The following is a 66,534-nucleotide window of genomic DNA, read 5'->3' as shown; positions in this document are numbered from 1 at the left end:
CTAAGCTAAAGGAAGTAGAATAGTCCTTATGGAAATAACCATCCCATTTAAAACATTATTAAAACGAGTACCTTTCAGTGCACCTGGAAAGGAGCTGTCGATGGCAAAGCACCAGTGGAGCACAAAGGCAGAGGGAGGTGCCTCTTGGAGCCACCTTCCTGTGCTGTCTCAAGGTCTTGGGAGCACTGGAGAGACACCAGCAGGGCCATCACCTGCCCTGAGCTGGCAGAGGAGATGGGAGCACCACAGGTGAGGGGATCCATCCCAGCTGGCACAGCTCTCTCAGAGGTAAAAGCCAATCCTGCTGGAACTGCTTCATCCCTCCCTGAGCGCCGGGGCTGCTGCTGGATGTGGCAGAGGCACCCAAACAGGGAAGTCTCGGAAAGAAAAGAGTCTGTACTGTCCCCTGCCATCCAAGCTGTGCCAGAAAACTGCATTTGTGTGTGTGTTTTCCTAAAGATACAAACCCCCTACATGCTGATCCTATTTTACAGTCCAGCCAACGAAATCACTTTTGGTTCAATTTATTCCTGGAAGCAGGTGGGGCACTGACCCCAATGTCTCAAAGCAAAGTCACAGCTCTTCTACAAAATCTGTGATCATTTTTTCCAACCAGTGTCCCATTTCAGCAACGGAAAATCGCTGTCTAAAGGTGCAAACATCATTTTTCATCAGTGTAACAACAGACATGATTGTAGCTCATTTAATTAAGGAGCCTAATTTCCCTCAATTGTCTGTTAAGGCATCACACAGGTGTTTCATTTCAGAGTGCATTAGTACATGAGGCTCTAAGCCTAAAAGCTAATTTTTAACTTAACCTAATAATGTCAGTAATAACGACCTGTGATTACTGTCTTGTGAATCAGAACCTATGATACTTAAAATAATTAGCATCAACGCCTAACTAGTACCTTGCTAAATTCATTAATAGCCCTAAACCCTCAGCATGGAATTGAACTTTAAAATTAATGTTGGTATGGGCTTTCCCCCAAACACACTCTGGAGGCAGCATTTTAACAAATTTAATTTGAAAATGTAGTTAGTTTTCACCAATCTTTTATTGGAGGAAGAAAATGTGGTATTAGCACAAAGTACAATCTGATTAAACAATGATCTATTTTATGTGGTCCCTGCTGTGTTTGGAACACACATTTTCCCCCAGCTGAGGAATTGCTCCAGGAATTACTACACTGACCCAAACCTGTGACCCATTAAGCTCTCAGGGGACATCTCTGGGGGCTTCTGAGGGTGACAGAAACCAGCTGGCTTTGGGAAAGGAAACTTGGGTAAACCTTGGCACAGGAGATTCCTCAGTGCCTTTCCACCCCAAGAGAAAATCAAATCCTCACACTTTTTGCTTCTCTTTTTACTGGTCAGCCTTTCCTCCAAGGTCAGACGGAGACTCAGCTGTCCTCTGCCTCTGGAAAGGAGACGTTCCACAGGAGGTGGCTGTCACTCCTGCTAAGTGAAGGAGGAAGAAGAGAGGCTCAGAGCCCAGGGACTGGCTCCCCTCTAACAGCCACAGGAGAAACAAAAACCTTTTCCAGAACACAGCAAAGGAGACAGAAGGGCTTTGCAGTGTAGCTCTCCCTCTTGGATCGAGTGGGAAGAGGTGGGATCACAGCAAGTGCCTGTGAGCAGCCAGTTATGATGGCCAGGACAGTGGGATGACTTGGAGGAGGTCAGGAGCCTTCAGCAGAGTGTGGCTTCCCCCAGGACCCTGCAGCTTGCCCATGACCATCTCATTTTGTGCCTCACGCGCCTGTTGCTGGCAGGAGCAGCTCCCAGCTGATGTCCCACCACAAGGGAGGGGTTTGGAGGCCACACCTGACAGACAGCCAGACCCCACCCAGGCTGGTGGCTGCAGCACCCAGGGCACCAACCCCGGCCAGGAACCAGAGACAAACCAGAGGTGAAAGCTGCTGAAAGGGCAGGAATCGCTTATCCTGTGTGTGTGCCACAGAGAAGAGCAGCCAGAGCACCAGACCCTGAGCCATAAACAATATTTCAGGCATTACGAACACACAGGAGAGCTCTGCTGATGAAAGATTTGTAGTTGTTGTTAATATCTGTCGAGTCCATGCTGAGACCTGAAGCTCAGTCTGCACTTGAACCTTCTCCAGGTGCTCAGGTTTCCTGATGTAGATCAGCCTGACAAAACAACAACAACAACAACAAAGGCCTGAAAACATGCTGTTGATTTGGAGAAGAATTTCCTCCACGCATCCAGGAAAGTTCAGAGAAGAAATCTCTCACCTGGGATGCAGAGCTGTTAATACCTTCTCACAAGCTTTCCCACCCACAGAACGAAAAGCAAAAACCAGTTGGCTTTGGGGTATAAACCAAATTAGAAACAGGGAAGGGAAACCTACCAAGTACCCACAAGGAGTTTGGCTAAAGAACTGTGATGCTTCTGAACATTTGACTTAACATTCTCCCACAGAAAATGAGAGGGAAGCCAAAGCCTAAACATTCAATTGCTTTTAAAAATGCTACTTTAAGCCTTTAAGCCAATTTGGGAGATTTTGCAAATTTTGTCCTGCTGCAGTAAAAACAAATAAAAATTCCCGGTACTAATCACGTTGGAAGTCAGATATCCTAAATGTCCTTTATTTACCCAGCTGCCACATTATCACAGCCCAACATGTGCAGATCTAAGATCAGTAGTGGTCAGTATCTATGAAAAGGATCCTTAAGAAAACAAAATCTTGATGTAAAAAGCTAAAGGTCCTGCAGATTGTTCCCACTTTGTGAGGACACAGCATTGCTAAGGGAGATTCTGGCTGTAAAAAGCTCTCTGAGCTCACTTGTGTTCACAGAAGATCCTAGTGGAGGTTTTACATGATTATGAGCATCTTAGCCAATATTCACCCTGGACAATTAGAATTTTATTTTGTTTCTATTATTAATTACATTAATTACTGGCAGGGTCCAGGGCTCCCATCCCAAGCCTCCTGCACAGCCCTGACTGCTCCGAGGTTTCCTTCCCTCCAGAACTATTTTCCACAAAGCCTCTTGGTCAAGCAGATCCTGCACCTTCCTCAGTACCAGGTGGAGTTTGTAGCAGTTCTCCTGCCCTTCCAAGTCAGGCAGCAGGGAGTCTGCAGCTCCCTGCAGGGCTCCAAAACCGCCTGGGTGGAGGGTGGAGCAGGAAGAGGCTCCCGGAGTTGCCAGCTGTCAGGAGGGATGTGCAGCACCAGGAACGGCAGGGTCGGACAGCCATGAACCGATAGGGAGAATGGATGCTCCAAGGTGAAAGGGAAGGGAAGGGAGGGGAGGGAGAGGGTGGAATAGAAAGAGATGCAGGAAAACTGAGCTAAAAAAAATTAGGTGTTATTTAACTACTGGAATGTGCTTCTGCCCAGTTTCCTAGGGATGGTACATGTAGAACAGGAGTGAAAATGCTGTGAAAATAACAGCAGCAAAAGAGCAGGTCTCTGGTTCACCTGGAAGGAGGGAGGTGCACAGGCATTGACATTGCCTGTGTGAAAGAAAAAATTTGTCTCTGAAGCATTTGCCATCAGCTGCTCTCTACGTCCACAAGTGGATTTCCAGTCTCCATGCAGAAATTTTTGCATCCTTCCCCAGAGAAAGCCACACCTGAGTTACATGCAGGAATCCTTGACAGTCACATTTCATAACCCTGTTCCTTTTCCTGCCAACAAACAAAATGTCATTCATTGCAGCTTCACGGGACTTGTGAGTTCCATTCAGAATGGAATCAAAATAATTCAATGTAAATATAATTTTCACCGCTTAGAGAAACTGCCCATGGGGACCACTTTACTTCAGGGTTTTGCATTCTGAGCTCCATGAGAAATGGGCTGGGGGCTGGGCACAAGTCCCTTTCCACAGGAGTTTGTGTGATGGTGCTAATCTTCATCTTCCAACTCATCTTTGGACAGCAGTGTGGGAGGAACTGAAACGTGGGGCAAAGACTCACATCTGAGTAAACAACATCAACAGCTGAGGCTTTTACACCCTGTCTGGCATTGGCCAGCGATGAAGGATTTCACTGCAGCCACAAACCTGTTGTTCCACCTCTCTCCATACCCAGACCTGTGCACAAATGCACACACAGATTTTGGGGGCTCATTCTTACAGCTCAGCCCTTGCTTTCCCCCATCACCCGAGTCCTGTGGCATTCCTGCACTGACCCCAGTGCTTGCTGACCCTCAGCTGCTGCTGCAAGGAGGAAGAGGATGAGGCTGCAGCTCCCTGGGCTCTTCCTCCCTCCCAAGCTCACCTTGGAGCATTTAGGCATCCCTGTTCTTTTAACCTGCGGGCACTGGGTCGACCTTAGCCCTGCCCGGGGCCCAGACCCTCGGGGAGTGTGAGTTGTTGCCACCTCGCTGCAGAACTGCTGTGGCGGCTCCGTGCCATCCCGCCGGTGCGAACAATCCTTCGAGAATCCTTTCAGGTGTGTTATTAATTCACAGGGAAAACTGTTGGTAGATTTTCATTGCATAACAGGGCCAACCTCAGGACCAAAACAGAATGGAGGTGTTTAATCAGAGCAGTCCCCTCCAGTTCCCACGCCGGGGAGCTGAGCCAGATCTACATCTGAGCTCTGCTGCTCGCGAGCCGAAGGGACCTGGGGGTTCTCCATGCTGCTTTAAGCATCCATCAAAACAACTGTAAATGACTTATGTTTCAAGAATGCAAGAACTTGCTTCTCCATGCCAAAAAACGATTAGTGTTCTCAGGCTTCCAGCAATGCAAAGCAGAGTCTGCAATGTCCTGATGAGAGATAGATGCATTTCCTCTTAGACAATTAATATTAGGGGTGGGTTTTATTGCCATTCTTTTTTATGTTGTTAACATCCTGCCCTCTTTCCTGGTTCCTCCCAAAGAGCTACAATGCAATTTGCAAAATTCCCCTTTGTAAGATGTAAACATTTACTAAACATTGTCTTTCCACTTTGTATTATGACAAAAGAATAGAAGTCAAGATGTTAAATATGTTTCTGTATTTGCATCTGAAAGCCCCAGGCCTTCCTGAACATGCTTGCAGATAACTTCTATTGTTTCCAGCACGTTGTTACCTTTTTCTGTGGATCATGAGCTCCATGAAAATCCAAGGGCGAGGTCTTTGCTGGAACCCTGTCTGGGACCCACCTACCACAGTGCCTTACCAAGGTATCCCTGCCATATGATCATCATCCATGTCACTCCACCTGATTGTTTCATCCTGGGACAAACCCAGCCTGGCCTCCAAACACATTGCTGGGATTTGAGATCCAGACCTTTTCTGCAGTGCAATCCAGCTAAACCAGAGGCTGAAGCAGTGACTTAGGAGGGCGTTCCTAGAGCCACCAGGCACTTTGGCAGCAAAGCCTCGTGTGATGGGAGTGATGCTGCTGTCCCTGTGGGGTGGCCAGGCTGTCCCAGAGTGTGGTGCTGCAGGACAGACCCCGAGTGCAGAGCACAAACCACCGGCACACCAAAACCCCTTCTGAGCATTCTCTGGGGCCAGCAACACCTGGAAACACTTCAATCACCTCGCTCACGTCTCCACTAGATAGAAGAAATCCAGGGGCTTCATCAACAGTGCCTTTGCCAGAAGCAATGAAAACCCTTGAGCCCACTTTGGGTGGAGCCTGGAGTGCCCAAAGCCCCTCCCCAGCCCCTGCAGCAGCGCTCCTGTGCTCTTGTGCTCTCTCCTTTCGTGTTTGCCTCTCTCTGCTTGCTAGAAACACCACCCCCTATTTCACAGACGGTAAGAGAGGCACCACGTCCATTGTAATGTCCTCCAAGGGCGTAAAATAAAACCAGTTTTGTGTTCCATATCCCTAAGCAAATGCTTTTCCTTTCCCTTTCTTCCTTGTTATTTTGTGCATGTGTGTGCACATGTCTTTTTTCAGGAGTAAAGAGCATCGTTTACCCCATTACACATACACACACACATTCCTTAAGCACAATTATTTGGAAATTTTCCTGTTGAAATTCCCACTTCATAATTAGTAAACATCATTTTGCTTAGCATCACCTGGTATTTTTTAAAAAAATAAAAAGAAATCCAAGATGTAAGGGTGCAAGAAGAGATGCCCAGAGTGATTCCATAATACAGATGTGACTTCAGGATATGAATTTACAGAACCATTTGAGGCAAAGGAGAAAAGACTGATTTTTATTTTTTTTTCTAGAGCTATAGGAACAGTTTCAGAACTTAAATATTTTTTAAAATCACACCACAACCACAGGGACCATCTTCCTGAAATTTTTGGAGGGAGGTGGGGCTGTTTGTTTGTTTTAAATAGCCTGTTAACCTCATCTGCTACTGCAGACAAAGCCTTAGGCCAATCCTGCAAACACCTCTGGTATTGTTCAGAGCAGTCGCTTTTGCACCTGCCAGGAAATTTGTAAGATCAGAGATGCAGATCCACCTCCTGCAACCTCTTTGCCTTCCTGGAAACTCCCCCAGAATAGCTGACTGGGTAGGATTAGGCTCTTGCTTTGGAGGTTGATTATGTGATCTGTGTTTCTTCCAGCCCTGCCAGCCAGGGCTTACCTCCAGATGAGTATTTCAGCACGTGCTTAACCTTAAGCAACGAGATACTCATGCTTATAGTTAAGTATGGGCTTAAAAATTCTGTTGGAAGCAAATCACAAGCACATTCTTACATACTTCTTTGGGCTGGGCCTAACCAGAGCTCTCCTGTTAAAACAGACTTTTTTTTTTTCTCTCCCAACCCTTATCCCATCACTGTAATTTCCCTCCTCAACTTCCCTCTCCAACTGCTTCATTCCAGTGAAACCAAGGGGAAATGACATTTTCTCCTAGAGCAGTAGATCATATTTGACAAGTGTCAGATTGGCCATGAATTTACAGCAAGAGGTGATATCTTCTATTTAGCACAGCTATCCCTGGCTCTCCCTAAAACATCTCCTCTCACACTTGCTGCACTCCCACAGCTCTGCACCACTCCAGGCACACACCGAGGCTTTATGGGGCTGGGGGGAAGCTGCCTCCTCTGTTAAACCTCCAGGAAAACAGAAGGAATGTTGCTCCTGCCTAGCAGAGAGTTAATATCCTTGCACATGAGCCATTTCACCTACAGCAAGAAGTGAAAGCATGCGACTACACCCAGCAAATGATCACAGAGCACCCTGCAGGGAATCTGCTTCCATTTCAAAGGGAGAGATCAAAACCCACAAAGAAGAGAAGGGGAAAAAAAAAAAAGAAAGAAAGAAAGAAATAAAGATGCTCTCAGCCTGTGCATGAGATCAATGTTGGGCCCAGCCTCAGAAGTTTTCAGAGAGGAAGGGAGAGATATGGACAGAAGAGTCATAGAGCACCTTCAGTGCTGGATTATTTATGTGCTGGGGGTTTGATCCTACACACAAAAATAAATGGGAGGTTTGCCACCAACTTCAATGGAAGCAGAAACAAGTCCTATCACCTTGAGGTTTATTGGCTGTCTGCAGCAAGTTTTAAATTTTATATAGAAATTAAACAGAGGATAATTTGACAGTTTAATGGTGACGTTGTGGTTTTTGCATTAACAGACACAGATTTATCCTTTGGGTTTTGCAATTATTTTGTTCCTGACTGTTGGATTTTTTTTAAAGAAGGATTCTCATGTTTCAAGGGAAGACTGATAAAAATGGGACATTCCTGTGCATAAGAAAAAAACCTTAAAGTTCAGTCAGGCCCTACATGCCTCACTCGAGGCTCAGTAGTTTGAAGCAGTTGGCATTAGTGGTAGCAGCAAATTAGCCATCCTGTAAGTGCTCCACTCCTCTGCCAAAAACAAAGACTGTCCTAATTTGAACTATGCCAAATAGGGAATTTGACCATGAAAAATGACTTTAAAGAGATGAATAAAAAAATTAAATCCTGTATTTGGCACCCATCAACTGGTCCAAAAAGTGAGGAATCTGCTGAGTGACAGACCCAGGCTCAGGACTCCCTGCAGCTCCGGCTCCTCAGGAAGTCCAGACCTAAACTGATGTGGAAAAGCCCAAGTAAATGAGTTCCCTAGCCCTTACTCATTTAATCATTGATTATTAAATTAATCCACTCATTGAAGCCAGCTAGTGCCAGTGCAATGAGCTGGCCCAGTAAGATTGAGTTTGGGCTCAGAAGCCTGATGAGATATTTAAAGTTAGGATATTTAGGCAGATATTTAAAGGCAGATATATAAAGTTAGGACAACAATATGCAGCTTAATAAAACGATCTAGCTCTGTCAGGTTTGGTTCATTTTTTTGGAAATCCAAAGTACTCTGAGTGGCAGCTCCTGATCTCCAAGCAGCCTGGGACAGGAGCCAGAGTCTGTTTGGATCTGACAGTCCAGCAGCTGCACAGGACAGGGAATGCAGGTGGGAAATGACAGAACTGAGGAGAAGCAGGAGAAATGCAAGACCACAGCAGCCACCCAACATCACCTGCCACCTTAGGGAGACCTTTTCCAGCCATCCTGTGGGACCCTTGGAAAAGGAGTCATTCACTGGTCCCCATCCAGCACTAACAGCAAGGTGGCTGTGCCCACAGCTCCCTTCCCCACGTTCCACAGGATCATCTCCCCTTCACACAGGGAACAGCTCAGTCCTGGAGATAAAAATCACCACAAGCTCCAGGAGTGGGGGCAGCCCCTGGAGCAGAGGCAGATGGGAGAGGGGATGCAGGTGGGACTGGAGGAAACATTGGGGTTCACACAGGAATGAAAAATGCTTGTTCTTCCTTCTCCCACTGAAAGATTCCACTACCTAGGACTGTATTATTTCTTCTGAAAATACAGGAGGATCTTCGTTCTGGGAAACAACAACAACAACAACAACAAATCTTTAAAATCAGCCAGGAAAAATACAGCATGACCAAAACTATTTGAATTTGTGCCATGGTCTGTAATGAGGGTTTTTTGTTGTTTTGTTGGGTTTTTTTTTCTTTTTTTTGACTGCTGCTTTGGGGGAGGAGGGAAGAGGAAGAACAGCAAAAAACATTTCCTATCAACCTAAAAGAATTATTTTTTTCCCCTCTCCTGAGATTTTTCCACTTCAGTTAGTGATGACAACATCTCACTCCCAGAGCCCTGCCACCTCCAGCCCCCGGCAGCAGCACTGAGGGATTTCTAACACCAAATGGGTGGAGCAGAAACCTGTCCTGAGGCAGCAGGGCTGGAGCCACCCTCCATGGGCCACAGGGACACGTTTGACCCCCGAATTTCCCTGCCAGAATCCGGGGCAGCCTGGGCAGCGCGCTCCAGCCGGTGTCTGCTCCGAGAGGAGACAAGCCTCTGCTGCTGGATGCATAATCTCCAATTTATACAAAGCTTTGAAAGGCATCCAAAGGTCTAATTGGGAGGCCCTTAAATTAAAGTGGGGATGGGATTTGGAATCCACTTTAGAGCCTGCGGTTTGGAGGGAAGCATGGGGATCCATTTCATCTGTGTTGATATCAAGGGAGCCCAATATAAATGTTTTCTGGCACTTTTATTCCTCCAGCCCTGGGGTTTACACAAGGGTTGGCTTTTTTTTCAGTTTTTTTTTCTTTCTCTGTTGTTTTTTTGCACTCTGAAGCCTCTTTCAAGTGTAATTTTGGAAGAGGGGTGTTACTGCAGTGTCTGGGGCACCACTGTTTCTCTCAGGTCTGCCTGCTGGACCGTGGCACTGCCCCATGCCTGTCCCCTCGCTGGTGGCAGCTGCCCTGCCCAGGGTGGGACATCAGCAAAGTTGGGTTCTGGATGTGCTGCAGGGGAGTGCAGGGCAAGGGGAGCTGTGCCCACCGCAGCAGCCTCGGGGCTGCTCTCACCGATGGCTCTCTCCCCAAGCTCCAGCCCTGCATTTCCACTGCTCCCCTCTAGCCTGGGGCTTGGGACACAGCTCTGGAATGGCTTTATTGCCTGCTCTCAGGAAAGCTCTGCTGCCCAAAGCCACCACCTCAGAGCTGAGGCCGAGGCCAGAGGCTGGGGGCAGGATGAAGAGGTGGGCAGGAGATGATCTTCATTTGCACATCTGCTTTTAACTGGACTCTGGTGGAATACTGACTCATTTTGCATCACTCCAAAGCTGGCCCGGTGACAAGAACCCTGTGACTGAAACGTGTCCCACCATCCCTCACTCCCAGTGCAAAGCAGCATTTTTAATTCAGTAGCCAAAGAAATACATATATTCCTATTTCACAGGATCCCAAAGCCTAAGGAGACGCTTGTTTCCAACTTGTCCCACTGCGGCGAGTGAACCACAGCTGAAGGTGAGACACTGCAAGGTGAAAGCTCCCCCTTCCAATGTGCTTTTTGCTTTTAGGTCTGACAGAAAAGCTACAGTTCATTGGGAAAGGAGGGCTCCACGTGGGCTCTGCACAAGCCCCCTCCCTGCAGCAAAGCCGGGCTGATTTACAGTGCTGGAGAGCCGACCTCGGCATCCTGAGAGTGCTGGAACGAGGCAGCAGCTGCTAAATGCGGCCGCTTCTCCTAATCTTCAAATAAAATATTCATCAAGCAGCCAGAAGGAAAATGATTTGAGGGAGTGGGAGTTTTCCCAACTTTGTGTTTTTGCTGCCAGAACAGAGTATTGTTCCTCATCGCTGCTTGAAGTGGTTTATGCTCACAAAGGCCCTACGACAACAATGCCGTGCATGCGCAGGAAATTCCCTTCACATCTCAGTGACACGAGGAGGAGGAATGGGGATTGTACAATGCATGCAGAAATATAAACATGAGAAATGACCTCATTTGTGCCAGTGCTCCCAATGACTCTATGGGTTCATGGCCAGAATTTCTCGTGTGGCCTTATTTCTGCTCTCCTCTCCCGCGTGCTGTATGCTCTGACCAAAAACCAGGAGAGGATCTCAAATGAGATTTGGCCTCATGTCATGTGCCTTCCCTCCAACTCCTAAACCTCATCCCCAGCCAAGCTCCATAGGCATTCCCATTCTCCCAGAGCTGGGAGGACACGTTGCCTTGGCCCTGTCCCCACGAGGAGCAACTGTGCTGGTTGGATGCTCTGGTAGAAATTCCCTGGTGGGAATTACACACATGTATGAAAATAAGGGATAAGCTTGAGGCTAAAATCCTGGCATGAGATGCAGAAAAACTCGCCCTCGCCTCCCAGCCCTCCCTCGGTGACACCTGGCTCATCCTGGGAGCACACACATTACCTTCATCCCCCAGCTGCAGCAGGACAAAGTGATCCGGGTGTTTCTCACCTCTCCAGAAAAGCCAGCTGGGACACTCCACCCCCCTTTCCTGCCAGTGACCCCAGAGCTGTGCCTCACTCGGGCTGACCCGTGCCTGAACACACCTTAGCCCTGCACCAGCTCCTTCTGGACAGCGAGTCACAAATCCATGGATACCTTAACCAGAGCAGAGGTGGCTGATCTGCCACGCTTCTATTTTGCAAGAAGCTGTGACATTTCGTGTCTGTGTGTGGGATCAGTTTAAGAAGGACAATTTCCCACAGAAAAGAAATTAGTCAGAATGGTTTGTTTCATTTTAAAGGGAAAAAATGTGAAACCCTTCCACAGGATGAGTTCCCTTGCGAAACAAATACCTGGCTTTTTTGACACCTGAGTAGCTGCTATTTTACCCTGCCCTGGGGTCACAAATAAAGCATCAGGGACCCTGAGAGAGACTTGGGAAGTCTCAAGACTCCAGGCCCTGGAGGAGGGCACAGAGCAGGAGCGCAGCCCCCACACAAATGAATTTCTGGGCTCCTGCCCAGGGGCAGCAAAGCGGAAGCTGCCCCTGCAGATACATCCCATCAATCCCGGTGCCTGGGAAAAAGCACCCACAAGGTTACCCCGAAACCATGGCCTTGAGGGGAGCTGCTTGTTCAGCCGAGACTCTTGGCTCTGGGGAGCCCAGCTTGGAGCTCCACATCCTCCCAGCCCCTCGTCCCTGCCTGGGTGTGCTGCAGCCACCTCCCTCCGGCAGCCGGCAAAGCGAAAGGCACAGCTTCCCCCTCCTCCAGGAAAAGGTGGCTGTCCCTCGGAGCTGCCTCCTGCTCCTCTGGCAGTCCCCTCCTTCATTAAATTAACACCTCGTTAGAAAATGCAAGCTGCTTTGTTCCTACAAATGGTGCTGGAGGGTGTTTACTTTCCTAATGAATATCCTGTGTAGAATGGAAATGTGTCCCTGGCAGTCCTTAACAAGTGCTTCATTAAGCTGTTTGAAAAAATGTTCCTTTCTGTTCTCCTTTGAACAGGTTACGCTTTGCTCTTTTAAGCTGGGTTTGGCTGCCTCCCCATACCTGAGAGGATGGGTGGAGAGGTGGCCATCTGCTCCCAGAGCAAGCAGCTTTTCCAATCCCCAGCAGCAGGAAATGTGCTGAGAGACAGCATCTCCCTGCTTCCAGGAACAGTCTGGCACCCCGGCAGAGAGAGAGCAGCACTCACCTGAGCTAAGGGGCTCACACTCCTACAGCCCTGTTACAAAACATGGGCAGCTCCACAGCAAACTAGAAATGTGGAAAAAAAAAAGGGCCCTGGTGGATGTAGAAGCCAGGCAACCAAGGTGATGTTACGTATGGACTCCTTACAAAAGTTTTAAGGGTAAAATTTAATAGCAGACCCTCGGGATTAAATGTGATTTTGTCCATGTTAGTGATGACAATTAAAACTGTTTATAGTTTTGTTTAATAAAGCTCAGGTAGAAAACTGAAGGCTTGGGGATAAAAGTGTGTTTGATGAAGGTTGTTCCCCAACTAGAACTGGAAATAGGTACTACACGGATTGTCTTTCACCCAAACCCTAAGGAAATGTCACAGAAGGACAGAAAACACATGGACCATCCTCACAGGGCAGGTCCCTCTTTTAAGAGACCTGATCCTCCCACAGCAGAGATGCCAATACACTGCAGGTACGACAAAAGCCCAGGAAAACCACATTTCAGTAAAACTGTGAGTTGTTCCTGTCACTGCTGGGATTTTCACCACACAGCCCTGACTGTGGATGGCAGGGCCTGCCCTCTGCCCTTGGGATGTTTGCTTTGCCCAGCACACAGCTTAGAAACTTGAGAGGAAATGGTTTTTCTGCCTTGGACCCTCCACTGGCATTTAACCCAAATGTTCTAATGGAACGTGGGGGGTGTGGAGGGTGTGTTTCAGGGTGTTTTAGTGGGTTAAGGAGGTTTGTTTTTCCCTTTTATTTCTTTTTGTTTTAGTACTGCATGTGAAAAGCTGCCACCCAGGTCACCAGGCAATACCTACAAACCTGAGAGACACACGAGACACGTGAGAATGGCAGTGAAATCAGTGTGCATGTACCAAAATCTGAACCAAAACATGCAGATGACAACATAAATGCAGCATTTGCAGGTTGAGGAAAGCAGCCAGCTTCCTACCAGTCACCCCATTAGGACAAGTCCCCTTGTCACAACTACACTGATAGAGGAGTGGATAATTAACAACCCAATGTCTGTACTGTACCACTGATTGTCCAGTGTTATCTGACAGTGCTTTCAGAGATAACACAGAACAATGGCCTGCTTGGAAAAGTGGGGAAAGTGGAAAGAAGTACTGGAAAGTTACATGAAAAAAATAATGGCACTATTCAGACGCTAAGCCACTAAATTCATCTCTTCCACATAAACACTCGCTGGGCTTGGAAAGCTGTCCTAACAGAGGATGCTTAACTTTGATGGAAACACTGGTATTCCAGTGGCTGCACTTTGCTGCACCTCTTAGTTCATAAGAAAGAAAAAGGAATTCATCTGCCACTGGCCATTGAAAGGAAGAGGAATTTAGAAACCACAATGTTGAAAGCAGAGGGAAAATAGCTGAAGCACCCTGACATAGCAGACATGGAGCAAGGCAGATCATGTCAAGCAGTCCTCTCAGCAAAATCTGAATCCAAGTTCTGGCCACCCAATCTGGGAGACAAATTGTTCCAAACCAAGGAAAAAAAAAAGTTCTTTGCTAATCAAGAGTAAATAATTTAAATAAATATGTGTGTCCAGTCTAACAGCCTGCAATCCTGTCCTAAACCTGAGAATCTCTGCTTTTCCTGTGGCCAGATGATTCCAGCTGGCACATCCATAGGTCACCTGCAGCACTCAGACCAAATTACCATTGCCATTATCTGTTAATACATGAACCAGGATTAAATACTTATAAATCAAGGTGGGCTACATCCTGCTCTTAGTGACCCATTAGGAATAGCTTTCCCAAAACCACTGGAGTCACACTTCTCTTGTAACTGAGATTAGAATTTGGTGTGATATCTCTGAGGATTTTTTTTGTTGCTCTCCAGTTCATGTGAGCTAATGAGCAGCTTTGCTTCTATCAGGAAATTGGACAAATGTGCAACCTAACAAACTGTGTTTGCATCTCTGTATGTTCTACAGGTAAAAAATGCCCTATGGATTCAAAAGGTTGTGTTTCACCCTGCTGGGTAAGGTTACACAGGGAGGAGGACAGGACAGAGGTGGGACTGTCTTTCTTACCACCAGGCCTGAAAAACCATCAACATCAGGATATCTACACTACTTAATATACTAAAAAATATCTTCAAAGGCAGGCAGGAAACAAAACTTATCAGCCCTGTTCCTGGAGGGGAAGGGAAGGTATGACATGGTGAAGGACCTCTCACTGCCTACTCCTGCACACCTCCCTGTTCCTGCAATTCCTCAAGGCTGGGTTAATGAATCCTATCTAATGCTGGAGACACTGGCAGAAAGTTTGTCAACCTGCTCCATTTTTAATGCACTTGCCAAATTTGGGGAAAAAGAAATGGAATAGCACATACAAAGAGAGAGGGAAGAGGAGTTTGTTCTTCAGCCAAGTGAAAAAACTGTACAAGATGGGACAGAAATCAAGCAATAAACTCATCAATAAACAGAATTGATAAAATAAACCCATGAAAGACTGAGCCAGAGTTATCCTCACTGACAGCAGAGGAATCCAGACATCATCCCTGCATGTTTACATCAGCAGAGAAAAAGGGACACAGGAATGGCTCCTTGAGCCACCCGCTCTGAACTGAATTCCTACTGACCTCCTGCACCTGTGGAAAAGGCACAGTGAAAAGTAGCACTTTGTAGCTAAGGGGCAGCCCCAGCATCCCCTACAGAGAATGACAACTTAAGGAAAAGCAGGATACTGTGTGGTAAGGGAGAAAAAGTGAAAACTTGGAGCTATATGATAGCTTTTGGCCCTTCCTACACCATATCTGACCCTATCCCCTTCTTCCAGCTGCTTAAAAACACTGACCAGAAATCCCACCTGTTACAGCCTCCTACACAGCGCTGGAAAACCAGGACAAAACCCAGCAGGTTTTCCTGCACAGCTGCAGGAACAGCCCCACTATTGCAAGACAGCTTTCACACAGCTCATACTGTGGGATGAACTTGTCCCTTGGCTCACACCACTGCAGCTCTTACCCTGCCCAGCACTGCCACCAGCTTTGCAGGATGGCCTTTGGGGGCCTCCCCCAGAGCCCTGGGTTCTACCTGGAGGCAGGAGCAGCACAGGGAAAGGCAGTGAGGAACCCTGTGGGCACCCCCAGGAAAGGAGGGTTGCTGGTAGGGCAAGGACACCTGCCCAGAAATCCCAATCATTTCCCTTTCTCCCCCTTACTGTGGAAATTTTTTCAGTCACATTATTCCAAGGAACTCTTATTTTTGCAGGAACGCTGGTGTCATCCCTATTAGATGATAAACATTTATAAGCCAAAGCATAATTCCAAATACTTAGCCCTTGGTGAAACACTAGAAAGTAAAGGTCAAACTGTAAACATCAGTATTTTTGCAAAGATTACGCGCATTCGTGTTTTGAATTCTTGTTTTCATTAAGTAAACCCCAGGCAAGAGATAACAGATGCCTAATTTCAAAGACCCTGAAACTTCTAATTTGGCACGCAATGGCATGTGCTGTAATGACGTTGACAGAAGAGCTCTCTGAAGAGTTCACACATGAAAAATTAAAGTGGAGAGTGTTTGTTTTATTTAAATCAAACCTATTTTCAGAAACCTTTTATCCAGCCATAAACTGCTGTGCAGCAAAAGATCAACATTTGTGCATCCAAGTTTTCTTCCTAATAACAAGCCAGTAAGGCAGCGCCTTCTGCCTCAAAGGACCATTAGGAAAGTATTTTTTTTTTGCTGGGGGGTGTATGGAGATGTTTGCTACTCAGACAGATAAAGAAGACTTGATGTTCCTGCAAAGCCAAGCACCCAAAAGTGAGAAAAAGGCACAATTACGGTAAATGGAGCCATCTTCTCTGTCCTCATGCATGTGCATGATGGCACAGCACACTCCTGTTTCCCGGCAGGGTGCTTGTCTCAGGCTCGGCTGGGGAGAGAAAGGGGCTGCTCTGACCCCCCAAAGCCATTTGGTCCCGGTGTGATGAGCCCCAGGGTGCTCCCAGACCCGCCAGGGCTCGAGCCTGAGGCAGAGCAGCCCTGCCTTGGTGTGCCATGGCCCTCTGGACACTGCACAGATATCAATTTATCTTTGCTGTTTCCCAGCATAGAGAAAGGATCAGCTTTCCCCGCTTTCACAGGCTGGGAAGCAAAGAAGAAAAAGGGGAGCTGAAGCATCCATGGCTATGGGGACAGTGCAATGCCAAAGTTTTTCCATTTCTCAGAGCTCTACAATGGTATTTTCTACACTGCAGCTCTCCTGAGCTTCTTCTGCAACTGCCCAGGTTTTCAGGCTGATACCCTGGGTCTCAAGTCAGATACCCAGAATATGAGGAACACTTAAATTAGTGACCACCCATGGAGAGTTTGGTTTAAATAACTTGCCTGGAATCATTCTGGCAGAAGCACTGAAAGTGCTAATTCCCTAGTGAACATCTGAACAGCCTGTAATACTTTTTCCCCTTTCCACAAACCCCCAGCTCACTCACCATTCATTTTTCCACTCCTGCCAGAAATGGGGTAGAGATCCTTGGACAATGGTGTCTTTTACCACACAACCCTGATTCATTCCCCAAGCAGGTCTGTAATTGTAGTGGTCTAATTAAAGGCTGTATCACAGCACAGAAAATGGGAGCAGAGTTGGGAAGAGAATTAAAGTTGCAAGATAATTTTGGTATATCCTAAATGTTTTTAAATACAGTTTGCACACATGTGTGATGTCCTTGACTTAAAAAAAAAAAAAATCAAATCAAAATAAAGCTACAAAAAATCCTCTGAACAGCTGGAAGGAAATTCCAGCAGGGCTGGGACCCTTGGAGCTGCTGAAGAGGATTCAGCAGTTGAAGCAAGCACAGGACCTGTGTGAAGGACAGCCAGTGCCTTTTGCTGGGCAGACAAGAGGGAGCTGCAGAGCTTTGTCTGGGGCCTTTGCAGAAGGGAAAAATGCCAGCTCCACGTCAGGATTCTGGAAGGAAACATGCTGAGCACAAACTTTTCTATATCACCTCCCCAAAATACCTAAATCTCGTGCCCTGTTTTCTCCTCTGTTCCGTGCACTCTCCTGGGAGAGCAGAGGGAGATCCTCACCCATGCAGGCCTCACCCATTCCTGAGATTGTTCCTCTGTGGAAATACAATCAGAGCAATTCCCCTCTCACCGTGTCCCTCTCCATCTCCCCAAGGGACAGAGCCATCCTGGGCTGGATGTGGGAGAGCAGCCACCCCCCAGCAGGGAGAAGCCCCAGCTGGCTCTGCAAAGGCCAGGCTTTCCAGGTTTCCCCCTCAAACATCAGCCGAGCACGTGCGAGGGGAGAGGTTTGAGATGTTCATTAAGTGGCCAAGTTTGGCAGCAAAGCAAAGTGAAAGTCACTCTGCTGCCAAATCTCAACAGCACGGTGGTGCTAGAGCTGCTCAAATTGGCTGATATCTCACTGTTTCAAGGCAAGAAAAAGTTCTTTTTCCCTTTTCCCAAAAGGCTGATGTGTCAGTCCCACATCAGCCACATGCCACACACACACACAGAGAAGATCTGCCACAGAAACTCCTACATTGTGAAGGGTTTGTCTCAATTTACAGCAAATGCCAGGGAAATTTTAGATTTCAGATCCACCCATCATAGCAGAAAACCCCACTATAGCTGAAATTACTTCCTATAATATTTACAAAGTGTTTCTACTGTATTTGTTTATATGCCATTAATAAAGGTGACTTTTATACCAGTCTAGCCATGGGCATGGTTGATTTTTTAATATTATGACTTTTGATTAGCTGTCAGGCAAGAAGGTTTTTTATTCTTACTTTTCCCTCACCGAGCCAAGCAGCTCATCATCTGTCTACCTCAAACTGAGAACTTTAATTTTAGACTCACAAAGTTGCCTACATTGTCTTTGCAGACCTATTACACATAACAGGCAAATAACAAACGTGCTAAGAAAAGCTGCAAGTGAATTAATTTGGAATAGATGCAGCAGACAAGAGAACACACCTCTGTGTTTAAGCTGTTAGGAACAAATATCCATCTCGTTACACACGATGTAATTCCAAAAGCAAATTAACTGTCCATATTTGGTTCTTCAAAAGGAAGCCACCACAGAGACTGGGTCTACCAGCAAAATCTGGTTTTTCTGGTCTCATGTTGGACAGTCAAGTTGGCTGCAGCTGCCAAAGCTGGGACATCAAAGAACAGAGGATTTGGTGGAAAAAATTCAACCAAGTCTGTTCCAGAAGCTCTCCCCTGACCCTGCACAGCACCAGCTACATGAGATGGAGGAGAAAAAAAATACTAATCCTCCTGTCTATTATGTACACTTCTTGGGCTTTAAACTGCAATTATTTTTGTGAATAATTATAAAATTAGTGACTATTATACCACTTTTGCTAATTTGGACTAATTGCTTTTCATAGCCATGTTTAAGCTTGGAGCAAAGACTGTCCACAGAAGTCTGTTTTCTCCTTGGGAAACAACTAAAGAACAAAGAAAGAAATTGAACCCAATATGATTAAACACTGGCTAAGGAGTATATTGTTTTACCAGACAGAAGCAATAATAAATCATGGTATTTCTCTCTTTTCTATCAAAGGAATTTTTTTAGGACTAGACAGAAAACAGCTCCTTCTCTGACAGCTTTAAGAGAAAACTTCAGGTCATTTGCACCTCAACTGCTGTTCAACTATTATAGGCATATTCTGAAAGTCACAAAACTTTTGCCTTTGGAGACTGCTTAAACAAATAAAATGGAAATGCTTTTGGGAAATGGACAAGAGCAAAGAAAAAAATAGGGGTTATTGCATAAAATAATCTCTATCAGTATCAGCTGAAATCATTCCAGGGGAAAATTCTCACTCAGCTCTGCATTCAGTTCTCCCAGGACCTTCCTCCTTGCTCAAAACAAGTATTACCACTTCAAGCAAAGGTGAAACAGAAAACAAGAGGCAACAGAAATGAGTCTGATCTTCCAGAAGGTCCAAACCACAGCCAGCCAAAGAAACTACTGTTGGAGCCGTGTCCATCCAGAGACCCATCCACTGAGACACTCAGGGCTGCTGCTCAGATCCCAAGTGCTGGCCAAGGTTTTCATTCTGCTCAGTGATCATTATTCTGAGGCAGCAAAACGTGCTTGTCCAACCATCTGGAATTCCGTGGATCCCTGCTGGCTCCAGACTCCGGCAGGGAGATGGAAGCAACCAAGCTTTGCAATAAACACATTTTTGAGTTTACAAACATTCTGTGAGGGCTCTGAGGGAAATGTTTGGCTGTTTGCTCAAGCACACACTGCTGCAAGGTGGGCTTGCAATACAAGCCATGAACGCTGCCCATCCCAGAGCTCCCACAGGCTGTGCTGTGGCCTGCTGCAGCTCAGTTACACATTAACTACGTGAACAATGCTGAGATGGTTTGGATTTCACCATTTTTGGGTGGAACAAACCAAATCCCAACATCAAACCCGTGCTGGTGCGAGCCCAGTCCCAGGCAGACTGTGCAGCTGATGTTTCCCTTCAGCACCACTGGAGTTTGGGAGGTTTGCTTTGGTGACCTGTGGCCTTTCTTTCTTTCTTCCCACCCGCCTCATTCTTTCTTTCTTTGCTATGTATGTTAATTTGGGGAAAATCATAGCCTAGGGCAACACACCTGACTGCTTCCCACCCCAAAATCATTTACCATTTAATGCACGGTTACATTCATTCTTCTGCCTTTATAGTTCCCTAATGAGCTTGAACTGCAATTAACAAAATGATTGTGTTCGCTTTAGTACAATGCACCTGCAAATACCAGGATGGGAAGTCATATTTAAAACATAAAAATACTCTCAGCACATATTTCAGCAGAAGCCTGATATTCCAGCATGGGCTTGTATTTCAGCAGGTGCCAGTGGCTGCCAAATTCTTTGCTTTCTAAAATATTTTAGCTGGTCAGAGACATCCTTGTATTATGTTCCTGTACATGCTATGATAACTGTGTGAGAAAAGAAATTAAATATTTTATTTTTCTACTAAAATTATTTCCTATCCTGCACTGAATAATTCTTGTTGTGAAAGTTCAGGTCTAATCAAGCTTTAAGGTGTCTTGGGTACATGCAGAGATCCTTTTTAATCCACTGCTATTTATGAGAAAAAACACCTGCCAAAAATAAATGATCAGTTATTACTTACATTATTTCATTGATATCAGACAGTCTCAACAAGTATGTGATACCCAGGTCTGCATACTTTAGCACATCTGCCTATACATTTTTGATTTTTTTGGGGAGAAGAAAAAAAAAAGAAAACAAAACAATGTTTTCTTTTTCTCTGCTCATTAAATAGAGCACGAAGTAGAAATAACACTGTGTACACAGAAACAGTAACTCACCATATTCACATTGCTGCATCTATTGCTCTTGCTCAGTTTTTTTCTCTCTGTCACAAAATCAGAATTACTAATGAGCCTCTGGAGCTCTTCTCTTTCAACCTCCTGCTCACAGAGCCAGTCCAGGTTAGGTCAGGTTGTTCAGGACCTTTACTAGCCAAGTTCAGGAACTCTCCCAAAGTGGAAATTTTACAATTTCTCATGGTTCAAGTGCTAAAACACTGTGCTGTGAAGAATTTTGTCCTTATATTCAGTCAGATTTCTCTTTGCTATAATCCATGGCAGCTGCCTCTCCTTCTTCTGTGCATGGGAAGAGTCTGGCTTCATCTCCTCTACAGCCCTTGGGTCATGGCAGAGCGCTAAATCAATCAGGGTTCCGCCACCTCTCCTCCTGTCACCAGCCCAGCTGCTGGCCCACACAGCTCCCTGAGGTGTCCCCAGCTTGCCTGTACCTCTGCCAGAGTCCCAAACTGGATGCACTGCTCCAGTGGCATCCTCATGGGCAAGAGTCAGGCCAGGCCATCCAGCAAGAACTGCATTTTATTCCTGCAGGAACCAAGGAGCACATTGGATCCATCAGGACTCCCAGCTCCCCAGGTGAAGAAATGTTACCCCCACACCTGCACAGGGAATTTCTGTGCCAGCTGTAGGACCCGGCATTCATTTCCCAACTCACTTCTCTGATGGTTCCTTTGGCCAGCTCACCAACCACTTGTCCTGTACTGGTGACCCCTGCAGACTCCCTAAGGATGCTCTGTGTCTCATCAGGGCCAACCAAAGAAGATGTTAAACATTCTCAGCCCTTCAGCAGCCTCTGATCATCCTGTCTGACCCCATGAACTCGTAGTGCCTCATTTAGCTCATGTAAGAGAGGTATACCACCTCATCCCTCAAAGCTCTGCCACTATGTGTGGCACTTGCTCATGAAAACCCAGACAAAACACTGAACACTTGAGCCTTTTCCCATGTTTTTCATCAGCTGCCTCATTCAGCAGAGGGCCCACATCTTCCTTGGTCTCCCTTGTGTCGCATGTGGAAGTAACCTGTTTACGCTCCAAAAGCCTCATCCAGCTGAGCTTCAGCTTTCCTAACTCTGTTCCTACACGCCCAGGCAATATTTCTGTGTTCCTCTTTGGTTCCTTGTCTCTGCTTTCACCTCCATCCTGCTCCTTTTTGCATTTGAAATCAGTCAGGAGTTCCCCGTTCAGTCACGCCGGCCTCCTGCTATACCTGCTCAGCATCCTGAACATCAGGATGGACTGTTCTGCTGCTTTGTGGAGGCTGTCCTTGAAGATCAAGCAGCTTTCATGGGTCTCTCTGTCCTCCAGGGCAGACTCCCAGGATATTCTGCTTACCAGTTCCTTGAACAAGCCAAAGTCCACATGCTTGAAATTTTGAGTGATTATTATATTACCTGCTTTTCTCACTTTCCTCAGGTGCTTTAACAGCCATCCCATGATACTGCAGCCAAGTATTCCCAAAACAGCTCTTCCTTATTCAGGAGCAGCAGGTCCAGCTTACACCAGTCAACTCTGTCCAGTACCAGCACCAGAATATTGTCCTTCCTGTATTCCATACATCTCCCAAATTGCTTCAATTCAAATCCCTACCACACTGCCCCTTCCAGCAGATGTGGGGAGTTTCAGTTCTCCTGAAAGGGTTTAGCCTATGGGCAGAAAAACAAACCCACTTCTTGCTAACCAGCCTTTTGCATGAGTTCCCACCAGAATATTCCTATTGGGACTTCATAGGCCGAGGTGGCTGCCATCAGAAACACGCTGTAGGATCAGAGCTGGGATCCACACCATGTAAATGCAACCATCACAAGCCCCTTTGAAAAAGGTCCATTTTGACAAGTCCACCTGGAGAGGATCCCTGGAGTACTTTGAACTGGGTAGAAATGCCAGCAATGCAACACAGAAGTGTTCACTGACAGCCAATTCAGGTGAGCAATACTGGCTTATTTCAGCACCTGGTAAGAAGAGGCATAACATGACTTACCTGAGTGATGAAAGCTCCAAAGCCAGAGAGTCCAGAGGGCAAAGCCAGGAAATGAGTAAAGGAAGAAATATCTCTGTACTTTGTGGGCCCAATCCCCAGCATCAGTTCCACTGACTGCAAGGCACTTCAGTTCTTTTAAAAATGAAGGGAACCTGCCCCATTTAAAAATGGGGACCTGCCCAGTTGCACATCAATAACTTTAGGAACCTGATACTATATTTTAATGAACCTGGATACAGGCTGCACCTCTGTGGTTCATAAGTCAGGGGATGAGTAGGTTTTTTGACCTTTAGCTGAATTCCCCCTCATAATCATCCAACCCCAGTGAAAGCAGAGTTAGTATGAAGCAAACCTGGCCTTCAGTATGAGCTGCAGCTTGCACAGGCCCTGAAAAAGGCTGGTGATGTAAAGGAGTGTGTGATTTGACTGTGACTCACTCTCCCTGCCAGACAGCCCTAATGACTGGCCTGCCCTGGCTCCTCAGCAGGAAGGAGCTCAGGATTTATCCTATCCATACATTCCAGACTTTCACATCTGGGTCACTGAGCTCTGCTCTGAGCACTCCTGCTCCACCACCACCACTGTCACCATCCTCATTGGAGCACCTGATAAATGTTCCTGAATTTATCTTCACAACAGCCATGCAGCATGGATTTCCTCCATGTCGATGATAAGGCAATGACAGGACATTAAGGGCTAGATTTTTGTAACATGGAATTTGGTCCAAGTCCAGTGAGGTTCAATAAAGCTTTACTTTGCCTCTTGAGCTGGTTTGAGCTCACTTAGAGCTCCTGGAGCTGTCAGAGTTCAGGCCATGTGAAAGTGCCAAGTTTCACACTGTTTTGCACATGAAACCATAAATCCCTCTCCAGAACCCCAGGGGCATGAGGGGGGTCACAGCTCAAAAGGTTCATGAACTTTGATAAAATCAGGCAGCTATCAGAGTTTGTAACAATGTACTAAATTAAGTTCTGTCCAGAAGTTTTTCATGGGCCAAGAGTACAAAATAGGTAATAAGAATGTGAATGTTCTGCTGAATCAGGCCAGTAATAGAAAAGTCATTGCCATATTTAGTTCTTTACCTTTTTCAGTCAATTCATTGCATTATTTTCCCCTGGAAAATACAAAGGCAGTTTTCTTTATCTAAGGTAATTTTAACTTTTGGTATACATCTAGACCTGATCTTTTCCCATTTTTGTTTACTTTTGTTTCTAAACTTTGCACCTACCAAGCAGAGAAAAATAACCACGTTCTAGGAGGTGAGGCTATCTGAAAATGTTTAGTTGACTAATCCTAAAGCAGCTGTTATTCTGCAAAATATTTAGAGATGATATTTGCTTGCACATATATGAAGTAATAATTTGACAGTATGTCTCACCAGCTCACTTTCAGTAAAAAAAAATTAAATCTAAGTAAAAGGAAAATCTTTGGAAATAGCAGTTACCACCCCAAATCCTTTACAACCCTTGGTTGTCTTGTTTTCAGTGACAATTACAACCAGAATTTTCACTATCTTATTTCAGTGAAGTTTTAGAACAAGATTTGCCATCCAATATCCAGGATGGTCAGAATACAGAATTTAGAATAAAACTGAGAAAGAGTTGCTCACCTACCCCAGAAATACATTAAAGAAAGTCTGGTTCATGGTTGCTTTGAACCCCAAATTTCAAGAGGAAAAACATATCTTGACAGGCAGATTTGAGAGTTTGGTATGATAAATAACAATTTTCTCCCTTGCCAGCCTAGCACAGTTCTAACACAAAGTGGGAGAGTCACATTTTCTTGCCCACAGAGCAATAAGATATAAGAAGCCAATGGACAGAGAAGTGAAAAGGACTCCGATTTCATTCACATCAAATTCACCCATGCAACTGATTCAGGGGAAAATATTTAGAGCACCAGCCATTTCTTTCCTTCATATTTAAATACAAAACCTTATTTCAACATCTATTTATCACTGACATATTGATTAACTTCCTGCAGGATCAGATGTTCTGACAGCACGTAACACTTCAGGGTTTTGCAAGCAGTTTACAAAGCCTTTACTCACTGGGTAAAGTGAGGAACCCAAGATCCAAAGGCTTGGAAATATTTCCCTATCCTGGACCTTGGTAGCCATTCCTCAGGGAACAGCAGTCCCCTATGGACTCCCAGCCATCCAGCCCTGAGCTCTGAGAGCAGCACCAATGGTCACTGAGGACAGATTTTTCACCTCCTGCCTGCCTAGCACACAAAACTGACATGACTAAAGAGTAGTGAAAAAATGCAAAATCTGAAGGAACCTTTAATCTCTTCGGTTAAAAAGAAAAAAATGCAACCACTTACTAATGGAATGTTAAGATTGTGTATTAAACCCACAAAAGTCAGAAAACGAAGGAATTAAAGACTCCCTTGGCTCTTTTAACCCTTCCCTCTGCCTGTGTGCATTGCAGGTTTTTCATTACACAGTCACTTAACAGTGGGCAAAGGGACAGAACCGTAGGTGAGGTTAAAGGGGGAGCACAGCTTGTTATGTTTCCAGAAATGGAAATGTTAATAACTACTCATTTTGTCCTGTAAAAGTTTAATGTTCCCTATTAAAGAATGACAGAATACTAAAGAAACAGCAAGATGTTGTTATGGAGCAAAATGAAATCCTGAAGAAATGAGCTGTTGCTCTCAGTGAATATTTTGGTTGCAGTTTACTTGCAGTGGTATTTATCCCCCATCAACCAAAAGGAAGGTAATATATCACAATGAGGAGCTGTCCCCCAGTTCCTGCCCACATGGAATGGGCTGTTTGTCCTGCACAAAGCATCCATACCTGGATTTAAACCCCTCAAGCTGTTCCCCCCACCACCAGGCTTGCAAGCTGCTGCATTCCGAGCAGCTGCACGCTTCCCAATCCCTAATGCACACATCCTCCTCATGCGCAAGGAAATATTATTATCCTGGCTTTACAAATGAGAATCCTAAGCACAGAGAGATTAAAGCTGAGCATTTCAAAGCATCCCAGTTAATTAAAATGACTGGAAAATGGGTGTCCAAATTGTTTAGATACCTTTAAAGTCTCGGAATAATTATATTGCTCAAGGTCACACAGGGAGTTTATGGCTGACCCACAACTTGAACCCAGATTTCCAGCGTCCCACTCCAGCACCTTAATCACAAAGCCATCTTTGCTTTCCAATTTAATACTGGCCAGACCTGGTCCTCATGCAAACTGGTTACCAAGGGATGAAACCTGTCATTATGCCATATAATGGAGCTATCTATCTCTACCCTACAGGATAAACAGCAGTGCATTTAGGCATCTCCAAATCCTTTAAGGTACATATCATTACAAAACACTTAGGAGGCAGCTAGGGACCACTTAGGAAGAGCTATTTGAGAATTAGCACAGAGGGACAACAAGGGACTTTTCCAACTCCAGCTCCACAGCTGAGTAATTTGCTCTTTCTCCTGTCCTTGGTCTGAAGGCCCCACTGTAACAATCCTCTTTTTCCTGATGCTGTATTTGACCTGCAGCATTTCCTGTTAAGTTTCACCCACAAAAGCCCTTCCCCATTGCTGTCAGCCTGCCTCTAAATTCCACTGCTTCTTGTGACCTGGCCCACTTGATACTACAGCACCAGTGATGCTGTTTCTCACCATCAGGCTTGCTAGACCACAGCACAAAATAAACCCCCAAATTTATTCAGAGCACCACAAAGACTTCAGCAAAACAGGATAATGATGGAGGAGTCTTGTCCCAAAGGAAAAAGTCCTAAAGGACCTGCTGGAGAGAGCTCCACACCATAAAGAAGAGTTTCTGTGCTGGACTGCAAGGCATTGCACTGAATGACACCACATTCTCGCCTCTGGGGTCCTTGGTGAGGGCTGTACTTCACAAACCTGTTTTGACATCCATTAAAAACCTTGATCCCAATTTCTCCAGAGCATACACTCCAATTACATTCAGAGCTGCAAGTCAGAAAGCTACATTTTCCAAATGCTGATTCCTATCGTTGGCACAAAGTCCTCGGGCCTTGGGATGAACAGATGCAGACACGAAGCAAAACTTCCCAGATAGGATTTGGTCTCAGCTTCTCCCCAGACACACCAACACCCTCCAGGATGTGGAATGCAGTGGAAGACAGAGATCAACATAAAACATGTACACACACACACACACAACCCTAACATGCTGACTTTTTATCACAGAGGTTGCTAATTTCCCATGCTAAGAACAACCTTTGGAACTAAAATGAATTATGCGTCTCATTCTGAGTGCATCAAAGAGCAGACAGCCTTTTTAAAGGAGTCAAGATCACCTCAGCTGTGCTTTTGTTATCTAGCCCAAGGTTAAGGATTTGGCCTTGGGCTAACAATTGGCTCAGAAAACCAGGATCATGTAATGAGAGTTCCAGGAAGAGAGAAAAACCAAAGCTTGGTAAAGGCACACTCTTCAAAGTGTCCCAGTACTTGACCTTCTCTTTTTCCCCTTCCCTCCCCCCAAGATGCACGAGGTAAAGAAGAGAGGAATGAAACCCTGAAGGAACTACTCCCACTGAGAGGAGCTGCAAAGACCTTCCCAGACTCTTCCCAGACACCCAGGCCATGGAGAAAGGCCTGACAACAAACTCTGCTCAGCACTTGGATGGAAAAGCAGGCAGTAACCCCCCAACTGGCTCAGGTCTCAAGAAGAGAAAGCTCTTGAAAAGAGCTGTGATTGTTTTCTTTGCTAGGAAAAATTAAGCTGCTTCTATTTGAAAATTAACTTCATCCCTCAAAAAGAGGCTCAGACCCTTCAGCAGGCCCGAGCTGCAACAGCCACCTGCCAGCAGCGTGGCCTGCTGGGTTATAAGGAGCTCTTTGCAAAACACTGATTCTCTTTTAAAATATATTTTTGTTGGTTGGGTTTCTTTTTCTCAGAACTTTCACACAGGAGAGTCACAGGACGTTTTCTCCACCTTCTGCTGCTCACAAAAACCAGAAGGCTCCACCCATGCTCCCAACACCTTTTTCCCAGGGTTTGGTCCCTCTCTCCAAGGAACTGGCAGTGGGCACGCACCAGTAACCCGGCAGGTGTGCAGCAGCTCTCTCTAAATGACTCTGCCCTCTAGGGTACATTTGGGTTATATTTTCAAAGATGAAAATCTTTTCATCTACAAACCTGGGAGACTTCTTTGCCTAACACGTCAAGAAGCAGTTAACCATTAACTATTTCTAAAACAAAAAATAACACAAAAGGGAAAAAAAAATAAATCAGCAGACCAGGAAATATGAATCAATTAGTCTTTGATCCTCCCCTCAGTAATAACATCTAGAGAACATGGGTTACTGCTAATCCTAAACAACTAAAAATGCTGATGGACTTTAAAAGTACTAGTGGTTAAGCAAAGGAGAATTTCAATTCCATTCCTTCTGATCTTTGAGTCTCAAGGTGCCATTCCCCAGAGAATGTGGGGAAATTTTAAGGATCCCAGACTCCATGGTGTCCTCACGAGATTCCAGCAAGGGAAGATTTAAAGTAATCCTGCTGTAAGTCTGGACACTGAAAGCAGTAAAATGACAACATATTTGTCATTTGAATAACAGGAATAAAAAAGTAACAATAATACCAGTGTTTTTCAGAACAAAACCACTCATTTTTTTTCATTTAAAGCTATTAGGCCCACCTTTCATCTACAGTGCCAGGGCTAGGAGAACATATTCCATGTGCATTAGGATTTGTTTCAATAGCAACAGACTGTGACATCAAAACAGCCTTCATCCTACCATTATGATGTCAACTAGAAAATCAGGATTCTTCATGAAAATGGACCAAAAAAGCTGGACTCAAAGTGAGAGATTGCTTTTACTTAAAAGGTTCTTCATCCAAAGGAAAAGAGAAAATATGAGCAGGAGAAAAAGTTGTGTTAGAACTACCCTTAAAATAGAACAATTTAACACAAGCCAGAGTGATGCTTATAAGGAATAATACAAACCCTACCTCTCTTCCTAACTCCTAAGGAGTCAGAAACTCCCTTGGTCTATGAAGTCCCACATGGAACTATCAATAAATCCTGAGGAAACAAATGCAAAATTCAAGTTTACCATGAGTTGAATCATTGTTTCTGGCTGTAAAGCAGAGGCAGCCACAGGCAGATAGCCCCTCACCCTTCCTCCTCCCATCACCACTGGCCTCGCAATTAAGCTTCAATATGCCTGTGAGCACATTATTGATGTGGAAACAGCTATTTCCATCACACTGCAGACATTCTATACTTTTGAAGTCTGTGGTTACAGAGTCATTATTCCATACAATACTTTCCCATCACTAGGGTGTGCAGGATGCCATAAAGAGTGGTTTGTGCAAGTTCCAAGCTACAGGAGTTATGTCAATCGTTACCTTAAATACATTACTTTTCATATGTGGTCACCCTGCCTCCTGAGGATTTGCTCTAATAAAAACAACTGGATTGTCTGAGAACCAGCTCAGTAGAGCTGTGCTGATTTGCAGATCTGGTTGATATTTCCATCTTTTAATCTGCATATTGTTTCCAGAATGATGATGATAGTAATAACAGTAGTAGTAATAGTAATAAAAAATAATAATAATAATTTGCTTCTGTTTGTAGTGAAACACTGCTGGAGTTGAAGGCTTTGTTTTAATGAGACACACTGAATGAAACAGTGTCCTGCAGTGCAAGAAGTACATGTTAGCCTTGGCATTATGAGCCAAGCTACTGTACAATACTCATCATTTTCTTGTTGATCTCCCAGAAAAACCTTCTTAATTTAATCTCTAATGGGATTATCAGCCTCATTAAATTGTAAATCTTCCTCAGTTAGGCTGTTGTGGGAACCTGAACTTTCATAATGTTATCAATTTGCTGCTCTGCTCTACCTGAAGTCCCCTTCAAAGCTTTTAACACTTTCAGCTTCAAAAGCCTGCAGGGTCCTTCCCTATTGCCCTGATGAAAATCCCTGCCTTTTTTCAAACTAAACCCACACTGATCAGTCCCTTCCACTGCAGACCTCGCTCAGTTAGGCTCTGGTCTAACTTCAGCGGAGGCAGCCAAGCATATTTTGCAGAAGGCCCTGCAAGAACCAACAGTGAAGTGCAGACCCAGCTCTCCTGAGCCAAGAACCAGGCTGCCCACTGCAAATTCCCTGCCCCTGCAGGGGTGCAAGAGCTCTCAGCCTCTTCTCCTCTATGGAGGGCAACACAAGCCCAGGCAGGAATTCCAGCCCAGTGCCTTCCCAGCACTATGGAAATACAGATGGAAATGAGCTCTGGCCCTCAGATTTCAGGCAAGTTCTACCCACAGTCCCTGCTGTTCTGGGGTGTCCCTGCTGTGCCCAATGGGTGCATCCCTTCAAACCAATCCCAAATTAAGATTCCTGCTGAAGGCTGGGACAAAGTTGTCTCTGCAAAGGACAAACCCACTGTAGCTGCTTTTCTAAGTTCCCATTTCACAGGGCTCATGGACAGAAGGTTGCTAAATCCTGGAGGGAACTGACAGGTGATGAGATTCCAAAAAAAGGAAACTCCACCTTAGGAAACCATTACTGTTTGTTGCAGACAAGGCTGTCAGGAATACAAGTAATGAAAGATTAGTACTGGAGAGACAGAAAAGTAGCAATCTTGAAATACTTTTAGAATTCTTTTTGTGCCTAAGCAAGGCAAAAGCAGTAACCATGTGTGTGCCTACTTTCTCACACACCTGCAAAGCCTCTTTGGAGAAATAAACAAGAAAAATTGGAGTACTGCAAAGTCATATTCTGAAGGAGCTGGGATTTCTTCCTTGTACACAGTAGTCTAACAAAACAAACCACTGTTGCTTGTATCCAACACCCTCTTTACTGTACTAACATGTACAATCCAAGTGTCCTTCTCAACTTAGCTTCTTATTCCTTTCCTATGTAACTAAAAACCAAAGTGGTCTGTGCCTGTAGCAATCTTTAAAAATGCATTTAATGCCTCTGGCTTTTTTGTTATTATTTTCAGCAGCTTAAGTCAACTGGGAACAAGATTTGTGGTTCTCCTGTTTTAAGATCACAACATATCGAGTTCTCATAGCAGCAGTCTACACTCCCAAAAGAGGTTGCCTTCATATAAAGGAGAAACTAAACATTCCATAACCATAATTAGATAAATAATACTTCAGGCAAGATATGGCACCTTTAAAAGTGCCTTTTCAGGCTTGGATTTTACTCTGCTTGTTACTACAGAAACCATCTAGCAACCAAAATCTAACACAGACTCCACCCAAAACAGAGAAAAACAATATAGACAGAGTAGGTTTTTCCTCCCCCCTTTTTTTCCCCCCCTTTTCCCCCCACCTTTTTGTTTTTTTTGAAAGGGTGGATGAATGCTAAGGAAAAGTATCTTGCTGTGCAAAGGATAGCATTTTGCATGCAGTTGAAACAGTAAAGCTCTGATTACAGATGGCAGCAATGAAAGCAGGAATGAGTAATGAGCAATGAGAAATGCGTAATGCGGGATGAGGATATAATTTCCACACATCGGCTAAAGAAAGGTTTACACTCTTAAGCAGTAAAAACAAACCATTAAGCCAGACCTGCACTGTCAGGAAGTATAAAACAGTTCTTGAAACTCTGCAGTTACTATACAAAAGCTTTTGTTTCATAAACTTTTGTTTCCTGATCTTCATAAAACATTAACATCAAGCTGCCATATGGCAATTAGCTGCCTACTGAAATCAATAAAAAACCACCCCAAAAATCAACAACTTAGGAATAACCATACAATACAATAGCTCAATAACTATCCTCTTCCAATAGCGTAGCCAAGTGGGTCTGATACAAACCCAGTGTGGATGAGCTCCTCCTCCACAGCTGAGAGTACAATAAATCATGTTCCTCTCTGAGCCTCACGCGTGGGGATGTGAGCCTCACCTGCCTGGCGGGGGGAGCAGGGATGTGGCCACCCAAACCCTGGGTGGGCAGGGAAAGGCTCCACTCGTGGCTCTGGGGAGCCCAGCAGAGCAGCCCCTGCCTGCTGGGAATGGCCAATGCTCTCGGGAGAGCTTACCTCAACTGAAGATCCTCCTCTACATGCTGCTGACCTCAGAAGTCCAACTGAATTTTGCGCAAAAATTATCAAGCCACTCGACAAAGCTGCTACTGAGTCTCAAAAGGACAAGGAGACATGCTGATCACATTTGTGTTTAGAGAGATGCTTATCTGAAATGCACAAAGGGTGACATTATCTATCACAATCTCTGCCTATATAGATTATATAAGTGCCTAGAAGCAAAATTTTGCTTTCAAAATATTTTGCTTTTCTCCTCTTAAGAGGAAAAAGCTTTTTTCTCCCTGTAGAGCACTATAATACTAATAAGTACTAAAGAACTAAAGTAAGTACTAGTGCGCTGTGGTAACAGCATACATTTAGTATTTAGCATTATTTAGCCATCATTACCAGACTTTCAAAAGATGCCAGAAAGCCCAGACCTTTCAGAAGGGCTGTCTGATCATTTACCCTATCTAGAAAAATCTAGGAACCCAACTGATCTCTAGGAGAACGTCCTACTACTCATCTGTGAAAGTTTGTTCTGTTTCTTTTACTTTAAGTCCTAAACAAAGTCTTGAATGCAACACTCTCAAGTCTCCAACCTAGAGAGTGAGGTTAAGGTTAAGGATTTAAAGGTACATTACAAAACCAGCTCTGCAGAAATTTATTGATGTGCTGAGCTTGACACCTGCATATTTCCTCTTCAAAATCAGTATGGAACTGATGATTCTGTGGCTAACACTAAGCAGTTACAGAAATGTTTACAGGAGTGGGTCTTAGTAAGTTAGCAATGATACATTTGCCTCCCAGTATATTTTACTAAAGATGCAATTCCTTGTCAAGCACCAGGAGGTTTGCCTGTGCAAGGAACGCGGCACCACGCCATGAGCCAGCTCCTGCTCATGCATAGACAAGTGCTGTAGCCGACTTTTTGGCAACAAAATTAGCATCAATGTGTTCTCGTGCCTTACAGGAGAAGTGAAGCAGTCACCACTCTGTAAAGAGGCTCCCTGTCTCGTTACACATGAAGGAGCTGTGAGACTTCAGCTTTGCAACACCAGAGCTGAGGGTCTGGTTAGAAGTGCTGTGGGTTCTTTACCAGTTTCACAGGGTTGGGCTCACACTTTTCATGCTCATCATTAAATTTTCAGCACTTATCAGCTTTATCAAGCTGGGGTTTTACAGTGCAGTAACACAGCTCTGACCTGCCTGCACAACCACACATCACAAACACCAAACCCTTGCTGAACCTCCACTGCAGCACTGACATCCTTGCCAAAGCAACAGCCACAAACTCATCCAGCACCAGGAAAGCTGGCAAGAAGCAAACGGCAAACCAAACTCCTGTACATGTGATGTTTCATCCCTAAAAACATCAGCCACTGAAACAGCACCAGTATTTTGAAAAAGCACCTGGAGTTTGTCCCCTCAGCCAACCCAGAGGCTGCTATGTATTATCAGCATGACCAACATCAGCTAATCTCAAAATTAAGCAGAGCCCAGCTGCAGTGTGGTGGATTGTTTTCTGACAGCTGTTAAAAAAACCTGCTGGTACAAAGAAATACATCAGTTTTATCTCACCACAGAACCTTACAGCACAAGAGATTCTTAAGCTCACAAGAAAAAAAAGGAAGCAGCTGACAGGTAATTAGTTTTTCTCTCCTATCCTCTGTGCCCTCTGCTTTTTGTGATGAAAAGCAGTAAAGGATTGTTCTACAAGAGGACCTGTAAGACATCATCAAGTTAGCCTTTCTGATCAATCCATCTAGTTAGTACCATTGCTGCAACCCAGATGATTCTGGTATAAAAAGGAGAAGTTTGGAGAGGGCCAGGAGAAAAAAGAGGGGTTCATTAACAAAACATCAGGAGGCCCAAATCAGAGATTCCCACAGCTGCCTTAGAGAGGTCCCTACAGGGCCCATTACACACATGGCTTCAGGAAGTGTAGCCTCAGCTCACCAGATCCAGAACTGGACCCACAACAGAGCTTGAGGGGATGACCAAGAGCCCATTTAAGCTCCTTTCCTGCTCTCCTATTTCAGCACAACTTTCACAACAACAGCCCCAGGCTCTGCCTGCCACACCAGGTGTGGAACATGCAATAGGCACGACCAGCATCAGCTTTAATGCTCTGTTTGCCTACTGCAAATCACACTTTGCCCCTTACATGAGGATTTAAATAACAGTAAGATGATGCAAACACAAATTGTTCTTGTGATGACTGCTCAAGTGAACCATTTTTTCTTACAGACTGGACTTCTCAGAAAGAAATATCAGAATTCTATGATTTATTATCTGAAATAGACTTAAACATTTGGGGGGGCGAGGGGGGAAGGTTTCAAACACAAAACCCTGGAAAAGGAATCTGCCAAACAACAAAACCATCAGCTGAGGTTAGAGAGGAGGCTGCATATGACAACAGCTTGCTGAATGTAGGGCAAAAATTGCAGATTAATTTCACTGTAACACTCCACAGAAGTGAGCTCTCATCTGAGGTGAGGAAGTATGCAAGGCTTTTCCAACTGTTAAAGACAAGGGCCGGTACAAATTAGGCAAGAGTTCCTCTTTAGCATAGATAATCACAAAAAAAAAGGATGACATTTTAGTTTTTATTATTTTATATTTGGCCAGGACTTTTAAAGGAAGGACTTTTAAAGGAAACATCAAACATTCACTTTTCTGTAGGTCTAGAAAGGATTCAGTCTTCCCCCACCCCCACCTCCCATCGGATTTCTATTGGCCCTTATATTCACGCTGCAAATTAGTTGGGAATAGCAGTATTTATACTAGATCAGCAACGTCTGGTTCTTATCCAAATGTTCCACCTAAAGAGGATGCCAGTTCTCATGGATTGGACAGCCCACCCTGCAGCATTCCTGAGAATTGTACAATATAATCTTGAAAGTCAGCAGAGTGGATTATCCACTTTTTTCTGGACTTGAACTTGTGACCTTAACAGTAGCACAGCAGAAAGCAAATGTGCTATGCACTTTGCCATAGTAACCTTCCATGTATTCTTTTCAACTTAAATACACACAATTGAAACAGCTACAATTTTGGAAAATTATGTACAAACCCTATATTTTTTTCTTTTTTGATTACATATAAATACAAATTAGCTATTCTTCTAAAAAGTGGTTATAATAGTAAATAAATACAAAATAAGAATCTGACCATTATACTTCATGTGCTGGGGTTAAACCCATATAAAATGTACAACTAAAATACATTTAAAATCTTTAAAGGAATATTTCTCTGATTAAAATATTTGTTTTCCCAACTTTTTCGTAGACATAAATATATTTTCAAAATAGTTGTGTTTTTTTTTTTTCTTTCCATTTCATTACATAAATAAAGTCTTCATTGGGAAATATTAAAGTGTCAGCTATTTTTTTTTTTTTTTTTGCATTTGTCTAATATATTTGCTGTGTTAGCGGCACCCACAACCCTCCACAACCATATCTTGATAGTTCTTTAATACAACTTTTTCATTTTCATCAAGGTAGAGCATGGAAATAGCACTCAGTTCTGTCGGCACACAGCAAGCCTTGGGGATTTTGGAATTCACTGAATTGACCAAAGTCTGAACAATGGCATGGTTTGTTGAGTTTAGATGATCTGCCAGTGGAAAAGGACATTCCCCATGGCAGTAAAAGGCACTATACCCCGGTGGGGCAACAATCCAGTCATTCCACCCCACATCATTGAAGTCCACATATAACGGATGCCTTTTGCAACTGTATTTGTGGCGTTTACGCTGTTTGTGTTTCGCTTGACGCTTTTCTCTTTTATGGAGCGGGTGTCCCTTGCCATCATGCCCAAACGTCACTAACAATGGCCTGAGCTGAGACCAGCTATCTTCATCCTGATGTAAAGACCTGCTAATCCTAACGTGCCTCTTGGAGGCACTGTTCTCTTTGTCCAAGTGAACCACCTCTACCACAAACCCATGATTAGGTTGTCCATGTGCAATCCACCTCAAAACAGCTGGCGTTACATCAAAACTTTCCCATTTACTTGCATTATGATGCACCAACCTGGTGTCCAAAAGTCTTGTGACAGGGTCCTTAGAGGTGGCTGTGGCTGGCTTTATAATTTCATAAATATTAATACGGTGATGGTAGCTGCTGTTGTTCTCAAAGGCTCCGTGCACCTGTTTCCGAAAAATCTGGAGTTCAGCTGAGGTGATAGACTCCTCGTTAGGGATGGAAGTTAAATTAAAGAAGAAACGCCGTGCTGTTTTCCCACTCGTTTCTGGCAGCTCTTCCAAAACTTCTAATTTGATTAAACAGGGAAAATAAAAAAAAAGTAAAAAAAAGGAAAAAAGGGGAAAAATTCGGAACTTGGGCCAAAAAAATCAAACCACTTAAGACTGTCTGCTGATGGCAGCTTTCAAATGACAGCCACCACATGTGACACACAAGACCTGAAAGACTTTCTGGCAGAAAATACTGTCTCCCTTGTTAGCTTGTTTATGCAGGCATGTATAGCATGAAGTTCAAAATGCTTCATTCATTGTTACATGTTTGGATTGGATCCTGGTAGCCTTTGCCTTCCAGGTAGTTATCATTAGAAGCAAGAAATATACAGCATTAATTTGGACTTCAAGGACATGACTGAAAAACTCAAGCACTACAGCTACTGAGGAATCATTAAAACTGGTAGAGGACTTTGGGTGACTTTTGCATTTCTGTTTGGGTTTTTTCTGAGAATACATCTCAAGCACCAATCCCTTAAACTCCATTCTGAAAACCATGACTCTGCAATTTAGGTGACCTACAAATCTTAGCATATGGATTGTTGTGTTTAATTAGAACTCAGTGAACTCAGCACCCATAACGGTATTTCACGAAGCACGCCCCGGTGTTTATCCAAAAGGGCCATAAGGAGCAGCAGGAAAATTCAACTGCTGAAATAAGGGTGGATGGAAAAGAGGTAATGATACAAAGTCACCTCCAAACAAGAAGTTTTATAAAACCATCAAACCCAAACATTTAAGGAGTCACTGAACTCCAGGCCATTCCCACCTTTGAGTAATAACTGAATGGACCTTCAGGAGGAGTACAATATAGGTAGGGTTGCTAAACACATTGTTGCTACAGACATTAAGTTAAAAGTATTTGCTAAAATAAAACTCTCTCATAGTATTTAATTTTGGTGTTAAACATACTGAAGAGAAAAAAAGACCACTTCCTAAGGGGGAACCATAACTGCTGTTAGCAACTCTTAGTCGTGTAACCATTCCCCTTTGAATCCAGTACAACTTTTTGCATAAGGTAAGGCTCAGCCTTTTGGTATTTCAGGACCAGACCAGTATTTGCTAATATGCAAATATTTTGTATGGCCACAAGACAAACTTCTGCTCTCAAGAAGTCACTAGTGCAGAGAAAACTCAGTAAAAAAAATGAGTCACAGTGATTTTCTTCTAAATTTTGAAAAAATTATAATACTGATTTTTCTAACAAAATTAGCTTTTGCTGTAATCATACGACTACTTCAAACAGCAGATTTTTTACATTTGCCTAAACTTCATCAGCTTTGCCCTTTCAACTCCTCTCTCCCTCATCCCCTTGCCCGCAATCCTTGTGTTTAACATGAATGACCCACGTGCTGGCTTTCCCCCATTAACAACTGCCAGGTTTTTACTTCCCATGTAGGGAAACGTGGATGAGGAGAGGCTGGATTTCACCATCCATCTTCCTCACGAAAAGCTTTCCACTAAACAGCACATCCTCTTCTCGGAGGCCGCCTCTTTTTAGAAACTTAAAACCTAATTAATATCTTTTCTTGACACTGTTGCACTCTAAAAGCGGGGGGGAAACTGAGTTCCCATTACTTTTGCAGCGGGGCCGCTGCTTGGCAACACCGGAGAGGCTCAGGCAGGAGCAATTAGAACCTGGGGAAACGCTTCCCGGAAAAAAGCACGTGAGAGACACGCGTCCCACGGGCTGCAAGGGCCCGCTCAACTCCGCAGCCGCTGTTTTGGCTACGGGAGCCGGGAAACGCCCCCGGCTGCGAGCGAGGGTCTGGCCCGGAGAGCCTCCGGGGGCTGCAGGAGGGGAGGCCTCGCAGGTGAGAGCCGAGCGGGGCTTTGGGCACTGCGAGCCGGGGTGGGTCTGGCTGCAGCGCTCCTCCACGGCAGCCCCCGCGGAGGATGCGGAGATTGATTGTTTCATTGATCTCTCACGGGGATTAGACAAGGATTAGGGATCTCCGCAGCGGCTCGGCTCAGCCGCGCATTAGGGAGCCTTCCCTGCTTTCTAGCCTCGCAGGAGATCAGCTATCTGTGAGAACGCTAAACGCGGAATCGCGCTGGTTTAGGGAGAAAAATCAATAAACCGGGAGCGCCCCGGCGGACGGACAGCGGGGAGAAGGGAGCTGGCAGAGCAAGAGCTCCGCAGCAGAGCCCGTCGGGCAGCGCAGCCGGCCGGGAGACGCACTGCGAGAACCCCGCGGTACCGGCGGGAGGAATCCGCCCCCCGCTCCTCCTCCGGCCCTGCCCTCCCCTTCGCTCCCGCAGCCCGCGGAGCCCCGGCCCGCCCGTACCTTCGTGGTGGAAGCTGCGGACGGTGTTGGCGCGGCTCGCCGCCCGCTCCAGCGGGAAGCCCAGCGCCGCCGGCTGCCCCAGCTGCTGCCCCGCGTGCAGGCGGTAGAGGTCCAGCATGTAGGGCGGGATGACGACGTCCTTGCCGGGGCTGGGCCGCCGCTTCAGCCCGAACATGTGGAGCAGGCGCAGCTCGAACTCGCTGAGCAGGTCCTCGGGGCGCTGCGCGGCCGAGGCGGCGCGGCCCGGCTCGCTGAAGCGCCGCCGACCCACCTCCGGCATGAGCCCGGCCGCGCCGCCCAGCAGCGCCTGGCAGAGCAGCAGCGCCAGGAGCGAGCGGGTCACGGCAACCATGATCAACCTGCGCGGAGGAGGAGGCGATGGGAGCCAGTCAGCGCGGACACCGCGCCGGGGAAGGGGGGGGACGGTCCGCAGGTGGGGACCCACCCCGGCGCCGGGCCATGACCGGCGGAGCCCCCGCCGCGGACCGGCCGGCGAAGTCCCCCGAGGGGCCGCTTCAGGTGCGCGGCGGCACCGAAATCCCCGTGGCAGGAGATCAAAGGGAGCGAGGCGGGACGGGGGAGCGGAGCGGGGCGCTCCGCAACAAAGGAGCGCGGAGGTGAAGGGGAGGAGGGGACGCGGCCGGGGGCTCCGCCGGGGCCGGGGCGCAGGTGTGCGCCGGGCCGGGCCTCCCGCCGCCGCGGCCGGCAGCGCTCACCGGGAAGGGAAGGGGCGGCTGCCCTGCAGAGCCAGCTCCCCGCTGCTCTCCCGTCCCGACCCCCGGGCTTCCCCCCACACGCCCCGCAGAGCCGAGCCGCGGGGGCCCGGGGCCGGCTCCGCTTCCCCCGCGGCGGGGCAGCAGCTTCCCTCAGCGGAGGGAAAAGGAGAGCTGTTTTCCCTCGGCGGAGTGGAAGAAGGGAAAGGAGGAAAATACATATCTGCTACGTCCTTAGCCAAACCCACAGGATGACATTCTCCCCCGTGAAACTTTGGGCTGGATTATTATAATAGTAATAATAGTTATGATTAGTGTCCCGTCCCCCCTCTCTTTTCCAGAGCGCTAGCACCTCCGCCGTGGCCCACGGAGTCATCCTGCGGAGAAGGCTTTCAGCGGATCTGCGACCGCCGGAGCTATACCTGTGTGCAGCAGCAGGGGTTGTGTCTGCAGGAGGGTGTTCTGCTCTCGGGGTGTTTTTCCCGCATCACTTGGTGTTACTCCAAACTTCGCTGCTGCTCCTCTACAGCTGCCGAGCAGAAAATAGAAGTTCCCTGAAGTGCAGTCCGCCTCGGAAACATACTTTTAGCAGCTGGTTGAGGAGGCAGAAGGCAAGTCCCAGCCAGGGAAAAGCTTCTCCCTTTTAAAAGCAGCGATCGTGAAGTTGCTTCTTCTTTTTCTTCCTCCTCCTCGCGTGTGTGTGCCTGCCCGTGAATGGGTCCCTACGTGTCTACGGAGTTAAAAGGCTCCTTTTCAAAAATGTCCTTTGCATCACGCTCATCAGACAGATGGACATTTATCGAGACTCCAGCAGCAACATCAAGATGAAGCTTGACTTGTCTCCGCTCCCTTAAAAAAGAAAGGAAAAAGGAGGGAGGAGGGTAAATAAAAGAGGGAGGAAAAAAAAAAAAAAAAAAAAAAAAAAAAAAAAAGGGGGGAGCCGCCCGCCGCCGTCCCGCGTGGAGCGGCCGCGCTAGGGCACCGCGCCGGGCTCCCCGCCGGCCCCGCACCGCACCATGGCCGGGGGTGGCCGCCCGCCGCCGCCGCCGGGGCTTTTTGTTGCGCGGCGATGTCACGACCCCGGAGGCTCGGGGGCCCGCGCCAATCACAGCCGCCCTGTGGGAGCGGGCTGCGGCCCCGCACGGCTTTTAAAGGAGACGCCGCCTCCCTCCCTCGCTCCTTCCCTCCCTCCTCCCTCGCCCGCTCCCTCCCTCACCGCGGCTGCCGCCCGCGCCCGGGTCGCGGTGCCGCCGGGGAGAGGGATGGGGCGGGCGGCCGTCCCGTTAAACTGCGGTACCGGCGGCCGAGCCGATGCGGGAAGACCCCCGGCCCGCCCGGTCCCGCGTCCCGCTCCGGGGAACGGGACCGGGCCGGGTCGAACAATGACCCATTGTACAGCCCGAGCGTTCCGCCGCCGCAAATCGGATTAGCGCCGTGCCCCGGACTGCCGGGGTGGTAAGGTGCGAAGGTCACGTAAGGTACCGGGAGAATCCCGGTGCTTTAGAACTACTTAAAAAAATACATATATGTACTTATTTCTTTTTCTCCCCCCACCAGAGCGTGGAGCCCGCTGCCCGAGCCAGGGGCGAGGGCTGGAAATCTGGGGGTTTCCTCGCTCTCCTCTCCGAAAGAGAAGCGCCCGGGCTCGGGAGAAGTCTCCTCCCGCAGCGCTGCCGCGGCGCATCCGATGCGGGCTCAGCCCCGTGCGGGCGGCAGAGGGGTTGGGCTGGGTGGTTTTTTTTTAAGATGTGGCTGCCCTCCAGTGGTGGAACGGCGGCGGATCGGCCGGCCCGGAACGGCAACCCCGGCTCGAACCGTCCGCCCGCGGCCCCGCACCTGCCCCGGGGCTGAGCCGCGCTCCCCGCGGGCCGGGACCCAGCCTGCCCACGCCGGTGCTCCCGGCTGCGGCCTCCACAGCTCGTGGCATCGCCCACGGAGTAGGACAGCGGTGGCACGGGTGGAGAAGGCAGGTCCGTGCCCAGCGCGATTGAGCTCCCAGTCACAACTGTGTCCCTCGATCCCTTTCCAGACGCTGGCAGCTCTCCTGATACAACGAGTGACTCGAGAGCAGGGCTGAGTCCTTTGCCCCATCTCTTGTTTGTCCGCCTGGGCTCTGCGGTAGGGCCGGACCCTAAATTGCATAGGTATGCGATACCTAGCAATTTAGGGTCCTCATCAAAGCCAAAGCCATCGGCACACCGTCATTAGCCGGGGTCCTCGTGCCTTCCCGGCAAAGCAAGTGCTCTGGGCTCCACCTCGTCTTCCCTACATCTCTCAGGGGCTTCATTTGCAAAAGGCACAGCCAGCCTGTGACACCTTGAATTACTGCGGAGGAGGACTTAGAGCAATAACAACTGAGACAGCTCCATTACCAGCTCCTCCTTTGGGAGCGGCCTTTTCCCTCCATCTTACGATTTTCTAGTGTAGGAAGAGCACCGGTTTGAATCAGGAATTCAGCACATTCGGACTGGAATAATTCCTCCTATGGACCTCCTTCCCTTGGCCTCCCTATCATGACTCCAGCAGCTCCCGTGAAAGGTCCCTACAGGATGAGGAGCACACCAGCAAAACAAACCACCCCAGAACTGCACCAGTGTAATTAAAGAGCTGCTAAAGCTCCTTCATGCCAACAGCTCCCAACACTCGCTAACCTGATTTTCACTCGCTGCCGTGCACACGGGGAGAGGGGACACCGAGCAAGGTGAAATCCCTCAAAAGTTGAGTTATTTTTCCGTTGCATTCCAGCACAGATAATGTTTAATTTTATGACTTCCTGCAAGTCTTTAGCATGAACTGAAAGTTCGTGCAGTGTGACTTCAGGGTATGCCAATTATGTAAATAAGCACTAAAATAACAATGGCAACGTAGTTTACACATCACTGACATTAAATGAGCACTTCAACTTCTAATTGCCATTCCAGTTCAATCTTAGTGGGTCATGCCAGGAAAAAGTCATTTCTTGCCTCAACACTTACTCCCTGTGCCTGGAGCATAGGCTCTACCGTATGCCCGGCACAGCCTTATCTCCAGGAGCTTTCTATATTAGGATAATGAGCCTTAGAAGGGAGAAACATGTTTGTGGTTGCTCTAAAAGCCTGCATACACTCTGATCTGATATCAACAGGGTCTTGTAGGTTTACCCCTCTCCGATTTTAAGTTTAAATAAGCTCTCAAAGTCTTCTCTTGGCCTTATATAATACATAATAAAACACCTTGCCCTTGTACTTTATCATGTCTTAGTCTATTTTGACCTGGAATTTCTGAGGCAGCAACTCTGCCTTCCCATCCGTTTCCTAGAGGCCCCAAAATACAACACTGAAGCACCTATAACACATTCCCTGAGAGCACTGGCACCCACCCACACCAGACCCTCAGCCACGACCCCCCACCTCACCCACAGAAAATTTATCACCAAGACAGATGCAGCTCCATCGAGGCAGTACCCTGGAATAAGAAGGAAAAGGCCTTCAAAGTACCATCCCTGAAGCTTTTCTTGTCTCCTCAGCACAAGAACTGACTGAATTCTGCCTTGTGTTCAGACCTGCTCCACTGCAGCCCCAGCACACCTGAGCTCACCAGCTGAGAAACATCTTCATGATTACACAGAAAATTAGAGACAGGTGTATTTAGGTACAATGAATTAGAGGGCAAAAACGCCTGGATGTGCCCACCCCATCTCCCAGCTCCACTAACGAGCCCTTGCCCCCTTCCCACTTTTAGAGCTGGGCAGCAGCATGCTTGAGATAAAGAAACCAAAGCTCAAGCAGTGCATTTCTTGCAGCTGAAATTCCTCACAAGCTCTGTGAAAATGACTTGAGTGGTAAATCAGTCAAATATCCAGCCTCATCGAGGTGGGCTCCCACAAGGTCATTGCATTTTACAGTGACTTCAAGAGCAATCCTTCTCTTCAGCCCAAGTCCTGCCAGAGAGAGAAACCACCATTTACACTGAAAAGATCCATATTAGTAACCCTGACTGTGCATATTTGTTAATCTCCTTTGTGAAATTTCACTCCTCCCCCCAGAACTTTGCTTAGTTGACTACACTAATTAATTTCTTTTTTCTTTTTTCTTTTTGTGTTTAGCCAGTAAGTACTCAATTAGAGGCACCTGCTGCTAATGTTGCAGATCCAGGTGTTCCTTGCTAGGACCCAAACACAGCTGATAGATATTAACTTCAGGTTTTGTTGGGTTTTCTTAGTAAAAGGATGGAAAAGTATCCAAAAAAGGACAGGTTTTACAAGGAGGCGAGAGTCCTTTTTCCAGGGTAGAGAGGAAAGAAGAAAATATTTTCTTCCCTCAGATTTTTTTTCTTATAAATCCTGTGTTAAATCACATTTATACACTGCCACAATGCAGTGTCTTTTCTCCCAACGTGGTTACATTGCAACCAGCATTGCTGTGGCTGTGGGCAGAAGTCTTCAGCTGGAGGACCTAGATGAGAAAGGCTCTCTGGGGTCTGTGACCACAGCTTGCAATCCATAACAAAACAGCCTAAATTCTGGTCTAGAGAAACAAGCCTGCAGAAACACTGGCATCACTCTGTGCTCACTGATATTCAACATTTTACTACTGGCCCCAGCAGCCCCGTGTGACCGACACGGAGCATTTTTGAAAATTCCCACTTTAGACTACTGTCTCCTGGATATGATAAGTATGTGAGACATGAAATATTAATAGTAGTCAGCTTTTTTTATGGATTTTGCACATTTTAGTGAATAAACCTCTTGATAAAAGTCTGTGCTGAAGCATGAAACATATACACAGTACAGCATCAAATGTGAGCAGGGCGACGGCTGAAAATGAGTTAAGATGTGTTAGTGATGTTGAGGTTTTGCCTTCGTAATGGGTAGAGATTATCTGAAAGCTTTTCTTTTCCTGAGCTGTGCTTCCTGTTGGCATCTGTGTGAATATGATGTGTGGCCATTCTTTAAAATATTACTTAATACTGTTTTCCAAAGACATATTTGCCTTTTGGTGGTTTGTCTTTTAACATCTATCAACTGGCTCTGCTGCACAGCCTGTCTCCTGCTCTGTGAGGGATGGATTCTCACCTGAGAAGAAAAGTTACAAGAAGGTGATTTGTTTTTGAAGAGAGGAAAGGCAGCTTATTCAGAAATGTCTATTTCTTTTTTATTCACCTTTGCTGAAATCTGGCAGCTCTTCAAAGCTGTTGCTCTATTTCACAGTGAGTCTCAATTTCATTCATCAAATCTCAGCTTGCTTTCCATCAAGGTGGCAGGGAAATTTGAATTTATCAGGAAATACAATGCAGACCCAGGATTTTCTCAATTTCCAGTATGTCTCCACTGCTAATGAACAATTGCTCCCAGCTCCGTTACATCTGCAAATACAGCCTGCAGCAATCAGTTCACATTGCTCTGCAGCTTTGAAACTGCAAGACAATTCCTACAATCTGTAATAAAATTACTGAGGAAAGAGGAAAAGACAAGGCTAATATGATAACATTTTTTTAAAATGTTTTTTTTTTCCTTTGATGCTACAAAGTTCCACATTTCAAAATCCAGCATTTGACCTGTGGCTTTTATCATGAAGGGGTGAAAATGCCACAACACCTCGGTACAGCCTGGGGAGCAACCAAGCCATCACTGGACAGATTCCGAGGCACTGCCACCACCGATGCACATTTAATTCCATGCAGTAGGAATAGTCCCAAACTAGGGCAATCCAGCAGGCTGATTCAGAAGATCCCAGTTCACTTCCCAGCAATAAGAATATCATTTTACTTTCCACAGTGCCTTGGTTTTCCCACCCTGGAAGTGGGATGATCATGCTGACCCTGACTTGTAAGTTCCTGCAAGACCTTCAAGTAAAAGCACTAAGAGTTAGTCACTGCTATTGTTTGGGATAAAATACTAGGTTAATATCAATAATAATCTCAAATATCTGGGATCCCATGGCTTAATCTCGCCTCAAAGACAGCGGCAAAGTTCCTACTTGTTTCGGTGGTACAGGCTTACATGTTTAAGCAATGAAGAGACAGGGATGCCAACTCTTCTAGTCAGAAGATTTGGAGCAAAGTGGGATTTTTTAATTATATAAGTCTTGTTAGGAAGACAATGAGGTGAGGGTGTTCTCCCACAAGAAAGGGAAATGGCTGCGTCATAGATGGTCCACTTCAAGAGCTTATAATTTCATCACTGCAGAGATGACGTCAAGCAAAATGGAGGATAAAATAAAGTTACGCATATTGCCTTAAGAAGTGCATATTTTAGCAGTGAAACTGGATAATGTTTTGCAATTAAAATAAAATAAAGGCAAGCGTGACGTTCTGTTTAAGCAGATTGTCTGTATGAAGGCTTTATTGTAGCTGCAGATTTAGGGCATATGAAAAGGTTTTCTGTGCTCAGTTGCAGGATGAAAGACATTGCATCATCAGGCATTCTTGTTCTCTAACACTTCTTTGCCTTTGATAGTGAATGCTTGCAATTTTATTTTCTGCTGTAAAATCATGTTTGCTCAGGTCATTATCATTCCAATTTTAAAATATCCTCTTAAGACTAGGCAGAAGTACAGAGAGCAATAGTGAGGATTTGTGCCTGCTCCATGGCATGTGCTCAGCACAAGCCATCAGCTGCTGCACCTGCTTTGTGCTGGCAGCAAATCCATTTGTGTGTTGCTTTCAATCCCATCCCTTGTTCCCAGCTTCCAGAGGGGCTCTGATGGGCACAGGTCCTCATTCAAACATCACCATGGAACTCTTATTTGGGAGCCTGTTTGCTTGTGTGCTACAAAACCTACTGACTGGGAGGGGTCTTAGGAGAATGGGATCCTTTCACTGTTCCCAGGCTCTTGTCCGCTCCAGCGCTCCCTCTGCAGCGTTCCAGAAAGCAAATTCCAGATTGCAGGGACTAATTATTAGCAGCACACATTCAACTGCTTCAAGGTACTGTTTATCCTCAGAACATCTGTAACCTTAAAGTCACAGAGTCATAGTCAAAGTCATCTCCCTGTATCCAGCCTCCACATTCCTCTCCAAGGGGAGGAATATCCACTGTTTCCATTTTATAGACAGAAAGAAGGGGCAGACACCAGAGAAAGGCCATTTTTACTGAGAGGTACACAGGTGCCCAAAGGCCTGTGGAGGTCACACTCAAGTTTTCAACAATGGTTGACATATCTTTGGGTTAAAATCCCAAAACTTCAAGTGAGATGTTCAGCACTCAGCTCGTGAAGACAGTTTTTAAAGGCCTGATACCAAACCTATTACTCAATAGTTTCCTGACAAATTCCTGCAGTGCCTTGTCCACAGTTCTTACTGCAACCCATAAATCCTAGCAGGAATATGATAATCCCATTCAACTACAGAGAAAAGCTCTGATGTGGTAAGAGTCTATTTGCACTGAAGACAGAGGGATTTTTCCAGCCTTGGTCCAGGTAATAAAAGTACCAGTCAGGGTATTCACATACAGATTTGTTCCCACCCTGGATAAGTCTCCATAGGATAGGGACACACTGAATTCCCTCGTTTTTTGTGCCATCACCTCCTCCCTTTGCTTTTTTCCAGGCCCCACTGCAGGATGGGCACTGTGCAGCCAACCTGCTCAGCACTTTGGGACAGCCTGGCCCAACCTGTATATTCCTTAATACCTTTAACTTCCTTCCCTCACCACACCTCGGCTTCCTGCTTTTTTTCTGATATTTCCAGTGACCCTCACTTCATGTGCTTGTTAAAGTAAGCACATCCATCAGCCTGTTCAGGAAAAGCAGTGCCATAAAACTGCTTTTCTGCAGTTTTCTGACATGTGATAGTCCATGATGTGCAGCATTGTCCAATTACCAATTCCATTATTCCCATCAATTTTGCTTTCTCTGCCTGGACTTAGGCAGCCTTGGTGTTGTGTTACTGCAGGGGATTTGCCCTTGCTCACATTTTCTGTTTCCTCTCCAGTATTAATGTGTAGAGGCTCAGTAAACATTCACATCCACTAGAAATTGCATACATTCCTTTAGTCAGCCATGGAATAAATTAATTTCAAATAAATCAAAATACTAAACAAATGAGCTGGGGAAGCATCAATAAACTTCACTTATTTTGTACCTTTGATTGTCTCCCTTGCTTTTCTGCTTCCCTTTATATATTCCCTTTATATTCCCTTTATATTCCCTTATTGCACAAGCCCTGACAGCCAATGGGTTTCAAAAAAGGAACTGCCCCAGAATTCCTTCTGCCGCTCTTTGCCAGAAGGGGCAGTCAGCACTTGAATCAGGAAAAAAGTAAGATCACCACAAGCCCCAAATTAATACTTTAAATAATTCTAAACAAACTGTAAGTCCTGGTTCAGATGCTCACACAGCCCAGGAAGAATCCTGAGGACCTGAAACACAAGTTTGAGAATAAATCCTTGGAAAATCAGGGCAGCTCTCTCCATACCAGTGGAAAGTTGAAAATCCAAGTTGTGCAATCAAATGTGACATTCATTTCTGCAGCTGGTGGGAAAATAGTTTCCTTACAAATTAAACTTAATAAAAAGTAGACTGCTTTGTATATCTTTTTTTTTTCCCCTAAGCAACTTCTAAAATGTCAGACATTAGTTTTGAGGAACTGTGATAGATTAAAAAAATACACCACTGAAATAACATGTCAATATTATTTTTTCCTTTCTTCCCTTCATTCGTTTACAATATTGGACACATTCTGATAAAACAAGCTCAACTTTCCAGGTCTGAAACGATGAAAAAGCTTTTCTATGAACTCTCCAAAGGAATATCTACTTATATGATAAAACAAAGATTTATTTCTCTTAAGATGAAGTGAAATCAGTGCTATCCCAACTTAATGCCATTTGCTCTGTGGCTTTCCCAAAACCCCATGTGGAAAGCAGGCTCCTGAGCTACCACATGGACATAATTTAAATTTTTAAGCTTTTAAAATTTTAATATTTTTAAGCAGAGCAGCAGGTTAGCAGAAGGACTATAACCATTGTGTTCAGAGAAATAATATTTTCCAATGCTCTTCAAGAAGGGAATAACTGCTCCTGGCAACCTCTTTATGAGTCCTGCTACTGATAAAAGCACTTCTAATACCACTACTTTTGATATAAACAAAGTAATAAAAACCAGAAAAAGATACATAACTCCTCTGAATGAGGAGTTTTTAGTGCTTTTCTCTTATTGTAGTATTTCCCATCCTAAAAGTGGAAGAAACTGCAACTACAAATCCCATCTTAAGGGGGAAAAGAAAATCCAAGTTAACTGTGGGAAAGTGTTCAAGGTCAGGCTGGATGGGGCTTGGATCAGCCTGGTTTAGTGGGAGGTGTCCCTGTCCACAGCAGGGATGGATAGATGGATGGATGGATGGATGGATGGATGATGGATGGATGATGGATGGATGATGGATGGATGGACGGATGATGGATGGATGGATGGATGGATGGATGATGGATGGATGATGGATGGGATGGATGGATGATGGATGGATGGATGGATGGATGGATGGATGGATGGATGGATGGATGGATGGATGGATGATGGATGGATGGATGGATGGATGGATGGGATGGATGGATGGATGATTTTTAAGGTGCCTTCCAAGCCAACTCTGTGACCCTCTGAAGGGAATCTCTGTCTCACCCTTGCTAAGCCAGTGGTGTAGAGTGGGAAACTGGGACGTGGCACCTGCAGCTTGGAGGATTTCAGCCACCTGGCTGTGCTGAAGGGAGGCAAGGATTTCCTGCCAGATTCAGGGGGAGATTCAGGGGAGATTCAGGGAGCAGAGTGCCTCTAGTTTCTTCCCAGGATGCTGAAACTTCAACTTTTCCTTCACTTGTGTGAAAACACAATTTATACCCAGCTTAGGGCATTAAACAGAAATGCAGGTGCAGCAATACCTAAGTGCTCTGTCACATCACTGCCCAGTCTCAGAGCCCTGACAGAAGTCTACCTTATTCCCTGCTTCCTTCTCTTCCCACAGCTCCATGTTCCTCATGAGCCCACTGCATTTTCAGAGAAGCAAAACCCTCTTCTCCCAAAGCCCAGGGCCAAATTCCATAGGAGCAAGCTAGACCTACAGCTCTGTTCATATCTCTTCCTCTGAGGCTACATCTCTACTAGTAAATCCAGTGTGCCTGGGAACATTCCTGGGCATGGAGGCCAGCTGGCATGGAAAAGCCTGCTTCACTGCTGGCTTCCTCAGCAGGATGGCTGCATGCAAACTGCTGCTTGGGGATGGTCCCAGGGATGTCAGAACAAACCATGGTGAGAAACCACCTGGGAGAGCTTCCTGGCCCTGCCCAAAGGCACAGCGGGGGTGTCCTGACAGAACCACGGTGACTGGCTTTGGATGAATTCCCAAGGCCATGCCCACCTCTGCCTGCCCAGAGAATGCAGGACCTGGGTTAAGGCTGTCACCACTTCAGTCAGCTGGTGGGGATTTCATCTGGTGCTGAACACACTTCTATCTGCACAGGAGCTGTTGATAAGGGAGCGTTTAAAGGTGCCCAGAGGGAAAACCACTTGAAAGCAGAGCTGTGGTGATCCAGAGAGCAGCTCTGGGGCAGGCTGGGGTGGGATCCCAGGGAGCCAGAGCTGTGGGGAGGTGAGAGGGTTCCTGAACACCCAGTGCTCAGCCATTCCCACAGAGGGACTGAGGGACATTTGCCACAAACTGCACAGGTTTGCCAGGATCGGTGGAGCTCTGTGCTGACACACCTAAGGCAAGTAACACAACAGAGTTCTGCAGTGTGTTTGAGCCACAAACTGGTCCAAACTGGCACTCAGCTTGTGACTGGCATTCTCTTCATCAGGGTGTCACTCTATGGCCACAAACCCTGTCTTGGCTGCAGGGAGCAGGGAAAGGGATTGCCTTTTCCTCCCATATCCTCACTGAAGGCCTCTTCTACTTCTCAAACCTGACCTCAGGTCTCTCCAAGTTAGAATGAAACATCTCCAGACATTTAAGACTTCTCTGAGTTATTTTCTCTGGGTTAGGGAGCAATTGCATGTGCAGCTCTGCTAGCAGGTGAAATGGGGGAAACAGTTCCAGGCAGAGGGAGAGAAGCAGGGGTGTTTGGCAGAAAGTGCTGCTGCCAGGTGAGGATGTGTGACCAATACCTCTTTGGGGAGATTTTAATCTCAGTTTTGTTTTCTTTTTGAAAAAAGCTCAGTGATAGATGTGAAGATGTTTTCATAAAGTTCACCAGACGAATATACAGTACCAAAACCAATCTGTCCTAGAGACAATTATTCAGTCAACCCTCAGTCAAGTTTTATTCCTCCACTACCAAGCCATAAATTGGGCAGGAGGTATCAGGGTTTCTACACAACCACAGCAAAGCCACTTCTCCCATCCATGCTGCAGTTTGATAACCCCTTGTTTGGATTCAGGCTTGGCATTTCCCATGGCTGATTTATTCCAGAGATGAAGGACCCTTCCCTCCTCGCTGCAGCTGCCCTCTGTTCAGCACAGGAACTTTCTGAAGCCAGCCTGGCTGCCGTGAACAGGTTCTAAGAGCTGGTTTGTCTGAAAAGTAAAACCTTCTTGGAGCACGTGCACAGAACTTTGCTCAGTGCGGTTCTGATCAAGGTCAGAACTTCTACATTACAAATATATTCTTTCCTTTATATTTAAATGCAATGTAAATTCATTTAACAAGTAAATCTCAGTTCAAATCTTTAACTTGTAAACCAGGATTTCAAAATCTGTAGGAGCCATGTTTCCTTCCCTGCCATAGCTGAATGTACAGTAGCTAATGTTTCAGCTAACATTTTGTTCAAAATCAAAAGAGGTTCACATTAGGGCCACAAAAGGAAATCATGATTGATGATCTGGCCTGCACAACTACAATTCTTTTAGTAACAAAAATATTTTGTAAATTCATTTATTATTGAGATCAAGCAATGAGTTTGGAGCTACATAAAATGGTTCCAATTAGGTCCAAGTAATTACCATCTTGAGTGAACATAAGCTTTTCTGGATTAAAAAAAGGGCAAGAAAAACTCAAGTAAGCTCATATCTGATATTTAAGCCTTCAAAGTTTTTTTTGCCTTTTTTTCCATCCTCTTTTTCCTTTTAGTGTGAGAGAGATGCACACACAGGAACAGAAGGAGCAACAAGGATGTAGGAAAAGAGAGGAGTGATTTTCCCAAGCTGATGTCCTGGGTGACCCTGGGAATGCTGCCCATGTCATCTGCACCAACTGGATCAGCAACAGCACGAGAATCCAGAGCTCCACCATAAGTGCCAAAGGGGGAAAAAGCCTCAAAGAAAAGCACAAATTTGAGAATCTTACCACAGTGATTCTCAGGAAGACCATGAGTGATCAAGAAGTAATTAGTGAGGAAGAGAAGATGGATTATTTCTGATTTTATTGCATAAATGTCATCATTAGACATTTAATCTCCTGTACCAATCCAAAGGTCTACAGAAGTCCTCTACAGCCTCTACCAGTGGTTGAATCTCTAGAATTCAATTTGCTCCTAATTTCAATCAGATCACAATTACAGATTCATATTTATAGCTTCCTTTATAGCTTTCTTTCTTTAAAGAAGCAGAGAAACTAATTTTTCACTAGAGAAACCCATTTAGCAAATATTTCCCTGAACTTGGGAGTGACAAGTTCAGACTGCTCTGCAGTAAACCCTGGTTTACTTTCAGTAGCACACAAAGACCTCCTCTGAAATGGACTGAGCAGGACCAATGCACTTATTTTGACCATGTCTGATGACCCCTCTTCTTTTTTTGCTATTCAAACAAACCATGCCTTTTGTCCTTGTCTGCTTAGAAGAACTTAGAAGTCAGTACCCTAAATAGTGGATGGAGAATGGAGAACTCATTGCCCTTGATTAGCGGGAATTGAGGCACAGGGAGGTTGAAGTCACACTTTCCCCTGAATTAATGTATTTTTGTTGTCCCTTCTATCCAGGAAAAAAGGAGGCTCTAAATGCAGTTGGCTGCCTGCTCTACCACACTTCAAGTCAATTGACTGTACTGAGGAGTCTCAAATGTTTTCTTTCCTCATAAATTACCTTCATTAGCTATGTAAATAGAACCTTAATGAGATACTAATTAGCTGTTAAGATTTCGATCTCAAATAACACAAACACTTGTGCTGTAACCATCTGTTTGTGTTTGCCAACGTGCAAGCACGTGCCACCAAACATCCAACCCCACAGGGCTGCTGCCCTGGCTTCTGCTTGGGCTTTGGATCAATACCTCCAGCTTTCTCCTCAAGGATTTGTGAGGCTGCACCCTCAGATCAGCTCATTTGTCCTTGTGTCTCAGGCTAGAGGGTGTTTTCCTTACTGACATTTTATTAGGAGAACTGAAGGAGTACATAGGGAGTTTGTGGACTGCCTAAAGGAGGATTACAGAGAATTGCAGCAGAATTTGGGTTGGAAGGGAGCTTTGAAGGTCATTTAGTCCAGTCCTCCTGCAATGAGCAGGGACATCTTCAACTGGATCACATTTCTCAGAGCCTCATCAGCCTCACCTTGAATGTGTCTAGAGAAGGAGCATCTACCACCTCTCTGGACAGCCTGTGCCAGTGTTTCACCCCCTCATCATAAAATAATTCTTCCTTAAATCTAATCTAAATCTACCATCCTTCAGTTTAAAACCATTACCTTATCACAATGGGTCCTACTAAAATAATCTGTCCCCATCTCTCTTATAAACTCATTTTAAGTATTGAAAGGCTGCAACAGGCTGAACAACCCCAACTCTGCCCAGCCCTCTGACTGCCTTTGTAGCCCTAAATTTTTCACTGGCACCAACACAAGCAAAATTAGAGAGCCCAGCAGGAGCTGACATGGATGTCTATCTCACTAAAATGAAGTATCAATAACCTAGCTCACACTCGATGAAAGAGCCAGTCTGAATTATTTACTGTATGTCATACTTCAGGTTTTAATTTCAATATATGGTGAGATGTACAATAAATTATTCAGCAGCACGACAAATTAAAACGCAGTTTCAAACCCCACTGTATTTTCTACTCTTAGGTTAACAGTCCAGCTTGCAATGATGGCTTGCTAATCTATTTTTGCAAAGGGTTTTTTCAACCAGTGAGGCACAAAGGCACACAAGTTTTCCATTGCAGCAAATCTTATCCAGCTTGAATCATTTAACAGCCCATCCTCCTTGAGATACACTAATGAAATACAGCTTGGCCAAGAGGGTCAAATGTACCTGCAGCAGGTTGGCCCAGGAGCTGGCGCTTTGTTTGCTCCAGCTTTTCCCAGGGGACTTGTAAGGGTGTGAGGGCTCTTGTCCTCTCACTTATATTATTATTCTGTGTGCCAAATAGCTTCTTAGAGACATTTTATGTTACTTTCTAACCTTTTCTCTTCTCTCTGTGCATGATCAGTTTTGTAGGAAGTTCTTGGAAATAGAGCTGATGTTTTAACCTGCCCAGGCACCTGGGGTTTTGTGTTGGGATGACAGGGAAGGAGGTTTCTTCTGCTCTGAACATCATGGGTTCAATACAGGGACTGTTGCTTCATCTTGCAATTCATTTTTAGAGCAGCCTTGCAAAGTTCTTTATGACCAGTTGTCAAGATATTTTTCATCCTCTTTTTGGCAAAGTATGGAAACACTTGTCAATATTCCTCCTTGGGATCTCCTCGGGGAAATCTCTTTAGACATAAATCCAGGTGACAGTGATTCAAGTTTTGTTCCTCAATGGGTAACACCTCTGCAAAGTTACAACATCCTGAGCAATAGAATATGCAATATTCAGTCTTGAATATGCAACATTCAGAGTGATAAGTCTAAGATCCAATATTTCCTGACTCATCAGAGCTCACAAAGGAAATCTTTGTACTGTCTGAGGGAAGACATTCCAAGTTTCTCTCCATAAAAAAGCCTAAGTTCTTTAAAAATCATGACATGTTTATGCAGAGTAAAACAATTTTAGGTCAGTTTAGGACATTCTGTCCCTCTAAAATCTGTACTGCTGAACTTGTGTCCAGATGATAGGAAGTCTATATGTTGTAACAAGAAGATTTGACAAAACTATATTTAAAACAAAATCTTCAAAGCCTTTGACCCATACTCAGGGCTTTACACAATAGCCTGCAAACAAAACCTTGTTTGCTGTTTTGTTTACAACTGGTTTATGCTTGTCTGTTCTGAAATCATGGGTCTACCCCAGAGGTTTGATGATGAAAATTGCTCCCAGTCAAAAGGCTCTCCATGGAAACAAAGTTCCATCAGACATAATGGCTCGAGGAGCCTCAAAAAAGTTTCATATGAAACACCCTGCACCTGATTGACTTCTGCCCTAGCAAAGGCAAAGATTTGGAAAGAGCTCTGCCTGCCTTGCTGTAATACCTGGAAGCAGCAGATGATGTGTGTGACCCCAAAGTGGGGATCCTCTGCCCTGTGCCCCAGCAGGGAAAGAGTGGAAGTTCCCTGCATCTCCAGTGTGCTGGCATCAGCAGAGAGTTCCCATCACCCAGCCTGTAGTACAGCCACAAAATCCCCAAGGGAAATGCTGGTGAAAGGCTGTCCCACTGCTGTGCAGGGATGGAGCCAGGAGCCACGGGCAGCCAGGGACCAGGAGCACGTTCACCTTTCCCTCAGAGGCAGAAAGGCTCTGAGGTGCAGCCTCAGTGGGATTGCTGCAGAAGGGAAACTGAGCAGATTCAAGAGTTGATGCTTTACCTGAAGTTAAAAAGGAAAGAAAGTTCCTTTGGGTTTCTGGAGAATCAGAAACCCCAGATTTCTGCCAGCCTTAAGAGAAACCCCTACATACACCCTTATGGCCAGATAATGTATCTGTACAGATAGCTCATCTCTGAGAGCTCTCCAGCTGAAAAGCTGGGCTGAAAGGTTCCATAGCCACTTTAATATTGGTCCCTGAGGTGAGATGAACAGAAATCTGTTTGTTTCTTCCTTAGCTAAAGTAAAGCTGCAGTAAAGGGGAGTGTGAGGTTGTTGGACTACTCCTACTTCAGAAATATCCCATCAGGCTGGGATCCAGTTACATATTGAGTCCACAGCATGTTGCATTAAGAACAATGGGCAAATCCTTCTGTGCAATGGACCTCAGTTTCTGCACCTGAAATACTTGGTTAAATAGCTACCAGGCACTGCATAACCCAGTCCATACATTTTAGGATGTGTTGACATGCCATATTGCCTGAGCACTTGGTCATAAAAAATAACAAACACTATTGATATTACAATAATACTCGCAAATTATAGACATCTGCAATTATGTTAAATTAAAAGCAGGTGTGATTCACAATGCTCAGATGGGGCAGCATTAAACAGGAACTCTACTACAATCAAACTGTTTCAGCTTAAATATTTGGATGTTTTGGATATAAAAATCGAAAGCTCAAATTTATTTAGGTACCTCAGATAGCTCAGCAGAAACAAACCTTATTTTTCACAAGAAAATAGTTGCAATAGCAGATATTTCCAGTCCACCCTGTGGTACCATGACACAATTTATCTGGCTGATCTCCCTGCGACTTCTGGTGTTACTGGAACACAGTTCAAAACTGGAACCTGGTTCTTTGCTGTCCAGCAATAATTTTTTAGAATATCTACCTTTTTTGAAACCAAAACTGGGACTGCCCCATGAACCAGTGGTGTTGGCTGGAGCACTGTACATGCAAGAAATAAAGGCAGCAGCATCCGCCTGAAGTTACTCTTCAGAGCTTAATTAATACCAGGGTTTTCACCCTCATATTGATACTTCCTTCTTGAATTGAATGGAACTTGACCTTGTCACAACAATATCAGGGCAAGTCTGTGAAAACAATGTTGTGACATCAAAGCCAAAACAAAGGAATGTCATCGCATGTGTCAGAGGAGGACACGATGGGGTCCTCTTACAGTAGCAAGATAACGTCACGGAATCCTGGGACACCTTCTGGGCTACCAATGCTCTCTCTGAAAAGGAAGTGCAGTGGGAAAACCTGGAAGGTGGCAATTTCTTTAAGAACCAGGAGATGTGGAGCGGTCCCTAGCTGGAATAAAGAAGCTCTACTGATTCTAATGGGGTTGGACAGATTCACATCTGCAGGAGATCTGGTCCACTGCAACCAAACTGTGGAAAGGATGTAGAAATTAAAATACCGCCTCACTGCAGGGCACATAAATTCATCACCGGCGTGCTCCCCATGTAAATAAGGCCACAGCAGTTTCATTTGTGGGTAAGAGCTCTCAGTTTCTCATGCCCCCCTCCAATGTGAAAACCCCCACTTAGGGCTGGTTACTTTTCCACCTGATGCTTCGCTGGAAGAGCCGCACTGTGAAATCCCTGTTCCCAGCAGTTACCACCTCACAGGGGGGAGTTCCCTGTGCCCCCTCCCCTCCAGGACTTAACAGTACAGCCTTAGAAAGGGGATTTTCCAGTATAAACAGAGTTAAGCCAAACTCTTCTCCTGGCCTCTCCGTGCCCCAGCCCATATTTGCCCCACATATAATTACCTGTGGATTTCACCTAGAAGACAGAGGATTTCACTTATAGCCCCAAATAGGCAGGCTCTGACGTAATGGCAGACTGAGGAATATAGGTCAGGGAGGTGGCCTGGCCACTAGAAATGAATTTTGGAAGCAGAATAAGCAACCTTGTTAGAGGAGAAGATAGTAATCAGCAGTGGTCCTTGGATCTAAACATTTCACCTCCAGCACTCTTGCAGCTACAGCCCTCATCTGTTTCACTTTCCTATTTTAAGTACCTGACTCACATCCTAAATATTGACTTCTATTTTTCTATTAGCACTGGATTTTCAGCCTCCATATTGACTTTGACTGTACCTATGGTTGATACTAAGCCTCTCAGGTCAACAAACTTTTATAGCTGTTAGCTGCTCAAACCACAGTGGGCAGGAACTGGCACTATAGAGCAGTAGCTAGAAGCAATATTATTGGGAATTATAAATTATTCCTCTGCCTGAACTTTTCCTCTTATTCACATAGCTACATTCATTTTTAAACATGTGGCAAATGAATCGCACAGTGAGGACAATTGGGACTCTGTGATTTGGGGAGCACCCGCCACCACGAGCAAGGATGGATTCTCCCCTGGGAACAGCGGGGTAATGCCGGAGTCACAGCCGGGGTACAGCGGCATAATCTGGGCCAGTAATGCCTGTGAGGACAGGCAACACCCAGCCAGAGGATCAGAAACCCCAAATCCATCTTAGCTGCACACACAAACCCCTAATGTCTCCTTTGGCTGACGTTTTAGCGGCACATGGAACTGAGCTGTTGCAACCAAACATCAGAGAGACTTGGCCATCCATCATTTGCAAAACACTTCATGTATGTAAGAAACAATAACAACATTAAAAGAACATTATGGCAGTGACAAAGCCAAGCCTAAAAAGTGAGGAAACGCAGCAATTAAGATTAACTTCTGCCTCACAGGATAATATTTTTCTGCAAACCACATACTATTTTTTGGAATTAGGACCCATGCTCGGGAGCAGGGACAGGGAAGGTCAAGCTGGCTACAAGCTATGTCAAGGATTTTACTGACACAGGATGGGTGCAGCATTTAGATGTGAGAGGAATTGTAGGAAGCTGCATCCCTTAAAAGATGTCCCTTTGGGCGCTGCCACCCCTGGGGACGTGTCCCTGCACAAAGAGCTCACAGAAAAGGTTGGTTTCCTGCCATCCCCCCTCTGCCACTCAACCTCACAGACAGCCAAAATGTCACCCCGATTTATCTTGAATTTTAACTCCGTGCCATGTTCAGTTTAATGCTTTCTAAAAAGTTGTTATCACTGAGGAAATTATTACTGGGATGATAAGCTATGAATGACTTATTCATGCACTATTTTCGGTCCTTCATCAGTCTACTAGATCTTGTGCTTATGTTCCAATCCTTCACATACTGATTAATTTTTCATGTGCTACTAGGCCTTTTTCAAGCAAAGGACTGCCAAACTAATGCAATCTGGCCATTTAGTAAGCTGTTCCTTTCCTTTTTTGTTTTTCTTACCCCATGCCTGGAGTACAAGCCTGTGGAAGGAAGGAAGGGTCTGTCAGAGAACTTGTATGATACTTGTGATTTATTATTAATTGCTGGCACAGCAGTCCCTGCAGGTCACAGGACCCTGGCTGTGCTAAGCAATGTCTGGATGCTGTGCTGGGCAATGTATGGATTAGGAAAAGGGCTTTTCCCAGCCTTTCTAAGTGTCCCCCTCCTATGTAATGGGAATGGCAATAAAGCACTGCTGGCCAAGTGCACGGGGGGGGCCGTGCTGCAGCAGAAACTGGGCAAGTGTCTGGAGCTGAACCCTCCACAGCAAACCTAGGAAACAGGCTTTTCCCTCACCTGAAGTCTGCAGAATTACAGTTTTCAAGGATTTACCACTTAATGGCAAAATTCTGGCCCACAATTACTCTGTGTTCTCTCTGCCAAAGCACATACATGAACTGTAATCAGAGAGCAGCTTTTTTCCCATCCTCCCTCCAGCTTTGCCATGAGGTAGAAGAAACTGTGATGGGCTGAGCTCGCTTTTCCCTGCTGTGCCAGGAATGACACGTGCCTCATCCCAGAGAGCTGCAGCTCAAATGTTGTTGCTAAAAGCCCCGGGCCTGCAGCACACAGCCCATGGCCCCACCAAAACCAATGGACATCCTTCCATCTGTACCTTGTGGCAGGATCAGGGCCACAAAGACAGGGCATGAAAAGTGAACAGAACATTAAATAAGTTGTGCCCTAAAGGAAGTGGCCAGCACCAGTGCTCAGAGTGAGAACTAACTCTGCTTTGGCAGAGACTCCCTGCACAGCCGTAGCCAAGTCTCTCAGGTATTTAATAGTTTGATTCCTCACCTATACAACAAGGAAAAGGTAATTCTGCCTTCAGCAGAGCGCTCTGAGGATGACTGCCCTGGGTTTTGAAAGGGACTCTAATGTACAGCATGTATAATGACCCTAGATACCTAAACCTGATCCTTCTGGTGGAAACATTCATAGCACTTCAGTTCCCAATTCCAGCTATACATTACCACAGCAGCAAGATGGAGCAAGATAAGCCTGTTGTCTTACCCAGATCTCTCAAGCTGAATATTTTGGCTCTGCCAAGCCAGCACAATTGCTTCTGTGCTGCCCTCCTATTCTGCAAGCAATGCAATTATCAGGCATTGGAAAAAGAAAATAAAATAATAAACACAGGCACACAAAAAGCAGTGCTTTGTAGCTACCTGCTGCCATCAGGGACCCAGGTGGCCCAGGCTGGCTCTGGTGTGTGCCTGCAATCAGCATGACTTGTGTGCTCTGAACAGCTTGTCCTTACCCCATCACTCCACACATGGGAGACTATCCCCTTATTGCCCTCACCCAGGGCCCTGACCTCAATTATTAACTGTGTTTAGCAAGGACATTATTAAACCTGACTCTCTGCTCCCAGATGAGCTATCAGGTGTCTCTCTTTAACCCAGCAGGAACCTTTTTCTCACCCCATGCCCTCCTTATTACCCTTTAATGTGCCCTGCAGCCTCTGGAGCAGCTCTGTCTATCCCAGAGAGTGTCATTTCTAGAAGGACAGGGAAAAAAAACAAAAAAACAACACAACAAAAAATGGAAAAGTCCATTCCTGAAAATTTTTTCCTAACTGGCTCTAAAACATTTTTCCATTTCCTTTCTGTTTTAATCATCCATCTCTAATAACAAATTCTAAAAACCAACAGGTTTATCCAGTCACAGCAAACTGCTCAGCTGTGGATTAAAGCACGTTACAGTTTTTAGCAGGACACTACTCCTTTATACCTGTGAAAACTGATCGCATCTGTCTGTTATGATTAAAAAACAAGGAGATATTAATAAGAAGCTACTAATTAGCTTGCATTTTAATCGCTGCTTTTATGCCAAACAAACACAGGAGTGCCACTGAAACATAATCTAAAATGTCAGCAAATGTCTCCACTTTAGACCTTGGCAAGTGCAGCCTGCAATGTGCTGATGCCACCAGGGCACGGAAGGGCATTAGGCAATGCTCCCTGCTCCTCTTGGGCTCTGGCACAGGAATGCACCAGGCTGTGGCTGGGGCATAACCCTGGAGTGAGTGAGAGCAGTCTAAGGCAGCTTGGCTTCATGAGCAGCACCAAAAGCCCAGTGGAGGCTGTTCCAGTGGCTGAACCAAGGAGACCTTGTTCCTCTTCTGCAGGTTTTTACAGGAGGGATATGGCAGTGCTCATCTCATGTTGGCAAGGAAGCGCCCCTGTGCCACCCTAAAAACGCAGGAGCTGTGGATAAGTGGATTACCTGGGAACCTCAGTCAGACATCAGCAGTGTCCCTGCATCTCCCTGCAGCCTCTGCATCCAGCAGCAGTGCCAGCTGCCAGCCAGCAGTGCAGCTCTCCAGCACCAGGCACAGGCACTGTGCCAGCAGTGCCCCTTGCAGTGCCCCATGGCTGCACCGGGCTGCACCTCACTCCCTGCTCCATCTGGGCAATCTCCCATCCCTCCCAAAACCACCTCGTGTGAGAAGAGCTGCTCTGGGCCTGCGCTTCTGAAAACAACCACCAAATTTTCATTCCCAGTACTGTCCTTTACTACATGTCCGTGCAGTGCCTGGCATCCCAAAGCCCTCATCTCCTCCAGAGCCCCTAGGGGCTGCTAGATTGCAAAAAATACACACCAAAGACCAGCTGGAGAGCAAAACATTCCTCAAACCTATCCTTCCACTCATGGCAAGCAGCTGAAAAACGCAGCAGCCTTCAAATGAAAGGCTACAACTGAATATTGCAAGTGCGATGAACGTTTTATGGATGAGAATGCTCCCGCCCCTCAAAATATTTGTTTTCAATACCCACAAAGTAGTATAATGTCATTTAGCGAGGAGAATTCTGGCAGTAAAGGCACAATCTGGCAGAGCTACAAGTACTGTAGGTGTTATGATACACACACAACATGTTTTACAAATAGAAAGTGGTTTCCAGAGTTCTTTAATATATTCTAATTTCCCCCACCTCTACCCAAAAAAGCTGCAGTTATGAAAATACTGTTGCATACTGAAATATTAAACTAGAAATCTTAAGAGAGTTGTTTTTTTAAAAAGCTCTCTTTTCAGCGATTCCTTCTTCTCTCTCTCTTTTTTTTTTAAAGTCAGGTATGTTTTTAGCAACTTAAACAGGTTGGGTTACCCACAAGAAGTAGTAATTTTTCCACCTAGCAGATTGAGGCATTCATAGCCTCTTCAAACATTTCTAAATTTATTCTCCAGTATTATTCAAATAGAAATATTTGCATGTACACCCTGGATCGGATAAAACCCTTTTAGTACTAACTCATGGGTAGAAACCACACAAATGAAGAAGATTAAAAAATGCACCTTCTTTGAATCCAAGGAGCCTTTGCAAGAAGTCCTTCCAAAAAGCCATCCTGTCTCAATTGGTTATTATTTCTTCTTTTTGGAGGAGAATCCTTCTCAAGAGCAAAATCTGTAACCTATACAACATGCAATGAGACACAGCCTCGCCTGGCTAGCAGCCACATGGGCAAAGGGTTATTAGCCTAATTTACAGGTGGGAGACCAAAGGAAAAAGGGACCGAGGGAATTTGCAAGGCCACCTGAGACACCTGTGGCAGCTCCACGACAGTTTTTTTGCTTGAGTCCCATGCCTCAGTCACAACACAAGGCTTTCTTCCCAAGAAACACACCAGCTGTTTCTTGTGGATTTTCCAGGAGCAGGAAAGCTGCTTTAAATTTTCTGTGTCTCTGAGGTCACCAGCTTCACTCTTAGGTGAAGTAACCAGACACAAAGCCCCTTATAGAGCACTCAGGTATGAGCAGAATCAACCACTGCCCCATCCAACCTCCCATCCAAAGGAGGGCATGTCAGCTCCCTGTGTTTGGGCACTTCCAAACCAGACCTCCACACAAAATCACGGTGGAGACCCCAGGAGCCTGATCCCAGGAGGAACATTGCAAGGAGGTATCAGGCAGTAACACGTAACAGTAACTGGAGTGGCATCCTGCACCTGAGCCATGGGGCCCAAATTGTCTGGGCAGTGCCACAGGACTGTGGGCACAGCACTGGGCAGCTCAGCACAGAGCTGAGCCTTGCTGCTTCAGCCAGCACTGGCTACTCAGTGCACATCCACACTGTGAGGATACACAGGAAGTTTCTTCTGGGAACATGGATGAATGGGCAGATGTCTGCTGATGACATCCCAAACCGGTGGCATAGACATTTCATAATCCAAATGAAGATGTTTCTAGTTTGTCTCAGAGGATAATCTCCAGGAAATGCAGCATTCTCAATTCACTCACTTGGGATGGGGGATTAGCAACCAGGGAATGAGTTTCCCTACAGGGAGGAGAGCAAGCTGGAGGAAATCTGCAGCCTACAATCGGGTTTGGCAAGCTGTGCTACCCTAGGAACAGGACAACCTAAGGGAGCAGGACCTGGAACCTACTGGGGTTTCTCAGGTTTTGTGACCTGCTTATTCCCACAGCCTACTGCGTTCAATCCAATATATCTGTTCCAGAAAGAAGAGCAGCCTTTCCAATTGTGAGCTTCTATCCAATTGTGAGCTTCTATCCAATTGTGAGCTTCTATCCATGCTCCCAGCATGGAACATCTCCCAGACGTCTTTTAATTGTTACATGTGAGACAACCATGAAGCTCCATGTAGGTTGTGATGAGGGAAAAGCTCTCATGCTGCACTGCTGAATAGGGGGTGATGTGATGCTGAGAACAGAGCAAGAGCAGGGTGGTGCCTGTGTATCAGCTCCAGATCATGGCCACAAGGTCTGTCTGCAGCCTCAGGACAAAAACTGAGAGAATAAATTGGTACAAATTACATGAATTACCTAAATAATGCTTGTTAGAAAATTACATCTCCATGCTGCCATCTGTTAGCCTGCAAGCAGCTCGAGAGACAGCAGAAGAACTAACATGAAAATAAAATATTGCCCAGTAAAAGGTGGGGCTGAATGATTGTACCTTTAGCACTTCCTACCTGCTTGCAAATAGACTCCCACCTTTACAACTCTATTTATTGGGCCGGATTCTCTCCTGAACTCAACAATGCTGATTCAGGCTAGCTCTGAATCTGTGATTTACAAGCATTTGCTGATAGTCACTGTGGCCTGTTGTCTGTCTCTGGGTCATTTGCTAAGTTCTGTCCTATGGCCTGTGGTGTTTCCCCCTCCTGCTGCTGCCCAGCTGCCCCAAGGCAGCGGATGGTGAGCCCAGTGTTCCAGCTCCATCCACCCTTTTGTGATAGGCTCTTTAACCTCGCTCTTCCCCTTGCAAATCCAACCTGGGAAACACAACCCTCACCATCAGTCCAGTCTCCAGTGGAGGTGATTCCCAACCCAGCAGACCATGTGGGTAAGTCCTGAGGGACTTAAGCATGTGCTTAAGTTCTCTGCTGGATCAGTGCCTTTGCAACCAGTCCGACTGCTTTGTTAGCAGTGCTGAGCACCAGGGCTGAGCTCCAACAGGAAATAGCAGCTTCCCTTTGAAGTCCTGCCACTGATGTTCACGTAGGTGGGACTTCAAAGAAGAGCCACCGCTTCCCCTCCCAGTATCGGAGGCCCCAGTGTTGGAGAAGCAGTACTGCTGGTTTTAATTGCATGAAGGGATGCTTTAGGGCGGACGATTCAGCCCTTCTCAGAAAAGGGACATCTTGAAAAAGTTCCCACCTGCTGGCAAGAGACCCAAGGAGGTGAACCCACACCCCAAAATATCCTTTAAAACAAAGCTCTGTGGAAAGAAGTCTCCTTCCCTTCTATTCCCTGTTTTAAATAGTGCCACTGAAAACTACCTTGTGAGCATCTAGTTTACTCTGGAGATGTACTCCTGGCCAGCGTAAGGGCCCCTTGCCAACTGGATGTGGATGAGGAATGGCCAACCTCAGCTCCCATAATAGAGATCACTGGAAAAACTGACTTCAACAACAGCCAAACTGAGCCAACATGAGGAAATACCCCCACAGGCAACCTACATGGCTGATTCTGCTGCTGACTGACAGTGCAATCACACACCGGAGCTCCTCTAATTTCTCTGTATCTCTTTTCCTTGAGGGAAAACAAAGCAGAGAAGTCCACATCCTAAATGGTGTCAATGAACTCAAATGACATCAAAACGTGGCTCCACCTGTTCTCTTGCAGATTGCCAATATTCATCTATTCTCCCAATCTTCAGCCAGAATCAAGACTCAGTCAGAGAGGAGAGGGATCAGACTCTTAACACAGCAAATCCTGGGGACCGTGGAATGCACCAGAGAAGCAGCCAGCATTCCCAGGAACAAGAGAAACTGTGCAGGATTTACATGCATGTGCAAAGCTCTTCCAAGTTCATATTGCTTGCTTTTTCCTCCCTAAATTCCCTTTGTGTATCCAGATTCCATACATTTCTCCATTCAAAAGCCACCTACACGAGCAGGCATGGATTTTGAATGAAGATGAGTAATTCTGTACTCTTCAAGGAGTGAATCCTTTGTGACCTCTCTACACAGAATTCAGCTGAGCTTTGCTGTTCTTGTCACCAACTTCCCATGACCTGGTCATCTGCCCTGGTCATTTCATGTTTTGTACCTCCTCACACAACACTTGCATATTGCTTTTGGAACAAACTCGAGTCAGCAGGAAAGCAGTGTATGCCAGTGGGGATTAATAAGAGCAGGAATTTTAACCCCAGTAAAACCAGCTAAGCAAAGATGTGCCCCAAAAATGCAGAGAGCTCTCGGTGCCAGACCCTGAGGGGCTGACAGCAGCACTGCAGTGTGACAAGACTGGACTTGACCACTGAGATGATCCCAGCCCAAACCCTGGTGTCTGGTGTGAAGAATGACCAAAAAGCTCAACTGAAACAATTCCTGGCTTGGGACAAAAAAAATTTAGTATGGAAAGGCCTTCATGCGCCTCTCAGTGACACAGCCATGGTTTGCTCAACCAGCTCAACAGCAGAACAACCTGTGTAGAAATGTTTGAAAAAAGATCTCCTTTTATCAATAGAAAAGCTATTTTTTCAAGACATTTCCCTTAGAGTTTTGAACTTCTACTAAAAAAATGCCAATGTGCATTCTCAGCCAGAACTATGCAACTATTCTATAATCAGCAGTTTCCCATGAAAGATTTTTGAGATTTAGGAGTCTGGGGGTTTTAATTGCTATTTTTTTCTGAGTGTTTAATCAACATTTTCCACTGAGGGAGGAAAAATATTCTGGTCAAGTGTTGGTTTCCTTGCAAGGTTGAGAAGGGCAAGGGGGAGGAGGGGTCGCTGTATTTTTCCTTAAAGACACAAACATTCTCTTATAACTGAAGTCACCATGCACTTGTGAGCCTGACAAATTTAGAGGACTTAAAATCAATCAATAAAAAAAGAGCTTGACCACAAGGGAAGTTTTGGTCAACCCTTCAGCTTTACATCATAGACAACATTAATTTTATCTCAGCCTTAAAAAATTAAAATAGAAAAATGCATCTTCTTGGAAAACAGCAGTTATTTTCTTCCTCTGCTCAGATATTTTTATAAGCCTGGTTCCACCAGCCTCACTCCTGTTGAGAATCACCTTTCCCTGCAGGGTAGAGCATTTATTTAGAGGTGAGATATTATGTCCCAAACAGGACACTGAGATGCCCCCACCCAACAAAAACTCTACTGTGCAGCTGAGCTGGACCAGCTACATCCCAAGTCCAAGTCTGGTTTGCAGCATTCCCCATAGTGTCTGGATACTGGCCTCTATAAATAAACAGGCCAGAAGGTCTGGAGAAGAGGTGAAGCCTTTCTCATTAGCTGTGAGCAAGGAAGGAAGTTGTACCTCACCAAAGACTGCGGGAACTCACAACTCCCTCCCTTCCCTTAATAGCACTGCTGGAGGCGGAGAGGAGCAGGGCAGAGCAGCCTGACAGGGATGGTCCAGCAAAACTGTTGAGACAACCAGTGAAATGAAATTCCATACATAAGTCAGGCAGAACTTGCCTGACAGATACCTTTCTCACTGGCTAATCAGAACCACAATTTATAGCTCTTTCCATGAAATCTCAGCAAAGAACACAATGGCACACAGACTGATTTGGTTCACTGGCAAACATGCTTGAACTTTTGTTTGTTCAGAGAATTGGTTTTGACAGCTTGTTGTGTGTTGTTCTGGTTACTTACCCACATTAGCTTAGCAAAGCTTCCACTGGGAAAAGGTTTCTCTGGTCCAGAAGGAATCTCCTGGGCAAAACAAACCTGGCCATAGCAGCCAATGATTTCAGCAGCCAGAAGATGTACTTTTGAAGGCCTGATACAGATCAGGGAGTTGAACTTGGATCTCCTAAATCCAAGAGGGATATCTTAACCCTCAGGCAAGAGGCCATTCTTGAAAGTTGCTTTCCTGTAGGAATCACTTCACACTGCATTTAAGTGATACAATATTTGCTGGTAACAGCCAGACCAGTTCTGCAGAACAGTGACCCAGAAAGAGCAGGAATATGACCCTGGGTCTCCATGTGCCAGACCAGTGACTTGGCTATCCACTGGTTTATTGCAGTAATCAGGAAAAACAAATCCCTTTACAGATCCTGTGTTTTCCAGGAGGAATGGAAAAAACTGGAAATCTCACAGCATCCTGAGCAACAGGGGAAGCGTTTCCTCCCTGCTGTTACAGGGGGCAGATCTTCGGTGTTTATCACCTCTTGTCACCAGAGCCAGGATCTGGCCTGCTGCCTTCCACCCTCATTCAGAATGCACTTTCATCTCTAGCATAAACACCAAGGATT

General features: G+C 45.7%; 1 protein-coding gene and 1 long non-coding RNA gene across 2 annotated transcripts; one reads left to right on the top strand and one right to left on the bottom strand.

Annotated features, from left to right (window-relative positions):
* Positions 1-33,899: 33,899 nt before the first annotated feature.
* On the bottom strand, positions 33,900-39,833 carry BMP2 (bone morphogenetic protein 2). The gene is made up of 3 exons (XM_015621305.3): positions 39,310-39,833; positions 38,175-38,533; positions 33,900-35,903 (listed from the first exon to the last, which is right to left on the bottom strand). The coding sequence occupies exons 2-3, from the start codon at positions 38,524-38,526 to the stop codon at positions 35,059-35,061; spliced, it is 1,197 nt and encodes a 398-aa protein (XP_015476791.1). The 5' UTR covers positions 38,527-38,533; positions 39,310-39,833; the 3' UTR covers positions 33,900-35,058.
* On the top strand, positions 38,424-42,140 carry LOC117244126. The gene is made up of 2 exons (XR_004496626.1): positions 38,424-38,693; positions 39,229-42,140. It is a non-coding gene; the product is annotated as an uncharacterized LOC117244126 (long non-coding RNA).
* Positions 42,141-66,534: the final 24,394 nt, after the last annotated feature.

Source organism: Parus major, chromosome 3 (assembly GCF_001522545.3).
Source record: "Parus major isolate Abel chromosome 3, Parus_major1.1, whole genome shotgun sequence".
In the NCBI taxonomy this organism is placed as follows: Eukaryota; Metazoa; Chordata; class Aves; order Passeriformes; family Paridae; genus Parus; species Parus major.
Note: the sequence above shows the minus strand (reverse complement) of the source record. Positions and strands in the feature narration are given on the sequence as shown.

Bases quoted from the DNA above. Each gene is read 5' to 3' on its own strand.
- BMP2 (XM_015621305.3), bottom strand. From the start codon at position 38,526: ATGGTTGCCGTGACCCGCTCGCTCCTGGCGCTGCTGCTCTGCCAGGCG. The intron at 35,904-38,174 runs GTACGGGCGGGC...TAATCAAATTAG, and splicing joins CCGCAGCTTCCACCACGAAG to AAGTTTTGGAAGAGCTGCCA.